Source organism: Sciurus carolinensis, chromosome 16 (assembly GCF_902686445.1).
Source record: "Sciurus carolinensis chromosome 16, mSciCar1.2, whole genome shotgun sequence".
NCBI classification, from domain to species: Eukaryota; Metazoa; Chordata; class Mammalia; order Rodentia; family Sciuridae; genus Sciurus; species Sciurus carolinensis.
In genome coordinates this window covers 1,636,799-1,696,517 of record NC_062228.1, presented here as the reverse complement: position 1 = coordinate 1,696,517, position 59,719 = coordinate 1,636,799, and the positions used below count along the sequence as shown (strand labels likewise).

General features: G+C 51.2%; 1 protein-coding gene across 5 annotated transcripts; it reads right to left on the bottom strand.

Annotated features, from left to right (window-relative positions):
* Positions 1-4,703: 4,703 nt before the first annotated feature.
* On the bottom strand, positions 4,704-47,976 carry Klhdc4 (kelch domain containing 4). 5 transcript variants are annotated; one of them, XM_047528884.1, is made up of 12 exons: positions 47,801-47,976; positions 40,128-40,219; positions 37,450-37,528; positions 36,071-36,169; positions 29,873-30,009; positions 19,795-19,887; positions 18,349-18,508; positions 10,403-10,478; positions 8,567-8,775; positions 7,087-7,462; positions 6,165-6,275; positions 4,704-6,046 (listed from the first exon to the last, which is right to left on the bottom strand). In XM_047528884.1, the coding sequence occupies exons 1-12, from the start codon at positions 47,894-47,896 to the stop codon at positions 6,036-6,038; spliced, it is 1,539 nt and encodes a 512-aa protein (XP_047384840.1). In that variant the 5' UTR covers positions 47,897-47,976; the 3' UTR covers positions 4,704-6,035. The 5 variants fall into 5 exon arrangements, with proteins under 5 accessions (XP_047384840.1, XP_047384839.1, XP_047384841.1 ...); XM_047528883.1 differs by having other exon boundaries at positions 4,704-6,275; XM_047528885.1 differs by lacking the exon at positions 47,801-47,976 and having other exon boundaries at positions 4,704-6,275; positions 37,473-37,528; positions 40,128-40,214.
* Between the last annotated feature and the right edge of the window lie 11,743 nt (positions 47,977-59,719).

The following is a 59,719-nucleotide window of genomic DNA, read 5'->3' as shown; positions in this document are numbered from 1 at the left end:
TGACAGCTGGTCTCCAGCTGGTCCCCCACAGCATGCACCATGGCAGCACGCTTTCCCACCTGTCCAGGACCCCCACTTCCCCGCACAGGGTCCTGGTGGCCCGTCCTGAGGCCAGACAAGCACAGCAGCAGGCAGGGCAAAGCCCTGGGTCCCACACTGGCTCCCAGTGCAGAGCTGCCTCTTAAGAACTACTTTCTTTCCATCAGCCTTGTGGCTGCTCTGGGAGGGGAAACCAGATGCAGAGAGGAGCTGCGTGACTTTCCTGAGAACCTGCCACTGGGCCGCCAGGAGTGGGGACAACTCTGTCCCCACAGCTGAGCAGTGTCCTTCATGGAGATTTTGAGGACTCGCTCACACTGGGCTTGGGTCAGGCATACTGAGTGCGTGGGCCATTTCAGAGAGCTGCTCGCCCTTCTTGTGGATTCTAGGTTTGCAAGTGCTAGCACACAGGTTTCCCGAAGGAAGAGCTGCCACAGAGCCTGACGGGACAGAAAGGGCAGCAGTGGCACGGGAGGTTCTGCAGGGTGCCCGAGGGCAATGCTCACCGTTCAGGGGTGGGGACCACAGGGACACAGCCTGACGCTCCTACTGCACAAGGTGTGAGCAGACATGTACACACAGAACCCTGGGATTCCCCCTGGACACACAGCCCACGACTCCCCGGTGAAGCTCAGGCAAGGCTGCACTGGCTCCCCTGGCCCATGACCCCCTCAGGCTGTGGCATTTGGATAGGGTGGCCACACACCATCGTCCCAACCCTCCCTGCTCCTGCTCACCTGCAAAATGGCTACAGGGCACCCCACATGAAGAGGGAGGGATGTGGCCCCGAGCCTGCAGGTGCCGAGCCCAGGGCACCTGGGTCTCAAGCAGAAGAGCATCCAGGAGACACACAAAACACTTCTGCTTTCCATGCTTGTTTAGTGAGGGTCTTGGGCCACACTTTAAAGACACGCCAGCGTTTTGAGTCAGCAGCAGTACTACTTCTCCGGGCAGGCCTGTCCCCACGTGGACCTGCGGGCTGCAGTGGCCATGGCTGCCTGCAGCCGCAGTGGCCATAGCTACCTCCAGGGGCTGACAGTGCCACACGGCCAGCACCTATGATTTGCTCCAAAATGTCACTCCCCTGTGCAATGAAACTCTTCGAGACAACAGCTGAAGGGCGCCTCTCTTCTAGGTGAAGCTCAGTTTCTTTAACTCTTCACAGGTCTCATCTTCCAACCCTTCTTGCCTTTGGTCTGAAAATCAGCATAAAGGTGCCTACGAGACCCTCCAGCATCTCCACAGCTCCACGTGCTATGTGGCTCTCGGCTTCCCAGCCAACTGGAAGGCACAGCATCGCGTCTTGCCGAGTGAACAGACAGCTGTTCTCAGGTGGTTTCTTTGACCTTGTGCAGGACAAGGATCGCCTCCTGGACTCCAGATGGAGGAGGGAGTGAGATTGAGCCCCGCTGCCCATCAACCCAGGTGTGCACCCAGCTCTGTTCCCTCGCCCAGGCCTGCAGGATGGGAGATGCAGACTGAGAAAAGTCTGTCCCCAAGTGCCGAGCCCTGCTGCTAACTCAGCCTTAAAAGAAGCAAGAAAAGAAGCCTTTGTTTGGGGGAAAAAGTCAAAAAACCAAAAAAACACTGATCTGCATTTTCTGAGTGTAGCCCTGTGCATGAGGTATGACTCGAGGACAGAGGTGTTTGAAAAACAGGACAACTGCCTGCAGCCCTAAGCCCCTCTGCTGGCCCTTTCTGGGGAGCTGCAGGACGCTGGCACCTGAAGAGAAGCAGTGGGAAAGTGCAGGTGTCCGGCAGGACAGGTAGAACCTGAGGGCGACGGGTGTGATCCTTGGAGAGGCTGGGACACTGGGAACTCCAGTCCCGTGAGGTACTAAGGCTCCTTTCACTTCTGTGAAAGCCTGCGGGGACGTTCCCGAGGTGCAAACTTCAGAGGAGCGCGCGGCCACCGGGGTGTGAGCTCCCTGCGGAGCCTGGGTGCTGGGAGGGCCGAGCAGGCCGGGAGCGGGCGGCAGCCTCACACTACCTCACTCTGGCCTGGCCTGGCCTGCTTGCCTCGCCCCACCCTTGCTCAAGAAGGCACACCCCACCTTGGACCCAGGCTCCATTGGGCCCTTGGGTCTGCACCCAGGGGTGCACACAGGACATGTGCCGCCACTGCTCGGTGACAGCTGCAGTCCGAACCAGGAAAGCCTCCGAGACCCCACAGTGGCCGAGGTAGGGTCTCAGCTGGGTGCTGCTCACCTTCCCTGCAGGAGCACCACTAGCAACCTGCATTCTGCCTGTCCTGGTGACCTTGGCTCACCTGGGGTGAAGGTCAGACCAGCACCTGGGCTGGTGGCATACCCGGGGACTTCTCATGAGGCATGTGCCACAGACACGGCTTCAGACAGGGCACCACGCTCAACCTTGCCTTCCAGGGACGCTCACGCCAAGGGGCTGTCTCCCTCTCTAGAATGTCATCTACTTCACGCTGTCCAGCCAGCTCACGTTCACAAATAACCATTCATAGCTGGGTCCACTGGCAGATGCTGGGCAGCAAGGAGGGCTGATCTCCACTGCCCAGGGTGGCTCCTCAGAAACTGGGCTCAGGCTGGAGGGAGGAGACAGGTGTGAAGGCACAGCAGGGGGATTGCCGTGCAGGGCACTCTGTCAGTCCTTTAAGGCCAAGCGCCCAAGAGCCCCCGCTATTCGTATGTAGGTCCTTGTGTGAGACCACCCTCCTGAGCACGCCACACGCCAGCAGCTGCAGCCTGCATGCCACAGGCTGTGGGCAGCCATCGGGGCCAGGTGCCGTCCACTCAGCCTGCAGACAGCAGCTCTCCAGGGGTTGGAGTGCCTGACCCTCATCAGCTGCCCCACCTTTCCACTGAGTTGCCCCTGACTGTGCTGGACTCTGGCCTGCACCACTCATGTTCTCAAAGAAACCCACCCTGTGCAGCCTGCCTGAGATCAACATGGTATGGGTGAGCCTCGCATGGCTACTGGTCCTCACTGCAGACGTGGAACCACTGGCCCCAGGTGTGATGCCCTTGTGTGAACTCTGACCTAACACAGTCTCCCTGCGTCTCCTGTCTTCAGTTCTTTCCCTGGTGCAGGGATAGGGCTTGCTAACAGTGCACTGCCACGGGCACAGCTGGGCGAAGGTCTGCTGGGCCCTGAGTTCTCCAGGAGCAGCCGGCTACTGCAGCTCCTTTCCTTTAGATGGAAATGGAGTTACTTATGAAATGGAAGCGAACCTTCTCTAATGATGACTGTTTAACATGCCACTGCTATGTATCTCACCGCCTGAAAGCAAGGTCATTATCAGAATCACAGGAAGTTTGCTCCTTTTAGTAACAGACACCATTTGAAACTATGGAGAACTTGTTTCACCTCTTTACAAACCAGTGTCTTTACTGAAGTTCCCTCTAATGCAAAAGCTGCAGGCTAGATAAATTCCAATTCCTATTCAAGGAACTGTGCTTCTGTTACCTGACCACCTTGCTCCTGGTGGCTTGGAGGACCGCTTTTTGAGCAGGAAAAGCATGGAGAGAGAGGCTAAGGCTGTGCCCACCACCGCTGTCCACCCCAGTGTTTTCTCTGTCCCTTCTCTGGGTGGCAAGCCTGGCTCAACTCTCCACAGGCTGATGAGGATGCAGGATGCCCAGGTCTCCCTGGCACCAACAGGTGACATGGCCACCGCATGGGCCCCCTCTGTGAGCAGAGAACAAAAGCCAAGCAGGGCAGGCAGTCTCTTAAACCAACTTACAGGTTCTCAGACCATGCGGTTTCTGGGGCTACTCAGTACCTACTTCAGGACCCACCCGGGCCTTTCTGCATCCTGCCTGTGGCACTGGCCAGCCCCTGGGAGTTCTGCAGCCATGGGGGCCCTGGGGTGGAGACAAGTGGACCCAGGAAGCCATCACCCTGGTCCCTGCACCAGCCATGCCACCTGTTATGCTGCTGGCACTTCCATTTCCCTCGGTGACTGCTGAGTCCTCGAGGATGCCACTGTCAGACCTCAGTGACCAGACAACACTGCTGATGCCTGGTGAAGCAGAAGGGACTACAGTGCCTGGGAGCTATGCTGGTCTGCCATCTTGGTCTGCCACACAGCTTTGCTTCCACTGTCAACTGCCCAGAAAAGCAGTAGCAACTGGAAAGTTCCTGCAACACACACAGACCCAGCGGAGATAGCACATGGGGACGGGCACCTGCTCTCTCCTTCCATATGAGGGAATAGCCCTCCCTTCCCTAGGCAAATCCCTCTCATCAAACCATCAAAGGATGCTGTTGCCCCATTACAACACACTTGAGGAGGGTTTCGGTGTGGGTCTCACTTAGGCACCTGAAACGGATATGAGCTAGCTCCTAACCTCATGGGGAGGCTACCAGCCTTTGGTCCCTTAAAGGTCTTTTGTAATGTTTGCAGTACTGAGGATTGAACCAGAGTGGGGATATGCCACCTCTGAGCTACACCCTCAACCCTTTTTGAGACAACGCCTTGGTTGCCTTAGCCACTCAAGTTGCTGGGATTACAGACGTGGCCACCACACTGGGCTCCCCTGAAGTACTTCTAAGGGTCAACTAACCACTCAGTTCTTGCTTGTACTGATTCGGAGGGAAAAAAAATGTCAAATTGGATAAACATCATACACCTAAAGAGCCCAAACAAAACCAAACTTTCAATGATGAGATTTCCGAGATTAGCTGGTGGTTCCCTTCCATTTTATTCAATTCAGCCCAACCAACCCCCAAGCTCATCTTAACAGCATGACACATGGCCAGCACAGCTGCCCTGGGAAGAGAACAAGGAGCTGCACTTGCAACCCACTGACCTGCAGGAGTGTGGCCTGCTGCAGATGTGGTGGCCGAGCTCCTCCTCACCGGTGTGGGGTGTCCTGCCCTGAGACTACCCCGATCTTTTTGGAGCAGACCCGGCACCGAGAAGATGATGGAAAAGGAGGCTGTTTCCAGCTGAGCTGGGCTCCCCGCTTCCCCATCAGAACTCTTGTGCCTGAGCCCGCCACGCCAGCCACTTCTACCTCTAGTCAACTCCACAGTGACGAAACGGGTGACAGCAGTTATGAGCACTACAGAAGCCACCAGGCCTGCACGTCACTGCGAAGATGTTTAGGATAAAAGGGCCAAAAGCACCAGTGTGGATTCAAAGTCTGACCCCAACTCAATAGCACACAAAGAAACCTGGTCTTCAGCCTTAGAGCAGGCCTGGCCACCAGGCCAGCACACGGGCTTCCAGGCCACGAAGCCCCACCTGCTCCTGGGCCAGTGGCGCTGGGCAGGCAGGTTGCAGGGGCCCAGAGCCCTTGCACTTGGCTTCCTTTCCTTGCTGCCATTTCGCAAACCACCTCGGCCCAGAAAGGCAGCGGGAGGAAAGGCACGGGGGTGGCTCCACCACCTCCTCCTGAGAAGGCCGTCACGGAGTGGGGGGCATGCTAGCACTGGAGCTTTCCTGAGACCCACGGAGGAAGGCCAAGCAGCAGAGTGGACTGGCCTGGCAACAGAAGCTCTACGCTGAAGGTAACTGAGACCGTGTGAGTGAGCACCACGGCCGTGGCACCGACCACCAGACACCAGAGTCTGGTATAATGACGTGGGGTCATCAGAACATGGTCTTCCCCTTATGCAGAAGGAAAATCCCTCAAACACACCTCGTGCAGGTTTATCAGAACAGAAACAGGCTTGTGGGGTCCCTCAAACTCATGCCTCACCCCGTCTCTGTGGCCTCACCTCGAGCCTTGCCCTGGCAACAGAGCCCGAGCAAGGCGGAGGCCTGGCCAGACTGTTGGTCCGCTCCGGGCTGAAGAACATGACTGCAGGCCTCGTTCACGCTCAGTGTATTTAAACCGTGCTGGTCAGCTCCAGGACTCAGCTACCCCAGCCACCCCAGCTGGCCTCCCCACCTTCTTCCCCCAAGCATCAGGCCCCACATGTCCCCGGTGTTTCAGCCGGTGGTGCTCAGTCCTGGGTGGACGGTCCACGCCACTGCTCCATCCAGAAGCCTGGGCAGGCGGCACAGAGGACAGCGGTCATGGTGCAGCTGCAGAGAGGCCGCAGCAGTATTGCCCTCAGCAAGCTGCTGGAACCAACGTGGGTGCTCTTCTGCCTGAGGCTGGCCTCAAGAGCACGGGGCGAAGGCAGAGCCTAGTGAGCCTCACCTTCCTCCTCCTCCCCGCCGTCCTCATCCTGGTCCTCATCTCCCCCGTCAGCACCCTCAGCCGAGCTGCTATCCTCCTCTGAGTCCGTCTCTTCCAGCCACTCCTGAGTTTCTTCAAAAGCAAGATGAACAGAGATTCTCACTGTAGCCTTGGGCTCCAGGGAAAACTGCACAGTGGGAGCTGGCTAACTTAGAGGACTCCATTTTCTTACCCAAGACTGTGAAGTGAAACCCAACTCCCCTACCCTGGACACCGAGGGCCAGCAGAGGACAGAGAGCATCTCCCCGACTTCAGAGCAGAGAGATAGGGGGACATGGAGGACGAGCAGACACAACTCCCTCCATGGACATGGGTTGCTGAGTGGCAGCTGCCTCCTCCTGAGTCCACCTCTGTCCCAACCCAGCGGCTTCTCAGAAGACAGCAGCAGACCTGCACCTATGTACGGTGCTCCTTCCCTGAACACACAGGCTCTGCATATAGTCTCAAGTCTTCACAAAAATGAGTAGTGACTTGGGCCCTGTGACAGTATGAGGTAAAATGGGGACATAAAGGCTCAAGGGGCAGAGACAGGGCCCACCAGGGACATGGAGGGTGAACGCTACCTGGTCTGGTTGGCTGAGTGCCAAGAGAACTGAACCGCTAGGTGCACCCACAGAGGTCCTGCCCAGGGTTGGCATTCATTGCCCTCCGTGGCCTGCACCCAGGCAGGCTCTCAGGGTAACCTGGGCTGGGGGCAAGAGCCCAAATCCCCATGAGGCTCCCCGGTGCAGGGCAGATGCAGCAACCTGGGCAGGTGCGTGAAGACAGCCCAGCTCAACAGCTGGAGTGCGCACTCCAGCTTCCTGGTGCAGGGCAGATGCGGCAACTGGGCAGGTGCGTGAAGACAGCATTCCTGGTAAGGGGGTCACCCCGCCCAGCTTACCTGGATCCATCTCCACCAAGGCCTTCCACTCTTCCATCTTGTGGAGATCGAGGCAGTACAGGTCACTGAGGGTCACCTGGCGGTTGCCGGCTTCAAACATACCCCCATAGACATATAGCAGCCCGTGCTTGACAGCCAGCATGGCACTGGAGCGTGGACAGGGCTCAACCCTGGGGCCAGCCTCCACAGCACCATCCTCCTCCTCTGGTGGGGGCCGGCCTGTTGGGCCCGGGGCTGGGATCACTTGTTTAATGGTGACCACGGTCCCATCCTCGGCCACCACCTCTCTGACCACCTCCAGGGGCTCCGGCTCGCTGGTGCCTTGGCACTCCTCTGCTTTGCCCCGCCTCCGCTTCCTCTTTTCTGACTTGGGGCCCTGACAAGGGAATGACAGCACAGCACCTCAGCTGAGCAGCAGTGCAGGAATGGCCCTGTCCCACACCAGTCATGGACGTGTGGGGACAGTGTGGGACACAACCCCCTCCCTGCGCTCTCTGGTGGCAAAGACAGAGGGCAGGCGAGAGTGTGGTACCTTAGCAGGGCCCAGCAGCAGTGCCCTGGCTTCTGAAGCCCCCAGGCTGGCCTCGGGAAAGCTCCTCAGCCACGAGCGCCAACAGAGTGATGGGTGCTCAACAGAACCTGCTGACCGCAGGTGCCACGTGAGAAGCAGAGCTGTCACCCAACACTCCCACGCAGCTCTCCTTCGGGACCCCCCTCCTGCAAGATGACCCTCTGCCCTCCTCTGGTCTCCTGGACCACACTGCAGCCTGCTTGGACCCTTCTGCTCTTGGGGCCCATGTCCTTGTGAGATGCTTGCCATGCTGTGTTCAGAAGTTCCAGCACCACTCCCCGCAGGCCAGCCCAGGGCAAGTCTATGCTCTAAGTGCTCAGCTCACGGCACTGACCCTGAGAGCCTCACGAGGACATGCTCGGGACACCCCTCAACTCATGGGGGACATGACTACCCAGCCCTGGACCTTGGGGAGGGAGCCGCTCTCCCTGCAGAGAATGCGCGTGCACGAGAGCACGTGCGACTCACTGTGACGGGCAGGCGCCCTATGTGGGCAGGCTGGGGTGTGGGAGACCGAGTGCTCACACAGACCCTGGGCGCCTGCAGGTCCCTCCCGGACTGCCACAACTGTTCTGGCAGTGCCAGGCTGCCCTGGGCAGCAGCTGTGCTGAAACCAGGACAAGCCTGGCAGCACAGACTCGGGCTGCTGCAGAGGATGACCAGCACCCTTGTCAGACGGTGGCCTGGGGAACTTCTGGTTCTCAAGCCTGGCCAGGCCAGCCAGGCTGCACCAGTGAGCACCAGGACAGGGGCCCGAGGCTAGTCAGCTGGGACACACACAGAAGCAGGACACTCCTTTGGGAGGGTATGCAGATGCTCTACAGGTAGAAGGACACACTGAGGCACGAGGTGGGGGTCTGGCCACCGAGCTGCAGCCCGCCTGCACGGCGCTCCACGCCAAGCCCACACCTTCAGCTGCCCCAGGAACCAGCGGTTCCTGGAGGCATCGTAGAAGTACAGGTCGTTGAAGAACACGCCCTCCAGGCTCTCTTCCTCTTCCTTGTCACAGACGCCCCCAAAGAGCAGCACCTGATGATTTGGGGTCATGGCCACTGAAAAGCCAGACCTTGGAGTGGGCTTGACCCCTGAAGGGCTGATCCGGTTCCATGTCCATTTGCCTGTCAACAGAGAACAAAGAGGATGAGAAGGGTAAGAGACGCAGGAGGCTGGGGAGCCCTGCGGTCCAATGCCGACAGCAGTGGTGTGGGCTGCGGCCACGCCCGCCTCACTGTGCAAGCTCCCTCTGCAGGAAAACAGGATGCAGTTCCACGCTGGGGCTTCCTCCTTCAGGCCCAGCTGTGCAAGCCTTCACCTGCCCTCCGAACAGTGTCACCTGGTGGTCAGTGCAGGGAGGGCAGGGGTACCAAAGCCAAACTCAGCAGGAGGGTCTCCAGGAAACCCGCAGCTCACAGGTTCCCCTGGGAGGCTAGGAGCGCAGCCTCACAAGGGACCAGAGGATGCTGTCCCTCTCCACCCAGCACAGCCTAGACCCTGGGTTGGTGCCTTTCCCCTGCTGGCGACATCTTTCATTCTCTTGGCAGGTGCCTCATGTGTGTGACAGTCCTCAAAATGTGGTCTGGGGTAAAGTGGAGGAAAGTCTCACCACTTCTAGAAAAAAGAGTAGACATTTCCCCTAATGAACCAAAAAATAACAGCAAACACTGCACTGGGCAGTGCTGGACAAGGCCATGGACACGCCCCGCTGGTGGACTCTGGGCCCACCACTATGGGCAGTTACCGCTGTGAGGAGCCAGAGAACACAACACCAGCGCACATGCAGTCAGGCAGGACCCGCCTCCTTCCGGTCCTTCTCACTGGGGTTGAGGAGCTGAGTAGAGGCTGAGGCAAGGCTGCCTGAAACAGAGTCCAGCCTCCAGGTCCAAGTGCCCTGGCCCCTCCTGGAGCACCAAGTGTCCTCACTGCAAGTTCAGGGCACTGTGGTCACCTGAGAAGTGCCTGGTGCAGGGCAGTTCTGAGACCTTGGTTCGAAGGATTCTAGGGCAGGAACCAAGTAAACCTACTGTGCATGGCGATCCCCTCACTTCCCCCCAGGGAGGTCAGAAACACGCTTTCACATGGAGGAAGCCCTGGTACCAGAACACAGGCCCCAGACCCACTGAGTGCTCTCCCAAGATGCAGTGCTACCGCCTGGGAGGTGGCCACTCCCAGCTCCCCTGGAGGACAAGGGATTCCCTGCCTCTCAGGAACATTCCAGAATTCCACCTCTTGCTGTCATTCACTTGATCTTAAGCAAGAGCAAAAGTTCCTTAAAATGTCAAGAAAAGATTGCAAAGCAATAGCCCTTTTCCCTGGGGGGCCTCTCACCCACACCTACCCATACACCTGCTTCTGTACCTCTGGGGCCCTGAGAGTGTGCACACAACCCTGCCCAGAAGGTTCATCCATGGTCATCTCAAAGCACGTCATGCACCTGGTATGGAAGGGACACGGGGCGACTAAATGGCACTGGGCCCCTGACGGGGCCTACCCACTTAAACCAGGTACCACAGCCTTCCCAGGACAGGATGGCCAGGCCCAACTCTGACTGTGTGCAAGGAGGTGGGACTCTGGGCCCACCATGGTCTCTTCTGGCACTGCCCAGTGCAATGTTTGCTGTTATTTTTTAGTTCACTGCCACCTCTACACCCACAAGAGGGAGGTGGGCTTCGCCTCCGCCTGCAGGCCAAACAGGGCCCGCCCCTCAAGCCACAGGGGCCGAGCCAGCCCTGGTGGGCACAGCAGTACCTTCTCCCCCGTCCTCGGGCTTCAGCAGGAACATATCTGAATGCTGGGTGCCTCTGTCCACGTCTTTCTTGACTCTCTGCAAAAGGGAAAGAGGGTGGGTGGGTGAGCCCACCTGAGGCACTGCACACAGCCGTCACAGCCCAAGCTGGGCACATCTCACACAGGGGCTCAGTTCAAAGCGGGCTCTGTCCCTTCACCTCTGAGGTGGCTGACAGACGTGGCAGATTAAGAACAGGCCAATGTGAAATCTGGCATCTGATGATCCACCCTGCTAGGCATGCTGGAGCTCCCACCTGTGGGGTCCTTGTGGACAGCTTCCATGGCCACCTTGTACCACCTGGACAGGTTCTGCAGCATCCTGGACCGGCGGCACCTCGCTCCAACCCCTGTATCCACAACTCCCTCGCCTTCCAGACACACAGCTTTGAAACCAACAAAGCCCCTCACTCTTGGGCTTCGACGGTCTCACTCCCCAGTCAGCACAGCTGGTGCTCTGCAAGGCCACCCCAGCAGCCAGCGTCCACAGCTGCCCAAGACACTCACCCTGGGGGGTGGGGGGACCAGTCCACTGTAACTTCTTCCTTGTGATTGTGCTTAAATTCTCTTATTTTCAATGGCTTCTGACTTTAAAGGTACAGAAAACCTGAGAAGACAGGACAGAGCCCTGGACCCCATGCCCAGGCTCCCTGACGCACGCACCCAGTCTGGCACGGTGTAGTCACGCTCAGGGAAACAGCCCTGATCGACTACTACCAACCCAAGTCCACACTTCATTCAGATTTCCTCAGCGTCCCCTCGAGCCCTCTTCTGTGCCAGGGCCCACCTGGGGCCCGTGATGGCCGTCGTCTCGTCCCTGTGGGCTCCTCTGGGTGACGGCCTCTGACTCCCGGGTCTCTGACCGCGGCAGTGTCTGGAGGGCTGCTCGGGTGCCCTGGAGGACGTCCCTCGGCCGGGTCTGCTCGTCCTCCTCGTGGCTAGACGGGTGGTGGGGACTGGAAGACCCCGGGTGAGCGCCTTCTCCTCCCACCATGCCAGGGTCCATGCAGTCACGCAACTGTCCCTGTTGACACTGGCCTTGGCCACCAGCTGGGCTTGTGCTGTGGGTTCCTCTCTGGGAAGTCAGGGTATGTCCCTGTGCCATCCTGGAAGGAAGCCTCATGTCCAGCCCCCCAGAGAAGTGGGCAGTGTGCGTCCCTCAGGAGTGCAGAGCTTCCCCAGGCTCTGTGGGAAGGACTCCTCTGCCAGGGTTCCTCTTCTCCCCTCTCCAGTGCTTTGGCCCATTACTCGCTCCTGACAGTGTGGACTCCCGGGCTTGAGTGTGCACTCCAGGTGGAACTCAGGGTGCTCTGCAGCTCCCACTGTCCGTTCTGTCCAGTGCTTTCTGTTGGCTCTTTGCCCCTGATGGACGCCCAGTGTGGTGGGCTTCATTCCACTTGCAGAGAGACTGTCCTCACCTGACGCACGCACCCAGTCTGGCACGGTGTAGTTGCGCTCAGGGAAACAGCCCTGATCGACTACTACCAACCCAAGTCCACACTTCATTCAGATTTCCTCAGCGTCCCCTCGAGCCCTCTTCTGTGCCAGGGCCCACCTGGGGCCCGTGATGGCCGTTGTTACCTTAGGCACTATGGGACCCTCAGGCTCGTCTCCTGGACTCCTTGTCCAGTCCTGCAAGAGCCCTGGCATCTCGGGCTGGAGAGTCCTGCAGAAAACTGAGACCTAAGTGCCGGGTGTGGCCGCCTCCAAGCCTCTCAGCAGACAGCAAGGAGGCGTGCAGCTGCAGGTATTCCTCTTTCAGCGTTGTATTTGTTGAAAGGGGAAAAACGGCTTTTTTTGAACAAGAAGCAATTCAACTGTTCACACAGTCCTGCTTCCTCCTGGGCCTGAGATCCCACAGCTCAAGGAGGCCCAGCGTCTGCTGCTGTGGGGAGCAGCAAACCCTCAGCAGTGGAAACCGGGCACCCGCCTCTTGGTTCCTAGGGACACCATTCTTGTGTGTGACCCACAGTCACTAAGGACGGACTGTCTCTTCCTGGCAGGCTAATATGGGGGGAGCAGTTGCTGGGCCATGTCCTCTCTTCCCAACACACAGCATTCCTGAGGCCTGAATTCATCCCAGAGGCTCTCCTGCTGAAGAACTCAATGGCATCTCTGCTTGTCAGGCACTGCCCAGCTTTGGCAGGTCTTTCCTGGGTCTCCCATGTCCCCTGCTTCACCTGTCCTTGGTTTTACTGACAGCAACTTTCTCCCCGGGATCAACAGGCTAAGGGGGTCTTCGATGCCACCACATTTAAGTGCTTCCCCTCAAGATCATGAGGCCGAGAGCTGGGGGGGGGGGGTGTACACAGGTGGGAACCGCACACAGGTGGGCCTCCTCAGGCACGTGGCTGCACATCCAGCCCACAGTTCTGACCTCCCAACAGCCTTCTAGCTCCTTGCCCTGAGCACTGTGACTTTCCCAGAAACCCAGTCCATTTGTCTTCAAAGGAGGAAAGGAAAGGCTGCCATGTGTTTCACTGTGGACCAACTGGGCCACCAGTCATTCCATCACACAGGTCACGGCAGCTGTCAATTGTGCAGTTGGTTCCACAGGGGTGGATTCACAGTACTAGAAAGCACGCAGACTCTGCGGGAACATTCAGAAGTGCTGGACTACCATCCAAGGCTACAATGCTAGTCTGTGCAGCTCCACTGTCCCTGTCTTCATCCAGTCTGGCCAATACACCAGAGCTCAGATCAGCAGAGCCAGCAAGTCGGGAAAAGCACCAGCTATACACATGTCCCTAACAGGACACAACTCCACTGCCCACCGTCCATTTTTGCTGCAGCCTCAGCTTACTCAGCCTAAACTCAGGTGTGGGCTCATTTCAATTGCCATGAGAGCAGAAGACATAGCCAGCCACCTCCAGGCCCCTAGACCAGGTCCCTGGAGAGCCAGCAAGAGTGTCACACGAGGGGTTGAGTTGGTAGCTCATGGTAGAGCACTTGCCTAGCTGTACCACTGAGTTACCACCCCCAGTGTGAGGCACTGGGATCGATCCTCAGCACCTCATATTTACAGATAAAGTTAAGGTTCATTGACAATTTTTTTAAAAAGTGTCACATGATGGGTGTTGCTAGGGGAGAAGAGCCACACCACAGCAGGCAAAATATCACTCCTGTGGAGCCAAGGTGACCCAGAGGATGTGGGCTTCCTGAGCTCACAGAAGCAGCCACAACCAGGCCAAGATGTAAAGCAATGTGAGGAGGGCCAAGGGACATGCCCCTGGAGGAACCCGCTTTCCACAGGCCACTCAAGCCAGCCCTAGCAGGCACATAGACAACAGCAGGCCATGAGAGAAAAGGACCAGGTCTGAGGCCGAGAAAGCACCCAGGTTCAGGGCGAGCATGGACCTCCCAGCGGAGCTGAGGAGCACGGCGGTCCCAGTGACCAAGCAGAGGCTGCTGTGCAGCACTGACTGATGCCCCCGCTGCTGCGCAAACACCCAGTTTTGCCTGAAGGCAAGGAGGATGAAGCTACCTTCCTGTCCCTGCCCCGGCCATCACTGCCATTTTAGGACAGTCATCTCAGAACCTTATCCTGACCCTGGACTTTCAAATCGCAGGGTAATTTTTTTTTTAAAAAACAGGCACAATGACAGCTGAGTTTCCTGGGACAGGAGTGTGACCTCAGCCAGAGGTGGCCTGGACAGATGTCTGTGGACGCAGAACCACAGTAGGCTGTTTCTTCTTGTCCCCAGTCACCCTTGCAACTGTGGCCCACTGGTCAGGGTGCCCAAGGTGGCTGCTCAATCACCTTCTCCGGGCACTGTCAGGCAAGTCCCCACACCACTCTCAGTGCACCACACAGTGTGGGTGGCTGAAGCCCCTTAGAGATGGGCAGTAGGAGTGTGTGGCCTAGGGAGCTGGTGTCTCCCTAGCTGGTCAGTGCAGCAGTCGCTCCACAGGACTGAGGCGCACACGATGAGGTGTGCAGTGACCTGCCACGTGGGCAGCCTGAAACATATGCACCACTTTGGAAAGGCTGCTGCCAAAACAGCCTCCTCTAAACCTGCCTAGCTCCACGTCTCGTCAGCAAAACTGAACGCATATCGGGAACTGTCTCCCAGCTCCAGTTTCAATCTTGCTTGACAGACGCCCTCCCACCCACCAGCGGGCTCCCTCAGCGGACACTGCTCAGGGCGACTTCTCTGGAGCCAGTGGGCACCACACCTCCCCTCTGGCAACTCAGTCCTAACCTTGGAGCTGAGTAACACCACTGTCCAGCTGTCACCACGAGGCAAGGCCTCGTCCTCTTTCCTTCCCAGAGGGCAGGGTCCTTCGTGCACCCGAGACCTACAGTGACAGAGTCCAGGGACTGCGTGAGTAACGGAGCCCAAGGCAGAGATGCTCTTCTTACCTCCTCCTCTTTCCCAGCAAGCACCTCCTGCTTTGCTGGATAAGAGCAGTGCAGACAGGTCAGGGTCACGCAGCTGTGTGCACCAGGTGAGTGGGACCACCTGTGTCCCTTGCAGTGTGGGAGCTGGCGTCTCCTGGGACAGTAGCAGAGCCCCCTCACCCACAGAGCTGGTCACAGGCCTCGGGAGGTCAGGACTTTTCTTGGCTGAGGTCATGTGCAACCTCTAGAGTCATATGACCCCAACGCCTGCTTGTGCTTCCTGCTCTTCCAGGATCTTGAATACTGAAGTAACATTTTGGTGTCCTGCTGCTTTCTCAAGAGAGACCTTTTCTCCCAAACCCCAAGCAGATTCACCTGAGGTCCACGTTGGGCATAAAGGAGGACAATGCCTTCAGCAGGACTGTCCATACGTCCACGGAGGCAGACCATGAAGTACCAAAGCTGTTTCAGGGACCCACTGCCACCCTCCCTGCCCAGGGTCCTACTGGCATCTCTCATTCTGGGCTGGCTCACAGGCTGCAGGGCCTTAGGAAGCCCTCCCGTCTCTTTAACAGGAACCCCCATCTCTGGAGCCTTGGCCCCAAAGGCACACATCAAGGGACAGTTGGCGCTCACATGGATGTCTGCCGGGTCCTTATCATCCCAGAGGTTTTCTCCCCTTTTGTCAAGACAGACCCCGTCACATTAGTAAAGTTTTAGATGAACTCCAACTGACGCGCTCACTGTGCAGCAAGCAGAACTGGACTCCACCGCCTATCAAAAGCACCACAAAAAGAGTGACCGAGAAGTGCCCTTGTGAACATAGACACAAGGATCCTCAACAGAGTATTAGCAAATTCAGGAACATAGAAGGACAAACACGCTTGTACCAAATTGGGCTACGACACAAATACAAGGCTAGTTCAACATTATGAAATTAACCAAGGTAGTCTGCAAGAAAATGAATAAGGAGCAAAGGTATATGATCATTAATAAACACAGAAAATGTATTTAACAAAACTATACATTGCTCGTGATAAAAGCTCCCAGCAGACAACTTAGACCCTGAAGGATGTCCAAGAAGACACTGCAGTGCTGTCCCTCCCCATAAGGACAGAGCCAGGAGGTCCACCACACACCTCAGCCAACACCACCAGCAGGCCCTGCCTTGTGACGGACAGACCAGGGAATGGCATTAGCAGCCAGGAAGAAGAGGAAAGTTGCCCCTGCACGTTACGTGACTGTTCACATAACCTCATGCATCTGGAATTACTGGAAAGAGTGAATTTAGCAAGTTCACACATTACAAAATAAACACAGAGGATAAAATATTTTTATATACCAACAGCAAACAATGGGGAAGTGTAATTTCAAGATAGTCCATCATAAAACAGCATCAATAAAATAATTAAACAAAAGACATGTAAGACTTACACTGGGAACCACAAAACACTGCTGAAATGAAAGAAAACCAAAATAAACGTAGAGGCCATCCAGGTGCAATGGCTGCAGACTTGAGGTCAGCCTCCCCCACACTCTTCTCCAGAACTAGAGCCCCAATCACCTTCCTATCAGGCAGAGGTGGGGTGCCTTGTTCTTGCTTTTTAAGTAGAAACTGATAAGTTGATGCTAAAACTCCTGTGGACATGCAAAGAACCTAGAACAGTCAAAACAAGTTTGAAAGGACAAAGGCTAGGCACCTCAGCTGCCCACCCCAAGACTTGCTAGGCAGGAATAGTCAGGGAAGCACGGGTGGCCCCACAAGGCTGACCAGTGGAGGAGGAAGAGGAAGGTCCACGGCAGGGTTCCCCAGGCACCCCAAGGGAAAACCTTCTGAACAGATGGTGCTGGAAGAGCCAATTTCCATGGGGCACAAGCAGACTCACCACCTTCACACTCCAAACAGACAGGGCGAGGAGACAGCAGAACAAAACCCAAAAGCTGAACTGCCGCATTCAGAGAACATGGGAGGCTCTTCCTGACCGAAGGTAAACAATTCTTCTCAGGTCAAGAACCTTTAAAGCAGGACAAATTAGACTTCAAAGAGGCAGAGCTCCTGCTCCTTGGCAACACTGAAGCTGTACGGGCAGAGGCGGCCTGGCGGCCTGTAACTCCCCAGACACACACACGCCAGGCTGCAGGGAAGACACAGACGCCAGCAAGCTCATAAGAGAACACATCAACGTACTCGGTGGACTGAAGTCAAAGCAGAGATGACACTGCAGGACCCACAGTCAAGAGGTGCCAGGAAGGCCGAGAAACAGAATCGTCAGGTGGTTTGGATGTGAACTGCAAGCCTAGGCCCGCTCAGGACCTGGCAGTTTCCCTCCCTGGTGCTTCCTAAGAGAAACCAAAACATTGCCAGGCACAGTGGTGCACAGCTGTGATCCAGCAGCTCAGGAGGCTGAGGTAGGAGGCTCAGAAGTTCAGGCCAGCCTCAGCAACTTGGCGAGGCCCTAAGCAACTTAGTGAGACCCTGTCACAAAATGAAAAATTACAAAAAGGCCTGGGGGGTGTGGCTCAGTAGTTATGCATCCCTGAGTTTTATTCCTGGCTACCCAGCACCCCCAGAAAAGAAACCAAAACATGCAGCCATGCAAAGACTGTATCGAAGTGCTCATGTTATCAACTGAAAACAACACAGGATTCCATCAACACAACGGAAACTCAGATGGGTCACAGCAATGACTGGAACATTCCATAACAGGCAGATCTAGCAGTGAGGAGCTTAGCACATGCCTCTGGGGGAGGCAGGGATGGTACAGGAGGGCCTGGCAGGACGAGGGTGGGCCACACCACACACACACCTGTCACATCTGCTGCAGGGGGCCTTGATGTCACAGCACCAATGACCTCTACTTAATGGCATGCACACACAAGGGCTTGTACTTTTCTGTGAATGACACAGAAGACAACTGATAGATGGGCACAAAGTGTGAACAGACCTGTGACCAAACCAGCCCCGCAGAGCAGATACCCCAGGGCCTGTGTGGGACATGCCAGCGCTCACTGTGCTCTGCAAGTTCACTTTGTGTTTCAGAATCTCCAAAGCAAAGGACTTAAAACCACCATGTGATTCTCAACCTGTTGAGACTGGCACCGTGTGGACGAGCAGTGGGGCAGGAGGAGCTCTGCTGCTGGCAGAGGACAGCCCACAGCCCTGGGAGCACACGCCACAGCCACAGACCAGCAGGACTCCAGGCCTGTGCCTAACAACATGGCTGCTGGTGCCGCTTGCAGATACAAGAAAAAAGTCCATCAGCAGAAGAAAGGAGCGATGAGCACTGCCACGTTCTACGACAGACAGCACATGGTCGTCAGAGTCGAGGCCTCAGAAGAAAGACCCCAAAACACAGACTTAGTCACACTGCAGTGTTCTAGGGAGATACGAATTAGAACATCAAAAGGCCTTAAAAAATCTCAATGTAGGTAAAGAGGAAGAGACTGACTTTATGTCTGTCCGTTGTTTATATTAAACAAATGTCGTCTCATTTGGAAACTTCCGTTACTGGTGACATTGACAAGCAGCAGACAGAAATTCCTCTACTTCCTGCACACCAGGTCTCACCTGCTTCGAGTAGCCCCCATAGATGACTATGCCGCCCTGGGGAGTGACGGACATCTGGCAGCCTGACCTGGGCGTGGGCCCAGTTCCTGACGGAGACAGCTTGCTCCACACAAAGGTGTCCAGGTTGAAGGAATGCACGTCATTGTAGTAGATGTAATCCCTGGTTGGAACACAGGAACATGGCGTCACAGTGGTACCATGGGGAATAGGCAGGGTCACTGAGAAGTGCACTTGATTTAAATTAAAGCTGAACTTTCTGCATTTTCACTAAGTCACCTGTCTACTCCATACTTAAACTCATATGAAGGACACAAACACGTGAGTTTGCGTTGGAAGCTAGAAAGGATGCCAGCTCAACCAAGCAGAGTAACTTAATCCTCTCCTCACTGACAAAACGGCAATCTCCCAGATAATCACATGAGGTGACTCTGAGACTAAAACCAACACTGAGTGTGGTGTCTCACTGAATCACAAGGATGGAGATACCCACAGCTTGACAAGAACTGGGGCGAGACCCTGGACTGAAAGGGTCGGGTGTGGGTGAGGGGGCAGAGCATCCACGAAACTGAAGGATGGAAGCAGAGTCTGTGTCCACAACCCAAGCAAGGCACATGGGACAGCCTGAGGCCCTCTAGAGGGACTTCACGTTAAAAGACAGCCCACAGACAGGACTTGGAAGGGGAATGGGGGGCTTGCTGTCACCAGGTGACTGCTGCTCTCCAGCTCTGCATGACACAGTGTTCAACAAGAGGCGAAGGAGAGGATCTCTGCCTCTACCCTGGTCAGAAGGAACCGTTCTTCCTTCTCACGCCACATCCAAGTAATCCAAGCCTGGGGCTCGGGAGCACTCATACAAAGTGACGAATCCTGCATGAGAACGTAGGTGCCAGGCAGGCCTCGCCCCTGTGCAGCCGGCGGTGAGGACGGCCCAGGACTGCTGGCTGCCACTCAGACTCACGCCTCCCAGAGGACAGCTCTTCCCGCCCCTCCTGCCGTGCACTCTCAGTAAAGGGAGTCTGTTCTGCAGGTCAGCTACGAGCAACGGCTTCCAGGCAAGCGAGGTTAGCATTTAGAAGTCAAGCTGATTCAACAGGGACGGTGGCTACATCTCCTGGAGCATCAGTGCTTGTCTGTAGGTCTGAAATACTGCCCAGGTAATTTTAAACAAGATAACACAGTCTTAAAAAATGTTCTGGTTTTAAAGTGGTACAAGTTAAAACCACTGTAAAACTTGATTTGATTTATAACCTGGCAGTTAAAAGGAAGGCCTAGCTGATCTCACTCACTGTCCTGCACACAGGAGGTACTCAATTAAGGCCCTACCAAACTGTGTGCCCAGGGAGCTGGCCCTGCTTCAAGAGGGCAGTATTTTCCATGTTCATTCAGAATAGTAAAAAGTCTGCCCCTAAATGCTCCAGGAAGGAAGACTTCTGCTGTTGGTCCAACCTTGTGCTCTCATGGAAGCCACCGAAAAGGATTAACTGTCTCTTCCAGGCCACCATCCGATGTCCACTCCGACCAGAAGGACCCCCAACTGATCTAAAATTAAAAAGGGGGAGAGTTATAAAATTGACTATAAAATTTCAGTTGCTATTTTTTTTAAAAAATATTTTTAGTTGTAGATGGACACAATACCTTTATTTTTTAAATTTATTTTTACATGGTGCTGAGGACCAAATGCAATGCCTCACCTATGCAAGGCACGTGCTCCACTGCTGAGCCCCAGCACCAGCCTCAATACTAGCCCCTCAGTTGCTATTTTAAAAAGGACACTTTACACTAATTTTGTTTTCTAAGTACTTGCTGAGTACCATTTACTTTGATCACAAGCCACCAAAAATCATCCAATAGTCTAGCTAGCTATTATAAAACTTCTACAATGAAACAGGAGAAAATCTCTATGGCTTTGAAGTAGATAAAGATTTAATAGGCAGAACACAGTAGAGTAGGTTTCACAGAATAAAGAACATCAAAATGCACCACTGAGCCAGGCACAGTGGCCACACCCGTAATTCCAGCAACACAGGAGGCTGAGGTAGGAGGACCACAAGTTCAAGGCATGTCTCAGCAACTTAGTGAGACCCTGTCTCAAAATAAAAAATACAAAGAGCTGGGGTTAAGCTCTCCTGGGTTCAATTCCCAGACCAACATCAAATGAAACAAAGCACACACCACTGAAAGAGTAAGGTAGCAACAGACTGAAAAAAATCCTTTCAAATACACAACTGACCAGTGCATACTCAAGTCTACCTTAACGGTAAAATGAACCCCATAAAACACTGGCATGGCCAGGTACGAGGGCACATGCCTGTGATCCCAGTAACTCCTGGAGGCTGAGGGAGAAGGATCCCAAGTCCGAGGCCAGAGCAACTTAGTGAGGCCCTCTCTCAAATTAAAGGGCTGGGGTGTAGCTCAGTGGCAGAGTGCTTGCCTAGCAAGTGCAATCCCCGGCAGAGGAAGGAAAAGAATCATAAAACAAAAAGGGCAAAGATGTGAACAGGAAGTTCATCAGATAAAAATGGAAGAAAAAGAAGACATAGAAATGGCCAATAAAAATACAAAGATGCTCAAGACATCGTTAGTGGTCAGAGAACACAAACTAAAGCCACATAGCTTCCTGCCACCACCAGGGAGCGCATGAGAAGAAACGCCACGTGTCACTGAGCACCAGGGAAGCCTGAGCGGTACAGCCACTCCGAGGGCTTCCTAGTGTCAGCACAGGTCCCTCCTCTATCTGAGGGAAGACACGCGCTCACCAGGAAGAATCGAGTCACACGAAGGCTAACACACTCACAGAGCCTTTCCCCAAACCGCAAGGCACAGGGCAGCTGACCTATGCTGCGGCGGAAGGTGGACACACGTCTCCAGACACAGCCAGGACCGACGGGCCTCAAGAGCACGCACAACTCCACTTATGTGAGGTCTTCAAAAGGTTAACCTGTGGGCTGGGCTGTGGCTCAGAGGTGGAGCCCTTGCCTAGCATGTGTGAGGCACTGGGTTCAATTCTCAGCACCACATGTAAATAAATGAAAAAACTAAAAACTAAAAAAAAAACTAAAAAAAAAAAAAATATATATATATATATATATATATACATAAAATAAAATAAAATATATATAAATATAATTAAAAGAAAAAAATATTAACCTGGGGTTGGTGGCAGCTCCCGGGGACTGGGCGGGAAGGGACTTGGTGGGGTGATGGGAATGCTCTGCATCTCAGTTGCAGTAGCTGACACTCACCTACCTATACATCTAGAAGGTAAGCATTTATTGTAATTCTATCTCAACAAAATAAATACAAAAATACATGGTGGTAAAAAAACAACAGAAAAAAGAAGTAATCCTTAATAGGATTATTAAGCATGAACAAATAATGGAAACCAAAACATAACCAAACTGTAATCAAAGAACTACAGATCAAAGTAGAGAAACCATGCACTTCCACCTGAGCAAGAGTTTTAAGATTCAGATTAAGATACTTCTCACCACAGGAAGAGCTGGTAAAAAAGCAATGGAGAAGCAAGTGACTCGACAGGCTCCAAGCAGGTTCTGAACCAGCTTCCAGCACTTCCTGAGCCTTCTCCAGAGAGCACAAGTCACAGTCACACCAAGAGAAGGCGTGGCTGCAGGCTGCAAAGCAGCAGGGGCATCCTGCATGGGGAGCTAAAACCACAGACAGCAGGGCAGGGCCTTGCCAAGAGCCAGCAAGGCCACCAGGGGGTGCTACTGAGACTGGCAGAGGACGGGCCTCAACCCCTAGCTCCTCACAGTGTTTTCGCCTGGCCCTCCCACTGCCCCCTACCCGAGATGGTCAACTCCAGGCTGCAAAGGGCAGTCACACTCTGAACTGCACAGGTTGACACCTATTCATAAAATGCATTATTTCTCATTTATATTTGTGCATGCTATATAGGTGTCTCCAAAACCCACATACAAGGCTTCATGTAAAATCCCACAAATGGCATGTACTAAATCAGCCGGAGGCAAGCTCTCCTCTTGACACCACATCCTGCAGGCCTCGTCACCTGCTGATGCCTGGTGGGACTACAGTTTAGCAGAGCCCTCTATTCAGGGGGGTTTTAGGCCCAGTTCCTTCATCTGACACTTACATGTAAATTCCATGTTGCTGGGTCGGTTCATGGAGATGGTTTTGGATGCTGAATGTGTCGACCATTTACTTGCTTTCCCTCCTAGTTTTCTATCACCCACAAATTTAGTAAGCGTTGTTTTTTTTTTTTTTTTGGCCAGAATTTATGATCACAAATACCAAATGTGACAAGGCTCAGGAGAGAGGGTCTGGCGCACACTGTGACAACATTCCAGGAGCCTCCTGGTACCACAGCAGGAGCAGCTGCCCATGTCCCAGTGGTGCAGCCACCTACCCTCCACACGCCGCACACGCACGTGCGGATGAGAAAGAACACTGCACGCTGGGCAAGGGGCCGACCCCCTCTGAGGAGCTTTTGGATATATTACTTCCTAGGAAGAATAGGGAAGAGGTTTTCCTTTGTGTGTGTCTGTGTGTGGATACTGGGGATTGAACTCAGGGGCACTCAACCACTGAGCCACACCCCCAGCCTATTTTGTATTTCATTTAGAGACAGGGTCTCTTGGCACGTCGCTTTTAGTGAGGCTGGCTTTGAATGCACGATCCTCCTGCCTCAGTCTCCCAAGTCCCTGGATTACAGGCGTGCGCCACACCCAGAGGGAAGAGGCTTTCATCCAACAACCATAAGCCACTGTCTCACAGGGAAGTCTACTCCACAGCAGACACAGAGACTCCAGGTGCCTCCCACATCAGTCCAGTAACACAGGCCAAGGTCCATCAGCCAGCTGGTTGCCTCTGACCCCCAAGAGCCCACAAGACTGGGGGCTGATCTCCAGCAGCCACCCATATAGGAATTCTGCGGGGTGGATCATCCTCTGGCCCCATCAGGAATGAAGGACTCAGTCAACTTTCTGTGGTAGCAGTCAAGTACCACTATGTATTGTAACTAAAAAGGAAAAAATATTCTATAAAAAAGCTCCATATCTCCTTTTGGAAGCCATTCCTTCCAAACAAACAAACGAACAAACTAAACAGGCTTTTGAATTGCTGTCAGCCCTGAATGTGGAGTCTTCATGCATTAGCATGACCACTCAGGCACAGGGTACAATGCTGGGGCCGCTGAGCTCTTGGCTCACTTGGGAGGTGCACAGAATGGCATTCCCACAGGGCATACTGCCAGCCAGTGTCACCAGGCCACCCACTGGGCCACCGTGGTGACATTCACAGGAGACATCAGAGCATCAAATAGCTGCACAGACTCAGCAAGCAAATAGCTGAGCACTCCACACACATGGTAAAACTCATGGCTACACACAGTACAGTCCCGAGGCCTTCAATGGGCAAAGGAATGGCTCCTATCATGGCTCTGAGACTGGAGGTCACACAGCTGATGCGACAGGGAGCTTGGCCCAATGGTGCACCCCAGAGCACAGATCCAGGAAGTGCAAGAGCAGGCCCTTCATCCCCCAGAGCACAACTGTGCAGCTCAGCCCTGCTTTTCCCGCACCACACAAGTGAGGGTAGAATGAGCCCGGGGTATCCAACCCCAGTGTGCAGGGTCAGCAGCCATCTCAGATCCAGGCAGCACAGACACATAATGTCCCTGTGTTGCTCGTTCCGACACTATGAACAGCGCCAGCACCACTTGGAGTGCTCGTTCTGGGGGGCACGGTTCTCCTGTGTGCCTTTATACCTCATGTGCAGGTACTGCCTTTATTCCCATTTCACAGATGAGAAAATCAAGGCCCACTTTCAAGCCAAGTGCACGGCAGAACCAGAACTTAGGCCATACCAGCATGGCGTTAAACACCGCCAAGCTCGGCCTCAGCACTTGCTGACACCTGTGTCAAAACCTGGCTACCGGGGCTGGGGGAGATAGCTCAGTCGGTAGAGTGCTTGCCTTGTAAGTACAAGGCCCTGGGTTCGATCCCCAGCACCCCCCCAAAAAAAAAAAAAAAAAAAAACCTGGTTACCTGTCCTAATGTGTGTTCAGCGTCACATCCCATGCTTCACCCCCTTAGTACTGCTACAAACTGGTCATGCTCTACCACAATGACCTTCCCTACCCAGCAGACACAGCAGGCAGCCCACTGCCCAGAGAAGTGCAGGCCGCAAGGCCCACCGAGCTCATGCAGGAAGCGTGAGGCGTCCATTGCCAGCTGGCGGCTCCATACCGGGATGGGGCACCCTGACTCAGCCAGTGTCTCGCTGCCCTCACAACAGGGCTAAAAACTACCCCGACTCGTGCCAACAATCCTTTTCCAGGCACTGATCGACAGACTGCTCTGACACATTACGCTCAGCGGGGTTAGCTACAGACCAAACACCGGCTCCTTTCTAAAATCAGGAAGAAATAGTACACACACACACACACACACACACACACACAATGTTCTTGATCCTCTGCTAAGTGATTTGACACACATAAAAATGTGGAAACCACCCAGGTGTCCATTAACAGATGAATGGATAAACTGTGATCCACCCAGGCAGGGGAATGTCATTCAGCCCTAAGGGAACAAAGACCTCACAGGCTACAACACAAGCGGCCCTCCACCTGTCACGCTGAGTGACGGCAGACCCAGATTGCAGGACCCCATTTACGTGTGATTCCCAGAACAGGCAAATCCATGGAGGCAGACAGAATGGACCTGGGGGAGGACTGAGGGAGGCTTGGAGGGAGGCGGGGACTTTCTTAGGTGGACAGAAATGCTCTGATTAGACACTGGTGGCCGCACACTCCAAACGTGCTAAAACCCCAAGAGGTGACTATATGGCCTGTCAGCCACACAACAGTGGCCACAGAACCCAGTGAGCAGGTGCTATGACATGACAGCCTCTGTTCAGCAAGTTCCCAACAGGGGAACACGCTTTCTGCTGTCCCTGCATCCTCCCCAGGGGCCAGGTGGATGACCCACAGTCACGCCTCTCTCTTGAGAGGCAGACGTCTGCAGAGGCCAGAGGCCAGGTTTTCTGCTGCTGCGGACCCAGCTGCTTTGCTGGTGAGCAGACAGACCTTCCACGCAGCCTCAGCTTGTCCCCAGCCCTCTGCAGCCCGCCAGCACACGGGAGCCTGAGCCCCACCTGGCGCCCAGCTCCCCTCACACTCACTGGCGACAATCAACACTGCTAGTCCAGAGTCTATGCCGCTGGCCTGACTGCAGGTCCCTCACTCCAGATGGCCTGAAAGGACTCCTGAAACAGCTGCTGAAGCAGGCCACGCACGTCCAACGTCACAGAAGCATGCAGCTAACACTCCAGGGGTGCGCCGGCCCTCTGAGTGTGGGCGCAACACCAGCACCTGTCTGCTATCAAGCACAAGTGTCCACTCACTGTCAACGTGACAAGAAACACCCACTGGAATGGCAGGAGCAAGAGGCTGGAGATGCTCTGGAGCAGCACTCTCTGGTGCGAGTCACTAAGTCAGCACGGGGTCCGGGAGATGCTCGCCAGTCACACAGCAGCGACAGTGCAAAGCCTCCCTATGCTCCGCAGCATAGGCGCGACGGCAACATGTACTTTAGTCTATCACGAGACAGGAAGGATAGGACCACTTGTAAGGACTCCCGCTGTGGCCTTCCAGAGCCTACCAGGCCAAATGCAGGACTACTCTGTAACCAGTGAACAGACGACGGCTACATGCCCCAGAGACGAGTCTCAAAATCCACATAGGTGAGAGTGTGTGTTCTGATGAGCCCACGCAGAGGAGGCGTGTGCCCAGCCACCGCGCTCCTCAGCAACACAAACCACAGCCATGTGGCAGGCCATAGCCGCAAGTGAGGTGGACGTGAGTGACGCTCAGGAACAGACGAGCAGCAGAGCCTCCACAGGCTGCCTGGGGAGGATGGGGCAAAGGTTCAGCACACAAGCCCAGGACTGCAATTCCACGGTAGGCTACAGTGAAGGATGAGAGGCAACTCAACCAATGGACACATGCACTGCTTCTCGCTCAGAAGGCTAAGAATCACAAAGATGTTAATTCTCACTAAATGCAATCTAGAAAAGAAAGCAATCCAATGAAACTCCACTGGAACTTAAAAACAGAATGTGAAAGATCAAGGGTAAGATCCTTGAGTGAGAGCATGACAAAGCGAAGAGAATTTTTTTAGTGAGAAAGATCCTCCAACCTACCAAAATACACCCCAAAGCGACAGGGATTGAAGTGGTGAGACACTAGAAGAGGCAGATGAAATGAATGCCCTTCCCGCATCCAAGTGGGCAGGTACCAGGCTCCCTGGTCCATGGCAGGCACTGTGCACAGGCTTGTCCTTCCCAGGCACATGCTGTTCTGCCTCTTTTTATTGGATGTTTTCATAAATGGTCCCTGAAGAAAACGGGCAGAGCTTCTGTAGAGAACATTCCTGAAAGTGAATGTGCAGCTGAGGGGCACGTGGCCCATCGCGGAGGGCAGATGCCCCCAGTCCTGGGCAGCGACAGCACTTTGCTCAGTCCCTCGCCAACTTTGGCCAGCCCTGACTCGGCTGCAGTCTTCCTGGCCAAAGCCAGCGCAGCAGCTTTCTGGCCCTCTCCTAAGAGGCTGCTCTATCCTGGACAGGAGCGCTGCTGCAGGCTGGAGGTTCCTTCTCCCCACCTGCTGCTATTCTCAGCTTCTCCATGGCATCATTTCCCACAGAAAACCTCATTTTGTATGGGCAGACCTGTCAATCTCTTTGGCTCCTAGGCAAGTCCAGCTCATGAAGCCTTACCTAAGGTATGCATGCAGCCTACAGGAAGGACTGCAGACAGCTGTCACAGCGACAGAAGGGGCCATAAGGAAGGTACACTTGCATCAACTGTCTTTGAAATGGCATCTGGGCCATGGGCCAGGGGTCAGAGGAAGGGCTGGGGCCAGTGGAGAGCCAAGACCCCTGGTTTTGGGGAAAGCTAGGGCTAGCACCCCAAGTGGCCTAAGCAGCTGGAGACAAGAGGAGAAAGGACATGTGTCATCAAATGATCTCACGCATACTATACTATTATTTTCTACATTTCACTAGGAGCCTCACAAAGTGACTATGGCTCAAATGTAAGGCATCTCGTAACCATGAATGCATTCAGCAGCAGAACCTGAATCTAGCTGAGCAGAAGAAACTCAGAAATGACGCTGTTATCAAAACTCGCTTGGCAAACAAAATAAGAGGCAAAGTTGGAGACAGATTCTCAATTTCCTGACTTCCAAACCTGTGCTCAAAATAAGCTCCATCGCTTTGATCCAAGACGCTCACATGTGCCCCTCCTGCACAAGGATCATACCACCCTGGTGACTGAGGCCAGCCCCTCAGAGCATGCTCCTCTGGGTCTGTCCGTCTCACTCTGTCTCCTTCATCAGTGACCACTCAGGCCACACAGAGTCAGAAATCATTACCAGCAGGCTCCACACAGAGATCTATACAGAAAAAAATAAAGTAAAGCACACAAAGGAGCCACTTTCCTGTAGGCTGCCACCAAGGAGTGAAGAATGGCAGCTAAATTTAAGGTCTGTGCTCTCATCTGAATAAAAAAATGTCTTCACCAGTTTCACAATATACTTTAAAATCTCTCCTGTTTTAACTACGATAGGAACCATCTGATATGAGCTGCTTACTAGCAACAAGTCCTGCTTAAGCCGGCTGTCCGCACGTCCCGTGGGTGCAGTCCAGCCCAACTGCCAGGACACACTGAGGCAAGAGGGAAAGCAGCCAGGGCCACTCCCTGAGTGACCACTGTTGGATATGGAAAATGAAAACCCCCAAGATAGTGGGGCCTAGGAAAGGAAATGAAAAAAGAAAGTCATACATTGATAGCTTTTGTCTCTTTCAAGAGAAATCCTTTTCAGATGCTGGCCACAGGTGGGGAAAGTGTTTCATTAACCCTAGAATGTCAGTCTCTGGGAAACACTAATCTCTTCCAAGATAACTCTTCTCCACGTGCTGGCCACTGACCCCCAACCTAAGAACTCAACTTCCTGAGTGCCCACACATACGTTCACTAAACCACCTCTCAGTATAACCTATATAAGCCTAGTTCCTTTCTTTGTTCAGCAGTTCATTTTCCACTAGGAAAGTGGGTCCATCAGAACCATGACTCCATTCCTGAATAAAAGAGCTGAGCTGAGCTGATCTGTGAAATCTGCCTCCGGCCCGGTCTTTGTGTGCTAACAACCATGCCTCAAGAGTGCACCTCTGTGTCCTTAGAAGAGAAACGCAGCAGCAAAGTGCTCATGCCACCAACACTGCTCAGAGCATCACTGCAGCCACGACCCACAGAGGTGCCAGCCAACAGCAGCCTGAGAGGAGCTACCAGGTGGAGTCTCTTCAGGAGCTGCTTCCTGTGCTCACCTCGGTTATGGATGAGAGCTGCTGAGGCTGACACAACGCACTAAACATCACGAACAGCATTTTTCAAACAGGACCCAACAAGCAAATAAACCCAAGTGGGTTTTGAAAGGAACAACTAAAAGAAAACAAAAGAGAATGAAGATAACATGGTCTGGGTCTAAATACATCAAGGTTCAATATATACACAGCAAAACCAATGTTAGTATGCAGTGATTTCCTGATTATGGTGCCTACTAAGTAACCTTTTTTTCCCCAGTGCCAGCACGAGTGCTGAGTGCGAGGCAAGCTCTCTACCTGACAGGCTCTCCAGGCCCAGCGCCAAGAGGGGCAGTCCACGAGGCCCAGACTTCTTGTTGAGCAGCTGCAGTCCTGGAGGGAGCTGCCCCCTGCAGGTCAAAGCCCTTGCGGGAGAAGGCTCTGCACCACAAGGCTACCTGTCTCCCTGAAACAAGCAGACCCCAGGCCTGCTGCTTCGCCAGCAGGGATGGTGCCCTGGAATTGCAGTTTGCACAGCCCTGGCAACTGGGTCTGGCAGCATCCATGGAGAATGGCACCTCGACCAGGCTTTTCTGGTAATTCATGTGCAAATATACCATCTGCCTCCCCAGACAGAGAAGGGTGTGCTGCTCCCGCCTGCTCGGTGCAGCCCACAACCATGTTTGCCAGGCTTCCAACGGGCAGACATCAGCGTCAAGGCTGCTGAGCCTGACTTCATGAGGAGAAATGCATAGGCTCTCTGGTCCCCGTGACCTGCTCCATGTTCCCGCCTCCACCCTCAGAGGGAGTACCTTTTTGGAGAAGCACACCCTGGAGGTCATCTTTGTTTCTAGCAGGTTTGAACCCAGAACCACCTCCAGCCCTGCCCAGAGAAAGACAGAAGGCCCACAGCAAGGACACCCTAAAAGGGGACATGGGGAGCGAATGTGGGAGGAGCAGGGAAGCAGGCTCAGACACACTGTCAGTGCAGCCAGTGCTCACCACGCCTGGGTGGTGGGCAGCCGCAACCTTCCTCATCCAGGCCTCCCTCTGCAGGTTCAAGAGAGTGTGAGCCTTCCCTCCACAGCCCAGTCATCACTGGGAACCGTGACCTGGGCCCACCAGCGCTGCTCCCTTGTGCATAGCATGGCACAGAAGGGCTTGGTTCCTGTCCAGCACCTTACCTGACTTGCTCCCATGTCTTGGTGGCCAAGTGCAGGACCCAGAGGTCCTTGTAATGGTAGAACTGCTCTCCATCGGGAGAAGCAAACTCCCCACCGAAGACCCACAGCTGTCCACCACCCTGAGGGACCACGACAGTCTGTTAAGGGAAAGACAAGTCAGGTCAGACAAGAGCAGCAAGCCAGTCCCAGAGGGCCAGAGAACTCAGGGAACCCCAGCTACCATCTCCTGCCTCTGCAAGGAAGAATCCTGAAAACCCCCGCTAGGTTCAGTCAAAAATCAATATACTTTCGTGCCTTCTCAGACTGCAAAATGAGCTTCTACTTGAAGTTAGACAATGGCACAGCCTGTTAAAATGGACAGTTACTTTGGAATGTAACAATAGTTATACACAAGCCATCGCTACTTTCTCTTTATTAAATATCTACCATAGAGCTGTTTCCACCCTCATTACCTTTTCCTAGCACTGTACACCTAAAACTATCCTCAGAAGAAATAAAATGTACATATAATACAGAAAAATTTGTGGAGTTTCACTAACATTCACTTCTGAAGACTGAAACGCAGGAGTTGCTATGCTTTGAAAGCCCCTCTCGTCCGTGTGACAGGCTGGGCACAGGCCCTCTCTGCTGCTGTGAACCTGGAGCTCCACCCTCGCCAGTGGATCAGTGATGGCAGGAGGGGCTTTGTCACAACAGTGGGCTCTCCTGTCACTCAATGTCCTCTGCCATGTTATAACGCAGCACTGAGGTCCTCACCAGAGGCTGGCACTCAATACTGAACTTCCCAGCCCCAGAACTGCGAGAAACAAACCTCTGTTCTTAATACAACTACCTAGACTATGACACTGTGTTATAGTTCACAAAACAGATTAGACAAATGAAAGCAGTGAAAGCACAGGCCTCTGGGCCACCCCCAGGAAGCTCTTCCTGTGCTGAATCAGCACAGAGGACTTGAGGACAGCAGAGGGCGAAGCACAAGGTCTCCACTGGCAGCAGAACGTCAAACCCGCAGCAAGAGCCCTCCTCAACAGTCATCAGAGACTGCCAACCAAAAGAAGGACACGGGCTGTAGGTGCGAGGCCCACGGGACCTGCTCCCCTGGCGACTCCAGCAGCAGAGTCTCCAGACAGCCAATTCTGGGCCCCAAATGAGGCAGTGTGCCACAGTGGAAGGGCCCAGCAGAGGACAGCTATAAGCTCACGGGGTTATCAGGAAGCGGAGGGAGAGGGGCCACGGGCAGAAGCTCCCCCTGTCTATAGTTACCACCCAGTCATCCATTCCAACCAGGATGGACGGATCGAGCTGCAGCTCTCAGTCTATCAAGACGATACTCACAGGCGGCTTTCACGAAGCCAGCATCTAACCACACAGTACTAGTAGGAAAACGTGAGCCACGGGAAGGAGAAAGCTCAGCCCTAGAAACTGCCCAGAAGTGGCCAGTTAGCACAGCTGGTACTGATCCAAAAGTGGCAAAGATGGGAGAAATGGCAGATGAGGACTTTAAAACAATTATAACTATGTTCAAAGATTTAAAAGAACACACCAACATAAGAGAAATGGAAGCTACAATCAAGAACCAACCAACTTCTAGAGCTTTCCGATACAGACTATAAAAAGAAATTTTCATTAGTTGACAGCACAGACTGATCCTGAAGAATAGTAGTAGAAACTACAACAAGTTGAACAGAAATTTTTAAAAAACCAGAGTGGGAGAGGGAAAGATCATCAGGTTGGATATTAAACACTCCAACATACATGCAACTCCCAGAAAATCAATGACAGAGCAAAACTGAACTGATGAAAAAGCAGTAATAAAGAGAAATCTTCTAGGCATCCTTAGGAAGGAAAGACTGGCATGACCCACACAGAAGAATTAAGAGCAAAGGACCAAGTGGGCACCTTGTATAGGAGACCTAAGGCCAGCGCACCAGTGGGCGGGGGCCGCCCCCAGCACACGTATGCACGCACACGCACACACACTAATGACCACTAGCCTCTCAATGGAAAGAACACACAATGGAAAGAAAACTGCTGTCAACTGCAAAAATAACCTTCAATATGAAGACATTTTTCACTAGCAAAAAAAGCTGAAAAAAAGACTTGATTGCAGCAGACCTGTTCAAGAAATAGCCAGAGAAGTTCTTCAGACTGGAGGACAACATTACCAAGGGAAAGCCTGGATTTACACAAAGGAATGAAAGGTGCTGGAAGTGGTGAATAAGTCAACATGAGGTTCTTTCTCCTTTTAAAGTTCCTTTTAAAAATAACTGTCTAAATCAAAGAGTAACATTGTACTGTGGGGTTTATAAAATACACAGAAGATATTTGCCAATAATAGCACACAACAGAACAGACATTGTGGACCCCACTGCAGCTCTTGTTTATGGGAAGCAGTGTGGCCTCTGAAGACAGACCACCCAAAGTCGAGGAAGGACACTGCAGGCCACAGAACAGGTGCCACAACAAACAATGGGACCGGCTAGGAAGCCAACAGGGAAACAAAAATGAGACATTAAAATGCAGTCCATCCAAAAGAAGGGAGGAAGGAGGAGAGTTACAGGACAGTCGCGACAAACACGAACCGTAGTATCGAAAGCCTGATGGTGGAATCAGCAATCACACTGACGCCGAGGGGAGCTCACCAATTAAAAAGCAAGGGTCATGAAACAGGACACAATCAGAGCACTGTTTACAGGAAGAGCACTTGAAACATGAGGGGTGAAAGGTCAAGATGAAGGGAAAGGGTCCTGAGAACAGCGAAGGTCATCAGGCAAGGTCAGCAAGGCCACAGAAGTCCTGACCACCACCAGCCACCCCGCTTAACAGGGTGCTTTACACAACTAGAGAACACAACTGCTTCACCAACATGCATGGGACAGACACCCAGATAGGTCATTTTGGGCCAAAATTTAAGTCTCAACATGAAAACTGAATCACACAAGCTGCTCTGTACAACAGAATTAGACATGAGTAACAAAAGGCCTCGTGAAAAATCGCCAAATATTCACAAATTAAATGACAACTTCTGAACTCTAACCCAGGGGTCAAAGAAGACCTCTGGAAGTACCTTACTTCAATCTGAGTGACACAAAAACACAAGAGGTCTAGCATGCAGGGAGCAGCAAGGCCAAGTCTAGAAGGAAACTCACAGCTTTAAATACTATGTTACAAAAGGTTTAAAAGAAGTGGACCCTCCGGCTTAGGAAGCTTAGAAACAGCAAACAAGACTCAAAGTGGAAGGAAAGAAACAATGGAATACAAGAATTACTGAAAAATAAAATAGAAATAGAAATCAATGAACCCAACGTCAAGAAAGTAGGAAAATCATAAATACCTAAAGAAAACACTATTTCTGTTTGGGGTGTAATGCTGAGATTTTTAAGTAACTTGGAACCTACCTTCTTTCAAGATGCTTTCAAAGTTGCTAGATAAAAGGCAGTAGAGTCACTATTTTCCCCAAACTTCAAACTTCAGCATCATCTCCCTACAGAAGGGACTATGGTCATCTAATGCCAGCCAGCAGCACAATCAGAAAACCTGAGTTAAACAAGCTGAGCTTGCAACATGAGACCAAAGCCCACTTGCCATTCACATCAAAAGAGACTCCTGCAGAGAGAGACCCTTACCACGTGCACACTAAAAATAAACCATGACAAAATAAATCTGTACTTCCTGCCAAATTATGTTTTAACTTCTTAAGGAAATGCACGATAAAACAAAATCTCTACTTGTCACACCAAAAGACTTGAGGAAGATGGCTCTCCTTCCTCTCTTCCACAAAAGAAGCATGCACACTGCATATACGGTGAGCACTTTGTCTTCCAGAACCACCAAGGACGCTTGAGTCAAACTGCCCAGATTTCCCACAGAAATCAGTCTGCATGCATGTGTCAAGAAGGACACTGAAGAAGTCATGCTACTGTCAAAACATAAAGTTCACTCTCCTTCAGCAAGATACACACTGAAATTCTAGTTATTTCAAATAATCTGGTCTGTTCAAATATCTTGAACCAACTACCTAGGGGTAAAGACCATTATACAGATTTAAGTCAGTCACTAAACAAGAAAAACATGGGGAAAAACTTTGAGTAAGGAAAAACAGAAGAATGAAATGGTTAACTAGGGCACTAACAATAGGAGTTAATCATTCAAACCCAAACGTTTCAAGGCTAGGGAGGTGGCTCAGTGGTGGAACACTTGCCTAGTATGTGTGAGGCCCTGGGATCTCCAGCACAACAATACAAAACAACCCCAAGTTTTCAATCTAGGACAAGTTCAATGTTCTCTCCATTTTGAAACTATTAAGCAAACAGAATGAACCACTGTCTGGCAGAAAGGACCCAACAAGGACCCAACAAGGCCACTGTCAGTTAAAACCAATCTATCACGAGCATGCAGTACTCTGAAGCATGCTGAGGTATAAGAAAAACCAATCATCAGACAAAAGATATTAAGAGGAAGAAATTTATCTTAAAACATAACAGGTTCAGGGTCAAGAAGGAAGTATTAGAGTTCACTGTAAAAGTGCTCTCACAAAACTGCTTTCTGTCACATCCCTCCCAGGTAAAGACCAGCATTTTCTTTTTAGAGACCACTGAGGTTATGGACTGGGACTATCATGCAGCCCTCAGGACAAATCTGGCCACCCTCTGGAGAGACCAGGCATCCTTGGCTGGAATGGGCTGCAGGTGGCTCCCTCACCACCATCTGTACTTCACAGTGGTGTCCGGCTTGCTGATAAAGAGGTTACTCCCCAGCCATCCGTGTGTGATCGTTTATTACTTGCTTAGAAATAGAGTGTCTTAAACAGCATCACCTTCAAGATGTATACATAGCACACACACATATGACGTTTCTGAAGCTGTTTAAGGTGACTAACCACCATCAATCCCCAGGTCCAACGGAGGCAAAACATAGCCACGGGACCAAGTGCCTGGTGCCTGCCCCAAGGACTCGAGGCACAGAGCAAGGTCATCTCTGCCAGCACCCACTTCCTCCTCATCCTGTGAGGCTGTGCTTACTTGTGGTTTTAACTGGAATAAATTGAAAACCTGAAGTTTACAACCCTCTTCCCAAAGGCCAGAAGCAGCAATCAATGAACTCCAACATAAAACAGCATGCTGTGAACAAGTTCTACTGCCAGCCTTAGATTCCGCTGAGGCATAGCCAAGCCCCATCCACACCCAACAACCTCGGGAACAGACAAGGCAAACAGGCACACAGCTAGAAAGAGTCAGGCTTATGGCCACATCCCAGCACCCAGAATAGGGCCTGGCAGATAAAGGCCACTCTGTAAGTCTCTTTAGTATAGACACAGAGGAGTCCTACAAGGCCTGCTCAGGAGTCGTTGCTTAGCAACGACTTTCTGTGGCTTGGGTGGACACAGTGACTGTGCTTATTTCATAAAAGTGTGTATCTGTTTACTCTTCCCCATAAACCACCACTGCTCATCCGTATGCTAGGCCCATAGAAGTCTTGATGTCTCTCAGCATCTGGAATCTTTGAAAACGTCTTCTTTGTGGGAAAACACATCTCACTCCGAGTGTGTTCTGGTCAGGTAGTCACTGGGGCCACAGTAAGTGACCGAGGACACCAACTCTCATTCCTGCAGTTCTCAGATTCACCGCACACTCCCCGCCTTCCTCCAGGGCAGCAAGTGAGTCCCACTACTCTTAGGGCAAAGCTGTGGTGAGGACCAAGGAGAGACCCACATCCCATGGAGCCCAGAACACCGGAGCCAGGGACTCCTTCCCCAAGAGGCACAGGGCAGAAACAGGCCAACCACAAGCTGACTCCACACTGCATCTCGCCATGGCTCACTTCATTCTAAAATGATTACTTTCCTTCCTCCATGTGCCTTTTTCCTGCATACCTCATCCCCTCCTGTTCAACACCAGTTCAGACCCTGGGTCTGTGGGGTTCCTCACTCAGAAGGGAAGCAAGCCTTTTACTAGCCTATTATGTGCCAGGCCAGACACAAGTTGTTAATATGATCTCACCCACCTGGGAAGCACGTGTCCCCTCCCCTTCTCACAGGTGAAGAACTACGAGCACAAAGAACTTAATGAAGAGTCCAGATTAGAAACAGCATAGTCCAGATGATCAGCACGAGGCTGCCTGCTCTCCACAGACTCTGCAAGGGTCTACCCTTGGCTCCAGCCTGCAGAGGGAGAAAGGAGGACGGCCAGTAGCAATTACCTGGTGAGCACAGCGCCTTGGAGGTGGACTGGGGATATCAACTTTAGTCCAGGTGTCCTTTTTGATATTGTAGACATACAGCTCGTTGTACATAAGAGTCTGTGGGAAGAAAAGGAACCTCAGGAAAGTGACAGAATGTGGTCAGGATGCTGTGAGAATTCCCAGAAAGCCTGTCTCCTACAGCAACAGACTATAGACCAAAGCAGGCAGGCAGTGCTCTGGTCCTGAAATCTGCAGGGACGACAGGACAGGTGTCCCAAACTTGGTATAGGTTAGCTTGCTTATCACTCTAAGCTGAAAAGGCATTTGACACACTCAACCAACCACGTATCACAGCTGAACTAGCCTGCCTTAAGTGGGCCCAGAACACTTACATCTGCCCACAGTGGGGCAAATCATCTAAAGCACAGTCCTTTTCATAACAGAGTGTTGTCATCTTATGTCACGGCTCTGAAAGTGAAACACAGAATGACTATGTAGGTGCTCCTTCCCAGAGGTCGCTACAGACAGAGGCTGAATGCCCATGGCCCACTCCTCTGAGGTGCCAAGTGCACCTTGATTGATCAACCAAACCCTCACTCTCCAAACCCAAGCCTAGCTTTTTGGAGATGGATTGACTGATTTGGGGCACTAGGGACTGAATCCAGGGCTCTACCACTGAGCTACATCCCCAGCCTTTTTTTTTGAGATAGGATCTAAGTTGCTGATCCTGGCCTTAAAACTTGAGATCCTTCTGCCTTAGCATCCCCAGTCACTGGAATTACAGGCGTGTGCCACTACATTCAGCTCAAATCTAGTTTTTGAATGTCTCTGAAAAAGAAGAGAAGGCTAAGAAATGCATGAATGAAGTCAGGCTCATGGAGCTCCTCACAGGCCAGAGGAAGCGGGCTCACACTTTCTGCTTCGTGCATGAGGCTTTCTGGCCTACTCAAAAATAAAAGCCCCATGACTTATTAGCACTATTTTTTATTGAGAACAACCTTGAAGGCTGGAAATACAGCTCGGGGGTAGAGAGCTTGCCTGGCACGCGCAAGCCCTTGGGATCCATTCCTAGGGCTGGAAACCAACGGTGAAGGATGGGAATGTGAAAAGCCGCCATAAGGAAGAACAGTCCAGTCAAGCACCACAGCAGCAGGCAGGTCCGCCTCTGCAGGCAGTGCTGGGGGTGAGCTCTGCAGGTCAGAGACGAGCACCCTGCAGAACTCTGCCCGCAGTCACTCAGTCCCTGGCTGGCCCTGGTGACTGTCATGGATGCACCAGGCCTGACACTCAGGAAGTGGGATGTAAGACAGGAAAGTAAAAGTGATGTTTATATCAATTAACTGCACTTCAAATGACCCAGAAAAAGTTGAGAGGAAAAGAAAAAATGTATACTTTACTTTTTGGCCATTGAAATATTCACCTCCGAAAAGGATTAGCTCATCTTTCTCAGGGTGGGCGGAGAGGGAGGCATTTAACCTGCAAGAGACAGAAGGCACAGATGAGCACCGCAGCCCGTGTGACGCCATGCTGAGGCCATGCTTCTTCCATCAGCATGCCTCACCAGGGACAGCAGGCACAGGGGCCATCCTGGGACCACTGGCCAGATGCAGATTCACACACCTGAAGAGCCCCTGTCTGGGCTGCCTCACTCAGAACCGGTTGAAAACACAAAGCAGGAAGGCAGAAGTCCAGAGGCCTGACATGCTGCCTCTGCCAACCCTGCCCTGTTTTAGGGGCCTAGCCCCTTAAAGCACAATCGAAACTGCCCCGCAAGCCCAGTGGATCCCAGGGGTCTTCTGCCAAGATAATGTCAGTAACTCTACTTCCTGTACATACAGGACAAAATAATACCATGGGGGAAATTATACACACACTGCCTACTTCAGCAGAAAGCAGAAGGGGCAGTGAGCACGAGGCCAACCAAGGCTGAGGCCGGGCTCTCAGAACCTTTTCTGCACTGGAGCCCCCAGGTGGGCCCACACTACTCCAAAAGCTGCTTCTCAAAGGGAAAGCAGGTCTCAAGTTTAAGCAGCTCTGGAAACCTGAAACCTCTATTTTTCTCTTGGGGATTTATTATGCACAGAAGCATTCCACAGTCTAGAAAATTTCACAGTAAAGAAACCAGCATTAAAACAGTGCAGCTGCAGGAAAACAGTCTGGCAGTCCCTTGGAAGCTAAATCCAGAATTACAGTGTGAATCAGCAGCCACCTGTGGCCGTGTTCACCACAGCACTGCTCACAAGTGTTCACCAGCACAGAGTGGGTGAGGCCAGGCCCCAACAACAACACTGCATGCGCCAACATCTGGACACAGCTCCACAGCCCAGGAGACAGCGCAAGCAGGCAGCAGGACAGGGAGTGACCGCCCCACAGGAGCCATCTCTGTACTGAGTAAAGGCAGGAGTTGGAACTTGGCCGAGCCCACAGCTGCATGGTAGTGCAAAGGTAAGTGATGCCACGGAATTGAAGGAAACGGTTAAAATGACAAATTGTGTTATACACACAACCATAATAAAACGTTTTTAGAAAAGAACAGTACTTCCCAAATTTCCCCTATCCCGAATTTTTTTTCTCTTAACATCTCCTACTTTTCTGTGGAAAAGTACCCAACACTAAGAATCTGCACGAGGCCCAAAGCAGAAAGCAGCAACAAAGCCTCCACCTTACCCAGGCACCACCTAGGCTCAGGCAGCGAGAGGCACAGACACCCCAGTGAGGGCAGCTTCCTTACAGTCCTAGGCCACACCTGGGCCACACTCAGGGCCATGCACCCTTAAGAACTGGTAACTGTCTAGGGTTTCTAATGACAACCCAGAGAAGGGAGGGCAGAAGTTACGGAGGCTCCCTAACAAGGTCTTCATTTCACTGTACGTTCCAATGCAGTGGGCACAGGGACAGCCAGCACTTTATATATCTTGGCGTTAAGCCTGACTTTTGGAGCAAGTTTTTTCTTTAGAAAAAGTCCTAAAACACCATCAAATAATAATCCGTGTTCCAAGTGGCTTCCCTCAGGAGTGCCGGTGCACACACAAAACTTTAAGACATTCAATCTGCTTCAACAATTCAAATGAAAATGCCCATCTACCAAACATAACATGCCAACTAAAGGGAAAAATAAAACCCAGTCCCAGGCAGGATGAACTAGACAACAAGAGGTTGTGTGCCTGGGGCTGCCCCACCACCAGCACTCTGCTCGGGGCTCGCTTCATCCCCCGCCGGCACTCAGGCCCAGGGATGCGGCATAAGAGTCACTGCTGACCTTGCGAAGGCGAAGACAGCCAGCACAGCCCCCTTCCTGAGCACTGGCCCAGGCTGACATACCACCAGGTGGGGCCTGCAAGCTCATCTCATTCTGAGAACTAAAGCAAGTATTTCTCAACAAAAAAAAGCCAAGGAACCCATGGCAGGGACGTGTTTCCCTACTCTGAAGGCTGCATCGTCTTCTCATGAGGGTGCTGGGCCTTCCTAGGTTCCTAACCTGATGCACTCAGTGACCTGACTGCTCTCTGAGTAGCTGACAGAGAATTACAGGGTCCCAAACAGAAGCAGAAAATTCAGCACTCAGAAACTCAGAGGAAGCAGCCAGAGGGGGCCCAACGCCTGCTCATTTCAGCCCATTCCAGCTGTTTCCATGGGTGTTTGAAGTCCTACAAAAGACCTGAGATTTCCTTCATCATTTACACATTCATTTAAAATGGCAACGTATGTCTAATAAACTTCACGTGAGAATTTAAAGGCATTGGGAACAAACCCCTGTGACATGGACTTTTAAAACACCTTCAGAGCCAAAGAACAGTTGGGGGACAATACTCACCCATGGTTGCCACCAGCTACAGGGTCTTCAAACCCACTCTGAGAGAAGCAACCATGCTGAGCCTTATCACCAGGCCCCTGCAGGGCATAGCTGACAACCTGGCCCCAGCTCTGCAGAGGCAAGTGACCCACAGCAAGTGCTCATGGGAAATGTCCCAAGTGCTCAGTCATTCACAAGAACGTGGTATCCATGTCAAGTCATTTTCCAACTTAGGGAAGAAAAGGAAACAGAACCAGAAGGCAGGGAAGCCTGTTTGCTTACCGTGGAGAGGGTGGGGAGCATGGCGTCTCCGTGACCTGGGTCTTCCTGGCATCCAGGGTCTGGAAATGGGCTATCAGGGCTTCCAGGTCTTCCTAGGGGCACACAAACAGCCAACATGAGACTCTTTCTAGAACCTGCCATGGAGCCAAAAGTCTGTCCAGTTTTCTTCCTCAGTCGCTTGGATGAGACTTGTCCATCACATCTGGAATCCTCACCTGCTCTCCCTGAGTTTGAAATACACAGGACTGAACACATTCAGAAAATACACAGGGCTGGGGATGCAGCTCAGTGCAGAACACCTGTCCATCCTGACTTCAGTCCTCAGTCCTGGGCCACCCCAAGCCTGCCTCCTGCAGGACAGCAACACCTGTCTTTCCCTTCTCCTGTCTGTCCTGTTCACACCTCACCCCATGATAAAATGTGAGCTCCAGGAGAGGAGCACTGGAATCAGGTTGGGATGGGGCCTGCACAGGGGCTCAGAGGCCCTACTGACAGCTCTGGCAGCAGACCTAAAGCTGACGCACTGGCACAGCCGGGCAGACCTGGAGGCCAGTCTTCCCACCCTGCCAGGCGCTCACTCCCTGCAGGCATGAAGTACACCCTGCCCCCACGCCTGGTGCACAGCCGTCATCTGGAAAGCTGCCTTGGTCTCCTCTCCATCTCACACCCTCACCTTGTTCGCACTGAGCCATGGGATCTGCCTCCACTCCTCCCTCTTACACACCCTGTTCCCACATTCTGCAGGGCTGGAAGAGATCAGATGTCCTTCTAGCACTTAAGACACTTCCAGAGCATCTCCCCTCCTCCCCACACAACACTGGCCTCCGCGCACAGCTCCCTGGGCCCAACAGTCACCCACACCTCTTTCCTCAGCACAGGTCAAATAAACACCAACTTAAGAAAAGTCTACTAAGCACAAGGAAGTTGACACAGCAAGGATCTAGTTTACAAAGTGTGCATTCTCTCTGGGGTTATAAACTCCTATCTATTCACTTCAGGGGACATCTTCAAGAGGGTCACATAAATCCCTTAAAATCCAAGCTAATTCCACTCAGACTCCTTAACCTGCAGGGTCATGGTTTCACATGTTCAGGAGAAACACAATCTTTGAAAGAAGGAATAGTCTCAGGCTGTAAGCAGTCTCAGTCTCAGGGAATGTAGCTTTGGAAGCAGTCTCAATCTCAAGGAGAGTAGCTCAGATGTATAGTACTGCCCAGAGCATGCACTAGAGACTGTTCTTGAGGTCAAGGAAGTCACAGAGATTTTTCCAAGTTATGGCCCTGAGGCTACTCTGATGCAACAGAGTCTTTCCTGCTGCCTCCGTCTCTCAGTTGCCCCCTCAATCTCTCAGCTCTTCTCCCCTGGGAGCTCCTCTCTGCCCTCCCTGTTGTCTCCAAGGCCAGGCCTACTGAACCTCCACTTTTCTGAGCAGTGTCTTTAAAGCATCCCACACAGGGCTGAGAAACAAAGAGGCAGCAAAACAACCTCAAGAAGTTAGAAAATTTTCAGAAATCTGCCCAAACCTCTTAGTCCTAAGTGATCATGGTTATGACATCTTTGCATTGCAGAAAACCAGCACAACACCAAGCAGGGAAGTTTGTTGAATAAGTTAAAACAAGGGAACAGACTGATGTCACAGAAACCAAGGAAATCCAAAGCTTCAAGAAGTGGGAGGCTGATCACACAAATCACAAAGGAATGAAGTAACAAGAGAACCAAAGCCATCCTTCTGGGTTTAAGATGAGGCAATGGAGTATTTTGCCAGGACTGTCTTAATAGGAGGATGCAGGCAGGTCAAAGTGTAACCAGTTAGGAGTTCAATTAAGAGCTGGCTGACTAATGACAGGAGAGGCAGGAAGACACTGTGGTTGGGCGCAGTGGCACACACCTATAATCCCAGCAGCTTGGGAGGCTGAGGCAGGAGGATGGCGAGTTCAAAGCCAGCCTCGGCAAAAGCAAGGTGCTAAGCAACTCACTGAGACCCTGTCCCTAAATAAAATTAAAAATAGGGCTGGGAATGTGGTTCAGTGGCTAAGTGCCCCTGAGTTCAATCCCTGGTACCAAAAGAAAAAAACAGGACACTGTGGACTAGTATTTGGGAGCCTAGCTATGGTGGAGGCAAGGAGGTAACTAGAAGTGGGTTCAGGGAAACGCACACAGGAAGTGTAGGGAATTCTCAGCAGAGAGTCCTAACACCTGCAGGGTGGTAATTTCCATGACCTTCTACAAAACTACTCCCATCTACAAACCACTCAACCTCAGAGTTGTCAAGAGGCACATCTTCGAGGTTCTGCTGATTATAGTACTGATGATATCACTGGATCTGTTTTAAGAATAGGCTACTGGGGCTGGGAAGATAGCTCAGTTGGTTGAGCGCTTGCCTTGCAAGCATAAGGCCCTGGATTCGATCCCCAGCACCGCAAAAAAAAAAAAAAAAAAAAAAAAAAAAAAAACTGGAATGAAGAATAGGCTACTGGTCTTGAGAATAGGCTCCTGACAATTTGGGGTTAGAACTCCTAAAGCTAAACCCAGTCTTTCACATATGAAGCATATGAAAGGATTTCTAAGTTGGGGAGGCCAAAGCAGCACAATCCAGCTACCTTTACCTGGTCAAAACACCCTCTGGTGCCTGCGGCCCAGTGGGAGGCTCTGCTCTGTCTCTATCCCGTGCTTTGCATACAGGTCTTTCTACTGAGCAAGCTATCACCTAGAATCCACTCCGAAGGAATGCCTGGCATTGAGGGCTCTTCTACCTGAATCTGGCTTCCTGTTAATGAGACACTTGCTCCTAATTGTCAGTAGGTTCCTTCCAAACAGAGGGATAGGACATTCTGGAACATAAAGAAGGAATGGGAGATAGTTGAAGAGCCATGTTGCAAGTAAGAAGAAAAGTGAAGTGTCTCATCTGAGGTCTACTATCTCCTATTATGGAACATCTCAGGTGTGATAAAGGTCAACAGTCAGAACAGAAGAGGTAGCCCTAGTGTGGACAGGTAACTTACTTTTCCTACCTGCCACACTGAGCACGATCAATGTGAAGCTTAAGAGAGTTCCTGGAGCCACATGGGTGCTCAGGCCTGACACTCCGCCAGTCATCTTCCAGCAGTGCCAACAAGGCCTCTAGCTTGGCTTGACACACAGTTGAGCCCAACCTGGACAACCAGGTTGTCTGTGGCCTTTCTGCTATCAGTAAGCACACTGACTAGGCCCCAGGGGCTTGCAGTGACTTCCAAACTTCTGATTTAGGGTCACTTCGAGGGGACTGTAATAGGGCAGTCGAAAGCTGGGGGTTTTGTTTTCCAGCCAAAAACTTACCTCAGTTTGCCTCTGCCCTCTATTATTAAATACATTGAAGGCCTCATTAACCAGAGTAGCTACAGGAGTTTGATGTCTGTGTTCTAATTTTTGTAATTTTCTCCTAATGTCTGCGGTTGGTTGAGAGATTAAAGCCATGAATATCAGGGTCTCTCCCTCTGCTAAGTTAGGATCAATTTCAGTATATTTTCTAAAAGCTTCTCTATCAGCCTGTTTAAGAATGTAGTTGGACTCTGTCATAATTCACAGATTTAACTATGCATCCTTTCCTGCCCTCAGTCAAGCAGGTGACGGAGTGCCCTATCAGCTCCCTATGGACAGCAAAGTTGTAATGCCATCAGTGTCCTCACCTGGGACAGCACCACTGCCTGCCTTGCATACACTGCCACCTGGGGATGACACGTACCCATCAGTCACGTCCATTCCTTAGCACTTATTCCAGTCTCTCACCAGCAGAGTAGCAATGAGCCAGGACTACCATCACATCTCACCAGGTAAGGGAAAGACAAGCTTAGCTTTATAAATTCATCTCAGAATCTTTCCTTGCATAATCCAAATCTGTTATGAAAAGGACAGACACTCTAATGAGACTTCTTTCTCCATTAGATACTTTCCTCAGAGGATAAACCCCAATAGCTGGTTCTAATTTTGTCCCAGAACAAAGTCTCCCAGGAAAGGTCAGGGCTGGTCTCTCAGGGTGGGGTGGTAGGGCAGGAGGGAACCAGTGCCACTAAGGAGGTAGTAGCAATGGCAGGGAAGGAATCAGAGGAGCAGAAGGGGGAGATGACCCTGAATTCAACCTTGATGAGGAAGGACGTACAAGAGTGGGTCATCAAGAGTGTTTCTTATGATGGAGTGGACCCAGTACTTTTGCTGTCACCCAGTTTTGAAAAATAAATAGGACTCCTCTCCCCAGAGAAAGAAAAGGAAAGGCTCTCAAACTCTCCTGCTTTCCACATGCCAGGGGACTCAACCCCGGTTTTCACGTGGGCCTGCCAACTACTTCAGCGGACCCGGCCTGTTTTCTAGTTAGCGGCTGCCAGGGTGACTAGCCCTGGCGAGAGCCTGCTGTGTCAGGGGATGCTAACTCCCAGTATCACAGAGGTCTCTGCACACCTGTGCCAGACTTAAGCAGGGACTGAAAAATAGAGTAAGACACAAAGGGAGGAAAGAAAAACAGAGAGGAGGAGAAAGGGAAAGTAAAGACAGTGAATGGGGAGAGATGCCTGCAAGATTAGGAGAGGAGGGGAAGTCCTGCCTGCAGAAAGGAACAAGTAGCCCAGGAATATGGAGGGCAGGTCACTGGTCACCACAACTAATCTGGAAAAAGATCTGGGCAGCCACACTGTCACCATAAAATTGCATTAGGTAGTCCCAGTCCAGCAGGCCCCGCCCCATGCTCCTCTCACAACGTCCTACCAGACACTGGGATCCTTTGGGATCCTTTTTCTCCAGGTGTGTAGTACTCAGGAGAGCTCTACCACTGAGCAACATCCCTAGCCTTTCTATCTGTTCCTCAGACGTCTCACTAAGTTGCCCAGACTGGCCTCAAACTCGGGGCCATGCCTAGCCTCCTGAGTAGCTGGGACTATAGGTGTGCACCACCATACCTGGATGGCAATGGGATCTGTTGAAAGATGACTACGGACACCAAACTGAGTCAGGTGAGCAAGCACACAGGCAACTGGGGGTTGCAGGCAATACTGGGGCTTCCATTTAGGGAGACTCAGCTCCCACAGGCCGATGTCAGGCTGGCTCTCTGAACAAGAGATTTTGTTGGTGACTTGCAGGGGTGGGAATGGTAACTACACTCAACTCAAGCACGCTGTCCTGTGCTGAAGACATGAGAACACACACAGGGCACCCGACCTCAATGATGCAGAGACGATGCTGGCTGAGGGTGGCTCCACCAAGCTGCCCGAGTCTGCTGCCAGGCCGAGAGACAAGGCCCAAAGTACCTTTGTCCTCTGTCTCTCTGTTGGGCCCTGTCTCCATTTGAGACACTAAACTACTCATTTACGACTCAGTCACAGCTTATCTGTCCATCTTTGTGGCAAAGAACAACTCAGTTAATATCCCCCTGCCCTCCCCCTTTCTTTAACAAGTGATACTACCATGGCCACTCTCAAGTCTGTCTTCTTGTGGAAAAGGGAGTTTTTCCACAAGAAGACCTCAGATATGACTGAGGGCTGAGCCTCCACTTTCCTAGATATGGACAAATTAGAATCCAATTAGCTCCAACAATCTGTATGCTCCCCAGCAGGCCAAGTAAGCACCCACCATCCTGCTCCTATGTGGTAGTCATCTGCAACCATCCATGGAACACCATGTCCCTAAAAAAATATGCTGCATTCCATACTTGAGACGTTTTATTGAACAAATGGAACTTTACAGAAGACCTGGATGGAGAAGGGACTGCTTAAAGATGAGGAGGGAGGAAAGAATGGGCTGCAAAGAGGGCAGGGGGTGGGACAGCGAGTATCCCTAGCATGCAGCTGGCACTGTGCACCCCGGCCCCAGACTAAGGCCATCCATGTTGCTAACCCAATCATACAAGGACAAAGGAGTCCCACTGTGTCTCCTATTGGAGTTGGGTTTTGTCCAGATTTCTCAGACACAGGGAAATGAGTACAGCTGGGAGGGGTAGCGTCATCACTCATGAGAAGGGCAGGCTGGGCATCTCCCACGCCTCACCAGTTCTCCAGCATCCCCACCACATGCCTGCATGCTGAACCCTCACCAGCACACACTGGTGCAGTAGCGGCACTTGCTCTTACTACTCTCTGGCAGCACCTCTTAGCCTTGGCTGAGGTTCATAATTACCAGGAAGGAGCAGGGTCTGGGTGATATAGGTGGTCTAGTCAGTGATAGTCTCTCCAGGTGAAGATAAGCTGTAAGATGAAAAGAGCCAATCACAAGGAATGTGATTGGGGTAGAGGTAAAAAACAAAAGCAGGAAGAACTTGGCACATTTGAGACACCAGAATAAAGGTGGTGTGGCTGGAGCAGTGAGCCTGGGGAGAGAGCTGGAGAGGTGGCAGAGGCCAGGACAGAGACAAGCTATCAGTCAGGTGGTCAGACATGTAGGTTCTGTGGCAGAATTCCCAGCTGCCTCCAAGACTGCCCTGCCTCCCCCTAATGATCTCCAGGACTGTGAAGTGATGGGACATCACTCCCATAATGAGGTGTTTTATGGCACAGCTAACTTGAAGACAGGGAGATTATCCTCTGTGGGGCTGGCCTAATCAACTGACCAGTGACCCCAAGGGTTTGTTTTGAGAATGAATCAAGACAGTGTGCAAGGTCCCAGGCCAAGCTCTCTCTTTGTGGAAGCTGCTGGTATCATATTCTAAGTCCCAGCAAAACTGGGAGATGGGGGATGTAAAGATGTATAAAGATGACGGTTTTGAGTGCCAAGCACTGCTTTCAGACACCACACTGATGAACTGACTATGCCACAACCCTAGGAGCAGGTCCTGCTTCTCTGAGGCTGTCCAGCTAGTGGTGGTGAAGACAGGCAAATCAGACCAGCACAGCCTGTGCACCTAACTGGTCAGGAACCTTAGGATCTTAAAGCCTAACGCAAGTTGAAAGGAAAAAAACAGCGCACTATGTGACAGTTGAGGAAATGGAGGGATCAGTATCTTAGGAAGAAAAGCACAAAAGAGTGGCCAAGAGCTCTGGACTAGATTGGGAATATCTGGTCAAATTCCAGCTCCCACCACTTCACGGGCATGTGACCTGTTGTCTCTGGCTTCCCTCCTGTCCAGTGGAAATGCCAGTGCTACCTAACTCAGGAAGCTGTGAGGACGAAAACCCAGACAGCACAGTCCTGGCATGCTACAAACACGCACCACACGCTGGCCATGACAGCCACCTCTCCCCTTGAGCAGAGGTCAACAGAAAGCACGACACTCTTCCCCAAAGTCAGCACTGACCGACCAACAGGTATTGGGGTGAGGGGAGGGAGAAAATGAAAATATGGCAGTGGGTCGCCATCGACTGCGCTGGGTACCCTACATTTCCAGCGGCGTCTTCAGTTCCGTGATCCCGCTACACGCTCACTCCTCGGGCTGCTGTCAGGACTGTCTGTCCTCTTAGGAGCCCAAGAGAGGCTCATTCCCAGATTCCACAGCTCGCAGAAGCCACCTGATGCTCACCCCAGGCTCCCCGCGCTAACCCCAGCCTCTTGCCACCACCCTGCCTCGCAAGGAACAGGGCGGCGGAGCAGGAGGGACACTGCCCGGCAAGGGAAAGCAAGTCCGTCAACCCGGCTACCCTTCGAGGGGCGGCGGGGCTGCGGCGAGTCCCGCGCAGGCCGTGCCCAGCGCGCCGGGGCCGCGGCGCCGGCCCGCTCACCTCCTCCTTCCGCGAGCGCTTGGACGCCTTCTTCTCCATCTTTGCGGCCGTCTTCTCCGCGCCGCGGCCCTTCTTCTCCTTGCCCTTCTTGCCCATCGCGCCGGGGCCGAGGAAACCCTGACGCCTGGGAAGAAGCGCGGCTGGCCAGGAGCGCGGCTGGCCGGAAGCCCGGCGCGCGCAGATGGCGTCACTTCCGGCGGACCGGCCGCTTCCGGCGCGGAGCTGCCGCCGAAGCCTGACGCTGGGCGCGGCCGTCCGCCGGGGAGCCGAGTCCCTCCCGGAAGTTTCCTCGCGGTCGCGCGGACTGGAGGCCCCGAGCTGACTGCCCTCCTCGCCTTGCGGGGCCTCGGCTGCCGCACGTCCTGGTGGCCCTGGCAGCGTCGCCCTGTGGCTAGGCGGGCGGTGGAGGCTGAGAAACGGAAAAGCCCACCGCGCTGGGAACCCGCTAGGATGTGTCTCCGATGACGCCGCAGGTGGCAGTGGGCGAGAGCGCGCGCCGTGGTTGGAAAGGGCAGAGTGAAAGCGCTGGTTAAACCTAGGTGTCCTCTTTGGGCTTGTAATCAAGGAAAGGGGACAACAGGGACAAGGACACGCAGACGCTTGCCAAAGGGAAAGCGCAAATCAGGAAATTATCCAGTTTCTTACCTTGCGGGTGAGATGCCAAAGGACTCAGCCTTGGATGCAGTCGGTTACCTAACACAGAATAGCTAAGGAAGGGTGATTTCCAACCACAGTCATTGCCCATAAACCCAGTTCTTCAAGAAAAATATGAATTTGGGGGAAACAATAGGAAGAAAAGTAGAACTGGATTAAATCTCCCACGACCTTCAGCACTTTTGTGGAACATGAGTGATGGTGGGTCAGTGCAGAGAACTAGTTAGAAGCTACTCAGGATGGATCTGGATAATTTCACAAAATCTGACCTGAACCCGCAGATATGATCATTTGTGATGAACTACCAAAGACTAAACCCTCACCATTGAACGGGGGAAATTCTGTGACTTTCAGAACAGAACTAATCCTTCCATGCTTTTTTGAGAATACTGGGTCACCTTAAGGCAATGCACTTGAAGCAAACTGACCCTTAGGGCACATCTGTCTGCAATACATTATAGTGGTCCCCTCGTAATAGCTACAAAAGGGAGAGTGTAGTCCCTCTTCAAGATTTAGAAGGATCTGGAAGATGGAGGGTTTAGTACATTATCTGAAAGAATCTTGAAGCTAAATGGGAAGACTCTTGGATTACACATATGGTAATTTGTGTGAGGTTGAAATTCTCATTAATGAGAAAGGAATAGAATGGAATATCTAAAGTGAGATCAGAATCCTGAAATAGTAAAAGGATTAAGTACAGGCGCCTAATTTTTGTGATATTCATATTTTTGACAATTTAATGAATTCTCAAAGGTAATATGTCCCTTTTAGACTATCTTTTGTGTAATCAGGCGCCCTCTGCTGCTTTCAAGTAGAAATTCAGAAGAAAAAAGCGTATTAATAATAGACTAAATGAAGGACAGATACCAACTTTTTACTTTCACACAATAATCAGCAAGACCGGAAGAGTTGCCCAGGTGTGGTATAGATGAGGTGGTTCTTCACACATTTCCCACATGGAAAATGAGAATAATAAACCAGCCCATACTACACAAAAGCCTTGGGAGAATCAAGTGAAATAATAACAAAGCATAGAAACATCAAAAGCAATATATAAACCTTAGAGATTCTACATACTGTTGAGTGAGATCATGATTTTGACCTGACAGTCATTTAACAACATTAATTGAATACTACAACATGTGGGACATTGTACTAGGCCACATGAAACACCAAACAGAAGAACCAGCTACCAGCTTCAGGGAGATTTTGTTCTATTGAAACAAACATATGAAAATGTTCCCCAAATGCTTTGTGAAATGAAACAAGGAATAAGAAAGGAGCTGGGTGCAGTGGCACACCCTGAAATCCCAGCAGCTCAGGAGGCTGAGGCAAGAGGATGGCAAGTTCAAAACCAGCCTCAGCAACTTGGTGAGATCCTGTCTCTATAAAGAATAAAAAAAAAAAAAAAGACTGGGGATGTGGTTCAATGGTTAAGCTTCCCTGGTTCAATTCCTGGTACAAAAAAGAAGAAGGGGAAGGGAAAAGGAAAGGAGCAAAGCTATTGTTTCATATATTTCACCCAGTTTTCCAGTATTTTAGGGGGGAAAATGGTAAATCCAGTCTCATTGCTCCATAGTGACTGGAGACAAAATTATCTCCTCTCTGGGGTGTTGTTCAATATCCAAAAATGTGGGGATCTTTTCATCTTTTGGTACTTCTTTCTAATTGGGGAGGTGCACTGCATGATTCCAGTTCTTTCAGATGTACTGAGGCACAGTTCAGAGTCAACCCCTGGTCCTACAGCATGTTGCATGTGCTTATGGTTGAGTTTGATTCAACAGCTGTGTGGTGAATGGCATTCTATAAACATAAGTTAGGCGCAGTCGATTAATAGTGTTGTCCAAATTATGTATAGCCTTATATATTTTACTGAATTTTTCTTCTTGTTCCAATCAATCCCAGAGAGAGAATTGTTAAAATTTTGAACTCTAGGTATTTATCTATCCTTCTGATCTATTTATTTTTGTGATACTGGGGACTGAATCCAGGGCTCTCTACTACTGAGTTACATCCTAGCCCTTTTTTATTTTTTGTTTTGAGATAGGTTCTCAATAAATTCCAGCCTGGCCTGGAACTTGTGATCTTCCTGCCTCAGCCTCCCAAGCAGCTGGGATTACAGACATATACCACCCCACCTGGCTTATTTTGCCCATTTTTTATTGGGTTGTTTCCTTTTTATTGAAACAAAATGCTTAATCAGATATGTGATTTTAAAATATTTTCTTCCTGTCTGTGACTTGAATTTTCATACTTATATTAAGAGTATCTTTCAAAGAACAGAAGTTCTTAATTTTGATAAAGTCCAATTTTTTGATTTTTCCTTATAGATCAGGCTTATCACATTTAGAAAAACATTAGCCTGGCATAGGGGCCTAATATTTTCTCTAAAGTTTTCTTAAAGTTTTATATTTTATAAATAGATCTGTGATCCCTTTTGAGCTGATTTTTGTTTGGGGTGCAAGGCATGGCTAAAAGAAATGTCTTGGCATGTAGATATTCTTCCACGTTTGTTGGACAGATCATGCTTCCTCCAGTGAATTGCCTTTCCACCTTTATCAAATCAATTGAGCCAGTTGCAGTGGCCCACACCTGTAATCCCAGTGACTTGGGGGGCTGAGGCAGGAGGATCACAAGTTCAAGGCCAGCCTCAGCAACTTGGCGAGGCCCTGTCTCAAAAAATAAAAAGAACTGGGGAAGTCTCTCAGAGGTAGACTACTTGCCTAACATGCACAAGGTCTTGGGTTCAATCCCCCAGATTAAAAAAATACATGTCAAGTCAGTCCATCTGTTTTCAGTTTAGTTCCGTCCATCTGTTGCTCTCCTTCATGCCAATACCACACTGTCTTTTTTTATAGTAGCTTTATAAGGCATAAAAGCAGTTGTGTTGGTTCTCCTACTTTGTTCTTCTTTCAAAGTTGTTTGTGATCACACAAGTTGTATATCTTTATGTCAGCTTGTCAGTTTCTACAAAAACGATCTCTTGGAATTTCAGTTGGGATTTCATTAAATCTATAGGTCAATTCAGGAAGAACTGATCCCTTGACATTCAGTCTTTCAATTCATGAACATAATATGTTTATTTGGGCCTTTTTGAAACAACTACGAGGTTTTTTTTCCTTTCCACATGGGTCTTGTTTATCATTTGTTAGATTTATCACTAAGTATTTCATTTCTTGGTGCTATTGTTTGTGGTATTATTCACTTAGTTTCAACTTCTGTTCATAAAATGTCACTACTACATTGAACTACAGCTGTCTTCTAGACCAACCATGTATCCAACCACCTCAGCTCACTTATCAGCTTTAGTAGCTTTGGGTGGATTCCATAGCCTGGTCCCATTTATCACCATGCCGTCTGTGAGTAAAGGCCATTTAACTTCTTCCTTTCAATCTGGCTACTTTCTTTTTCTTTTCTTACTGCAGGGCTAGAACCTCCATGGTTGTTTGAGTAGAATTAGGAGGGACATTCTTACCTTGATCCTAATCTTAGGAGGAAAGCATTCTACCTTTGGTGGTAGGCAAAATTCCAAGATGCCCCCCACAATTACTGTCCCATAGTGTCGCAGGACTGTAGATAATGGGCATTTCTCACATAGGAAGAGTGGGTTACGTGGCAAAGTTGACTGTGAGAAAGGGAGATTGCCTGAGGAGTGCCTGACTTACCCAGGGGACTTAGGGGGACCCAGCCTTCTTGGCAAGGCCCATGTCAGGAGAGGAATTCATGTGGAGATTCTCTGTGCTGGCTCTGAAGGTGGAGCGGCCACATGGCAAGTAAAGCAGTAACCTGGGGCTGGCAGCCAGCCAACGTGGCAGCCTCAGTCCTACAACCAGGAAAGACAGTTCTGCCATCATCATCACTGCTCAAGCTTGGAGGAGGACCCGAGTCATCAGGAGCACAGGGCAGGCAGCGCCGCAGTGATGACTTCGCAAGACATGGAGCCAGGCGTCTGGCCTGTCAGCTGGTGAATCGGTACGATAGCGACCATTTACCTGGGTGAAAATGTTCTCTTTTTTTTTTTTTTTTTTTTTTTTTGTGGTGCTGGGGATTTGAACCCAGGGCCTTAGCCTTGCGAGGCAAGCACTCTACCGACTGAGCTATATCCCCAGCCCGAAAATGTTCTCTTTTATTCCTTGTTTTCCGAGAGTTCTTCTAGGAAATAGATGTTGGATTTTGTCAAATAGTTTTGCTATGGTAGATATAGAACCTCTAGTTGGTATAGAATCAATACTACCATCCATGGTTGGTATAGAATCAATACTACCATCCATGGTTGGTATAGGATCAATACTACTTCTGCTTGAGTGCTTAGTAGAATTCATCAGTGAAACCAGCTTGGCCTGGAGTTTCCTTTGAGGGTAAATTTTCTGACTGCAAATCTGTTTTCTTTAACAGAAACAGGGCTGTAAGATTGTTTCTTCTTGAGGGAACTTTAGTAGTTGGTATATTTCAAGGAATTTGTCCATTCACTTGGGTTGTTGAATTCAATGGCAAAATAGTTGCCCAGAGTCGTCTTTTATTATATTTTTTGTCTGTAAATTCATAGTAATGTTCCCTCTCTTGTTCCTGACATTGGTAATTTTTATATTTTGCACACTCTTTATACCATTAATTCCTTTCTCCCCCTCCACCCCAGCCTGCCTGCATCAAGTCGGAGGTCTATCAACTTCATCAATCTCAAAGAACTTCACTGATTTCCCCCTATATTTCTTGTATTGTCCTTTCTGATTTTTAGTATTTTCCTTTCTTCTGCTTGCTATGGGTTTAATTTGCTGCTTTTTCCAGTTCCTTAGCTTTGAAGTTGATTTTGTTGATTGGAGATCTCTGTTTGGTGTTCTGTTTCCCTTTGAACATTGCTGCAGATCTTTCCCAAATTTGATGTGCTGTGCTTTGATTTTCATTCAGTACAAAATACTCCCTGATTTCCCTGATTTCTTAGACCCAGGGGCTACTTAGAAGTGTGTTATTTGGAGATTTTCCAGAGATCTTCCTGGAAAGTAACTTTTTCCTCTAACTGCTTTCATGATTCTGTCTTTATTGTTCTGAATTTCACAAAAATGTATCTGGATTCTAATTTATTTTGGTTCATCCCACTTGGCTTTGGCTGCTCTTGTGAATCTTGGCTGCATCGTGGCTGGGAACTTCTCAGTCATTTTCCCTTCAGAGGGCTGATTGCTCCGTCTCTCTCCTTTTGTGTCACCCATCCGTCATGCAGTGTCTCTTCTCACTGCCTCTCAGGTCTCAGCCTCTCTGCTGCAGGTTCCATCTTCTTGGTTCTCTGTGCTGCGTTCTTGGCAATACTTCTGATCTGTCTACTGGGTTCTTGGGTTTTTGCCTTAGCCCCAGCAAGTCAGTGTAAGCTGTCCACATAACTTCAACCCTGGTTAATGACAGCCAATGATAAAATGGGACAAAAGTCCTATTTGTTTCTTTCTGGAATCTGCTGGATCGTTTTTGTAGTTTCCCATTCCCTGTAGATATTTTCAAGCTTGTCTTTTGTCAGTGTGTATTTCAATAATTGTACTCAATATCCTTGGATAATTCTCTGTGAGTATCCTTTGAAAGATTCCAGTTTTTCCAGAGGGAAGAACTTTCACTGCCATCAGAAAATCACAGGCACTACCAGTCCAAATTCATGGTGTAAGGCTTTGGAAAACCCAGTTGGGGTTAATTTTGGCTGCAGTGTGGTCAGTGTCTCAGGGATCCCCTCTGCAACAGGCACACAGTGCTGAGTAACCTCCTTATGGGATTCTGGCCCTTGCCACTCCAGCAGAGCTCTTGAGACCTCAACAGTACCTGGCAGGTCTCTCTTAGATCCCCTCTGTCAGCCTTGGCTTTTCCCTTGCCCTTGGAGGCTGTTGAACACAATCTGAGTGTGTTAAGACTGGCTTGTGTCTGTAAGCATATGGGTTTCAGAGTCCAGTGACCTTTCTTAATATCAGCTTCCCATGTTTAGGCCTGGTAATTCCTTACTTCCTTTTTCTCATGCCTTTAAGAAGATCTGTTTCAACCTTTATCCTGTATTTTTCAGTTTCAAATGGGAGGAATAGTCCAAATTACCTAGATATATTTTCCTATTTTTCATTACTGTAGTGAAATAACTGAGGCAGGTTACTTTATAAAGAAAAGAGATTTAACTCACAGTTACAGAGGATCAGAGACTAAGCAGCAGGGCACCAGCTCTGGCAGGGGTCCTGCCCGTGGAGGATGGTGAGAGTGAGTACATACGAACACACAGGAAGAAGAGATCACATCTTGAAACAGGGAGCCAGAGAGCAACTCAGAGGTCAAGCTTCCTTTTCTAACAACCTGTTCTCCCAAGAGCTCAAAATCCCGCAAAAGCTGCCTTCATCCCTTCTGAGGGCAGCTCCCCAGTGACCTAGGACTCCCCCACGAGGTCCAGCTCTTACAGGTCCCCCATCTCAGCATCTCCACACTGGGACAAAGCTCACCTGAATCCCCAGGGGCACTTCCACACCCACACTGTAGGAGTCCACCCTGTGCCTTGAGGTGTGGCTTCGCTTCATTTCCAAATGGTAGTTTTTTTGTGTGTAATTAATACAAACACACCTTCGAATTTTGGAAAATGTGAACAAAAACACTGAGGGAACCCAAAGGCACCTACAGTCTTCCCTCCCAGGCAGACACTGCTGGCATCTGGAGAAACTTCCTCTGACTGATCGCAGGCAGATGCCTGTGGCCTCACTCATCTGCTCGGCTTCAGGGCAGGGTCTCGGGCATTCTTACTGTTATCAGGATCTCAAGGCGTCACATGAAGACGAGGACGTTTTGTAAGTCATCAGATGCAGATAGGAGAGAGGAAAACTCCAAAACCTAGAAAACAGCACAGAGAACAGAAGAAAGACAGAAGCCATGCTGGACACGTGGTCGCAGCCCGAGTAGCCACCTTTGCCCTGGTTTTGAAAGTGAGCACGGTGTCAGGAGGCGAGAGGCGCTCCTGAGGGCTCCACAGGAGCTGGCAGGCTCGGGCCTGCTTCCCGAGGCCTCACTTTCTGGAGGGTGAGCCCTGGCTTCCAAGTCCCACCACCACATCCTGACTTCTGCGTAGTACGAGTTGCTCAGAGCTGCTCTTCTGTGGATGAATTAATTGAGGGTCACAGTCAACATATATGGAAAGAGCCCCCCACCTCACTAGACTTTGGTGTCTCCCTCGCTCTGGAGCTTGGCCGTTTGGACAGGCAAGTGGTGGTGTTGTGTACCATTGTGTTTGGCGTTTTCCTGATGACAGACAATGACACAGCTCGTGAAGTCATTAGCTCTCTCTCGGTGCTGAGGGGTCTTGTGGGAGACTGGAACTCGGGTGCATTTTTATGGGACTAGAGCAGAGGGAGCATGAGGCCTCACTTGACCCCACAGTGTTGTCACCTGTGGCTCTGTTTTGCCTGGGATCATTTCCCACCAGTTCCCTGGAACACCCTTGCCCGTGTTTTCCTTTCAACGCCATCAGTGTTTCTAGGGCCCAGTGCCGAGAGCGCCCCTCTGCTCTGCTCCAGGCCTTCCTTAGAAAAAAGGCTAGAAAAAAGTAAGAGAAGGAAAGAAAAATAGATAGATGTAAGAAATGAATGAGCAGGAGAACTGTCACCAAAATCTTTAATGGGGGTGTCAGAGATGGGAGTTACAGATTCACAATGAGACTGTCAAGCCCCGCACGGTAAAATCCGTTCACAGGGAAGACCAGACCTGCATCAAAGTGAGAATGCAGCAGAACCGGCACCTCTTCCCATCAGCCGTAAGTGCACTATCCATCTGTGTGCCTGTCACAACCCTTTGATTCTTCATTTGTATCTCACCTGAGTTTTGATATCAAACACATATGGCTCTTAGTCTTTGCAAATGGGTGATCCACCATACAGGATGAGTCAAACATTTGACCCACTAATATGTTCCCTTCCTCCGACCATGCCAGCTAATATTCTCTGCATCCATTCATGAGCCATTTGGGGACTTTCTTCATTCACCATTTATTAATGATTTATTTACATTTAACCAACAGGGCAAAAGTTTTGTCCCGGGGACACAAAGGCAAATGAGACAAGGCAGGAGGAAGAATGGGGTGGAAGAGGAATTCTGAGTCATTTCTGGTGTAGGCCTAGTGCCATCAGGGAAGTGCCATTAAAGGGAACATCTTGGGTTACTTGGAAATCAGATGCCAGCGATCTGTTTCTGGTTTGTCTATGAAACACTGGGCAACGTGTTGCCAAATCTTCGATCTGGTTTCCTGGTATGAAACTGCCATGCCTTCTACAGCTGCCCACCCCAGATTCTGGTGGAGGGGCGGCCCTGGCTGCATTTCACCTGTTCTCCATGGATTGCATCATTCACTAACTCAGCCAAAACTAGGAGGATGTGGTTAGCTCCGTGCCCAGAGCGGAGGTTTCAGAGCCAGCTTCCGTGAAGGCAACACCTGGCCCTCCAGATGGACCTCCAGCGGAGCCTGTGGCTAAACGTCCAGAGAAGAGCTCTTTCTGAGAACGGGGAGTTTTCCGGGCATCTACGTTCATAGCCAGTGGCATTTAAAGACTGCTGCAGTGAGCACTGTGCACAGGTCGCTGGTTAAGGGATCACTGGGCTGGAAAGCTGAGCTGGCTCCTGGGTTGAGCAGAATGAAAGCACCAAGTGCTCAAAACGGGGCTGTTAGAGGGATTTCAGAAACTGGTGGGTGTGGCCACCACGCCACGCCCGTAATTCCAGCAATTCAGGAGACTGAGGCAGGAGGATCACAAGGTCCAGTCCAGCCTCTGTACTTAGTAAGACCCTGTCTTAAAAATAAAAAGGGCTGGGAGTATAGCTCAGAGGTAAAGTGACTCTGGATTCCATCCCCAGTACCAAAAAAACATTGTTTTCTTTTTAAACCCAACTCACTGTGAGCACCATCTACATCTAACACTGTTGGGTCCAGTACTCTGACCTCTTTAAAAACTGCCTAGCATTAGCAGTTTGCCCCGCCTGTGTTCAGCATTTTCTCTAGGGGCACCGCTGATCACTGCTGCGGGAAAGCGGAGACAGGCTGTGTGGGTGGGTTCAGGAGGCACAGGCCTGAAGCAGATGTGAGCCTGCCATCTCGAGTGGGGAGCACGCTAGGGTCGTGGTTTCCTTGCAGCCCACTCTGACCGACTGTTGTCTGCATGATGTTAAAGGACGTTAAAATCATTGTTTTCCTGGCTTAGGAACCTTGACTCCATGTGATGCCTCCTGGCCACCCCATCCAGAACCAGGAATCGCAGTGCTAGGGCTTGCCACCAGGTGGTGACGGTCACGCCACTCATCAGCAACCCACTTTGCCTAGAGGCACATGTGACTTGTCATATTAGTATATGTTTTATGATAATAGAGTTGGGGGCTGGGTTGTGGCTCAATGGTGGAGCCCTTGCCTAGCACATGTAAGGCACTGGGTTCCATCCTCAGCACCACATAAAAAAATAATGTTATTGTGTCCATCTACAATTTAAAAATATATTTTAAAATAAAAAAATAATAAGAGAGATGGAGAGACATACAGAGAGACAGCTGGGGAGAAGCCAGAAAGCCAGGTCATGGGTAACACGTGAGCTGAGCATCCTTACCCTGCCCCTGTCTGCCCCCATTTCTGACCCCTGAGCCAACCCTGCCAGTGTCTCCAGAGAAGCTGCCAGAGAGATCTGTCACACTTCAATGGTGATAACGTTTTTCAAAGGCAAGAGGGGTGTTTTGTTTTCTCTTAGTGTCAGACACTTTGGCCTGAATCCCAGGCATTTTGGGCCTTTGCACAGAGAGGACTGACCCTTTTGTGGACCGGAGATGGGCGCAGAGAGGGCTGAAGCACCAGGGGTCAGCACAGACCCTGTTCTGGGCTCAGAAATAGTGGCAGAGCCTCCTGGGAGGGTTCTTCCTGGCCACTAGCTCCCATTGGCCTGGAGCCAGTTGCAGGCGGTCAGTAAGACAGTCCCCACAGTGCTGAGCAGCTGAGCCTCTGAGGTAGACTTATTGAAGTCCCTTGACCCACCCACACCCACAAAACTGAGGCCTGTTGGGCCCTGGGAGCAGAGCAGATCTCAGCCTCCCTTGTGGCTCCTTGGCTGATGCAACATGGCCTACAAGTTGGTTAGAAGCTCTGAGCCTGGCAATGTCCAGGTTGGCCACCAGAGGTCAGCCCATCAACACAAAAGAGCCCTGGAGCTGTGCCAACACAGGATGCAAACATTGCATCATCTTCTCAAGCCCAGGAAGGACCTGGGACCAGCAGGACTGAGCCCGTGCTGAGTGTTTGACAGCTTCAGAAGCCTTGGCACCTTGTCTTGTCACAGCTGTGAGACCTGCTGTGGCCGTTGTAGACAGGCTGGTCTCTGTGCAACTGTGCTGACCAGTCCAACCAAGGAAGCCAGGGTGGGAGATGGCTCTGAAAAGCAGTTTTTCTGTATCTGTGCCTTCCTCCCAGACTGACATGTTCGGGAGCTGCATTCTGGTCCATGTATTTTAAGAAGGGCTTTGGTGCAGATTTAGTGACCGTTTTACAGAATTAACTGAAGAGGAAGCAATGTTGCCAGTTTCCCACTTATGCATAGGGCAACCTGAGGTTCATCCCTGCCGAGGACACTTGCTGGACAGGCTGTGTGAGGTGGGGCCTCGGCCCAGCACTGGACACAACTGGAACCCTGGGAGCCAGGGGCACCTGCCTGACTTTTACCACCCAGAAGGAGTCCTGGTAGAAGGGGACCAATCTGAAGCCAGGGCAACGGCCATCCAGAGTCACCAGTATCACTTAGGTGTCCATGGAGACCAGTGAATCACTGTTTGCTCATCTGTCCTGAAGACAAAAGGAAGCGGTGAGGACCCAGGTGAGCCGGCAACAACTGCCAAGGGCCCCGGGCGGCGCTATCTGTTTGATCATAATCCTAATCTTCACTGGGATCATCTTCGTCATGGAGGCACATGAAAGAGCAGGCGCTGGTTGACCTCTGGCCCGCAAAGAGAGCTGTGCGTCCTCTCTCGCAGCGTCCCGATCGCTCTGCAGCCCCCACACGGCCGCCCCCACTCCCGGGGTCGGCCTCCCACAGCTCTTGCTGCCACTCAGTTTGTTTGTATGTGCGTGTGTTTTTTTGCTTTTGTTTTTCTTTTTTGTTGCTGTTGTTGTAAATGGACACATACCTTTATTTTATTTATTTATTTTTATGTGGTGTTGAGGATCGAACCCAGTGCCTTACACGTGCGAGGCAAGTGCTCTGCCACTGAGCATCATCCCAGCCCTGTTTGCGTTTTTGATAGTGC

Excerpts from the sequence above, each read along its gene's own strand:
- Klhdc4 (XM_047528883.1), bottom strand. The coding sequence starts at position 47,896 with ATGGGCAAGAAGGGCAAGGAGAAGAAGGGCCGCGGCGCGGAGAAGACG. Across the intron at positions 30,010-36,070 it reads CAAGGCGCTGTGCTCACCAG|ACTGTCGTGGTCCCTCAGGG; the intron begins GTAATTGCTACT and ends TTCCCTTAACAG. Across the intron at positions 10,479-18,348 it reads ATGGGGGCTACTCGAAGCAG|AGAGTCAAGAAAGACGTGGA; the intron begins GTGAGACCTGGT and ends TCCCTTTTGCAG.